Source organism: Monodelphis domestica, chromosome 1 (assembly GCF_027887165.1).
Source record: "Monodelphis domestica isolate mMonDom1 chromosome 1, mMonDom1.pri, whole genome shotgun sequence".
In the NCBI taxonomy this organism is placed as follows: Eukaryota; Metazoa; Chordata; class Mammalia; order Didelphimorphia; family Didelphidae; genus Monodelphis; species Monodelphis domestica.
The window spans coordinates 208,909,389-208,981,477 of NC_077227.1; the positions used below are offsets into that span (position 1 = coordinate 208,909,389).

At 37.8% G+C, this 72,089-nt stretch overlaps 1 protein-coding gene across 1 annotated transcript; it reads left to right on the forward strand.

The window, feature by feature from the left end:
- The first annotated feature begins 8,537 nt into the window (after positions 1-8,537).
- Positions 8,538-59,564, forward strand: LOC100013132 (sodium/nucleoside cotransporter 2). Its single transcript, XM_007472482.3, has 18 exons — positions 8,538-8,677; positions 17,717-17,819; positions 17,925-18,013; positions 20,549-20,640; positions 30,104-30,287; positions 32,462-32,603; positions 34,238-34,351; positions 35,261-35,338; positions 37,288-37,368; positions 37,843-37,923; positions 48,004-48,129; positions 48,796-48,926; positions 49,579-49,747; positions 49,941-50,138; positions 51,646-51,727; positions 53,423-53,521; positions 53,775-53,889; positions 57,576-59,564. Exons 2-18 carry the CDS (start codon positions 17,742-17,744, stop codon positions 57,664-57,666), a joined length of 1,950 nt encoding a protein of 649 aa, XP_007472544.2. The 5' UTR covers positions 8,538-8,677; positions 17,717-17,741; the 3' UTR covers positions 57,667-59,564.
- Positions 59,565-72,089: the final 12,525 nt, after the last annotated feature.

The window sequence follows — 72,089 nt, forward strand, 5'->3', positions numbered from 1 at the left end:
TCTAAGGGGAAGGCAGAAGGAAGGTCTCAGGGCCCCTCCCCCTCCCCCACCTAGAGCACTAAGACTCCAGTGGCAGCAGGAACCTCTGGGCGGACAAAGGTACTGGTCTGGAGAGTGTACCTTGTGAGCAGGGCTGTGTCAGGCTCAGAGCGACCAATGCAGGCAGTAGGGAAGCAGCCAGAGAGAGATAGAAGAGCTGTCAGCCTCGATGGCTGGGTCCTTCCATTTTGTTCCAGTCTCACTGGAGCTTCTTGTCTCAGGGCACATCCAGACCAACCCAGTTGAACCTAATCCCATCAGGAGTCCTCAGAGCTCAGGGAGGCCAGGACCCCTCCCCCCTAGAGTGCAGGGCCTCCCACAAGGACAGGAACCTCTGGGCAGGCAAGGGCACTGGTCTAGAGGGTGTGCCTTGTGAACAGGGCTGTGCCAGGCTCAGAGTGTGGAACACAGGTGGTGGGGAAGCAGCTGGAGAGAACTGGAGAGAGCCTGGGCAGCTGAGACCTTCCATTTGGCTCCAGCATTCCAGGAGTTTTCGGTCTCAGAGCACAAACAGCCCAACCTAGCTGAACTTAATCCAATCAAAAGTGTCCAGAGGACAGGAAAGCCAACATTCCTTTCCCAGAGACTGTATTGAGAGATCTGACAAAGCTCCAAGAGGGGAGACTGACAGAAAGCCCCAAAACAAGAAAAAATGAGAGGAGCAAGAACACAGACAAATATGGGGAGCAGAGAAGGGGTAAATACAAGCAAACAATAGAAAAAGAAGAAAGAAATTACAATAGACAGCTTCTGTACAGGGAAAGAGCAAAGAGCAAATGAAACAGAGGGGGAGAGATCAGCAAAGGAAAAAAACAGAAATCCCAGTGAATTGGATGCAGGCTTTGGAAGAACTCAAAATGCAATTCAAAACATAATTAAGAGAGGCCAAAGACAACTTTAACAGCAAGATAAGTCATCTGGAAACAAAAAATAGTGTCTTGAAAGCGAAAATCAACCAGCTGGAAAATGAGGCAAAGGAGATGAAAGATGAGGTGAAGAAGAAGAAAGATGAGAAAAAGGAGATGAAAGACAAGGTAAAGAGGATGAAAGATGACCTCCAAAGAAAATCAGACCAGAAGGAAAAGGATGACCAAAAATCCAGGGATGAAATCCAGTCTTTAAGAACCAGAGTACAACAACTAGAATTAAGTGATCTCACAAGGCAGCAGGACACTATAAAACAAAACCAAAAAAATGAAAAAATTGAGGAAAATATGAAGCATCTCACTCATAAAACAGAGGATTTAGAAAATCATTCAAGGAGAGATAATTTAATAATCATTGGTCTACCAAAAGACCATGACAAAAGAAAAAGCCTGGACATCATACTACATGAAATTATTCAAGAAAACTGCCCTGATATCCTAGAACAAGAGGGAAAAGTGGAGATTGAAAGAATCCACAGATCACCTCCTGTACTTAATCCCCAACTGACAACACCCAGGAATGTTATAGCCAAATTCAAGAACTCTTAGACAAAAGAAAAGATATTATAAGCTGTCAAGAAGAAGTCATTCAGATACCACAGAACCACAGTGAGGATAACTCAGGATCTGGCTGCATCCACACTGAAGGACAGAACTCAAGAGAATCATCAAAAGGTAATTTAAAAAGGGGAAAAAAGAAAAATGAAACAAAACAACACACAGAAAAAAAATTTTTTAAGAGACTCAATAAGTTAAAATGATATGTATCCCTATAAGAAAAGAGGTCACTGGTAACTCTTCAAAACTGTTGTTATTACCTGGGCAGCTAAAAGAAGTACACTTAGAGGAAACAGTGAAAAACTGTATAGGATAAAAGGACAAGACATAAATAGGTATATAGATATATGCATGCATAAATACATACACATGAGTATGCATATATATACATATATATAACTAGAGCTTAAAAATAGGTTAATATTAAAAGAAATGGGGAAAGAAACAAACGGGGGTAAATTAAAAAGAAATGGGGAAAGAAACAAACGGGGGTAAATTTATATGTCACAAAGAATGGTAAAGAGGTTGGAGACAGGAAATACTCAACTCTTATGTGCTTTGAAATTGACCCAAAGAGGGAAGAACAATCCAATCCATTGGGGCAGAGAATAGATATGTGCCCTATAGGGGAGTAGAAGGGTAACAAATGGACTGGTGGGTAGGGAAGCAGTACAAGGGAGGGAGGGGACAAGGGGGTAATTTTAGAAAGGCTACAGGGGAAAATAAGGGGGGGAATAAGAAGGGAGGTGGGTAGAAAGGGAAGTAAAATAAGGGTGGGAACTAGGGTGACTGATTAAAAACAAACATTGGTGTAGAAACAAATAGAGAAAGAAGAAACGGCAGGACCAGGAGTAGAAATCAAAATGCTGGGAAATACACAGCTAGTAATAACTCTGAATGTGAATGGAATGAACTCATTCATAAAACACAAGCGAATAGCAGCATGGATTGGAATCCAAAACCCTACCAAATGCTGTCTACAAGAAGCACACATGATGAAGGTAGATATGCATAGGGTGAAAGTAAGAGGATAGAGCCAAATCTATTGGGCATCAACTGATAAAAAGAAGGCAGGAGTCACAATCATGATATCTGACAAAGCCAAAGTAAAAATAAATCTAGTTAAAAGAGATAGGGAAGGTAATTACATCCTGATTAAAGGCAGTATAGACAATGAGGAAATATCTGTACTCAACATGTATGCATCAAATGGCATAGCATCCAAATTTCTAAAGGAGAAACTAGAGGAGCTCAAGGATGAAAGATAGAAAAACTATACTATTGGGAGACCTGAACCTTCCTCTATCCAAACTAGATAAATCAAAGCAAAAAATAAATAAGAAAGAGGTAAGAAAAGTGAATGAAATTTTAGAAAAATTAGAGTTAGTAGACATGTGGAGAAAAATAAATAGGGACAAAAAGGAATATACCTTCTTTTCAGCAGCACATGGTACATTCACAAAAATTGACCATGTATTAGGGCATAAAAACATTGCAAACAAGTGCAAAAGAGCAGAAATAATAAACGCAACCTTCTCAGATCACAATGCAATGAAAATAATAATTAGTAAGGGAACATGGAGAGGTAAATAAATAATTAATGGGAAATTAAAAAATATGATTCTCCAAAATCAGTTAGTTAAAGAACAAATCATAGAAACAATTAATAACTTCATTGAATAAAATGACAATGGTGAGACATCCTTTCAAAACCTATGGGATGCAGTCAAAGCAGTAATCAGGGGGAAATTTATATCCTTGAGTTCATATATTAACAAATTAAGAAGGGCAGAGGTCAATGAATTGGGCATGCAAATTAAAAAATTAGAAAGCAAACAAATTAAAAATCCTCAGATGAAGACTAAATTAGAGATCCTAAAACTCAAAGGAGAAATTAATAAAATTGAAAGTCAAAGAACTATTGATTTAATAAATAAGGCTAGAAGCTTGTACTTTGAAAAAACAAATAAAATAGACAAAGTACTAGTCAGTCTAATTAAAAAAAGGAAAGAAAAAACCAAATTGATAGTATGCAAGATGAAAAGGGAGACCTCACCTCTAATGAAGAGGAAATTAAGGCAATTATTAAAAACTACTATGCCCAATTGTATGGCAACAAATATGGTAATCTAGGTGATATGAATGAATACTTACAAAAATATAAATTGCCTAGACTAAAAGAGGAAGAAATAAATTACCTGAACAACCCCATATCAGAAAAAGAAATTGAACAAGCCATCAAAGAATTCCCTAAGAAAAAATCCCTAGGTCCAGATGGATTCACAAATGAATTCTATCAAACATTCAAAGAACAATTAATCCCAATATTACACAAACTATTTGACAAAATTAGCCAAGAAGGAGTTCGACCAAATTCATTTTACGACACAAACATGGTACTGATCCCAAAGCCAGGCAGGTCAAAAACAGAGAAAGAAAACTATAGACCAATCTCCCTAATGAATATAGATGCAAAAATTTTAAATAGGATACTAGCAAAAAGACTCCAGCAAGTCATCACAAGGGTTATTCACTACAACCAGGTAGGATTCATACCAGGAATGCAAGGATGGTTCAATATTAGGAAAACCACCCACATAATTGAGCATGTTAACAAGCAAACTGATAAAAATCACATGATTATTTTCAATAGATGCAGAAAAATCCTTTGATAAAATAAAACACCCATTCCTATTGAAAACACTAGAAAGTATAGGAATAGAAGGGTCTTTCCTAAAAGTAATAAATAGTATATATCTAAAACCATCAGCAAACATCATCTGCAATGGGGAGAAACTAGAAGCCTTCCCAATAAGATCAGGAGTAAAACAAGGATGCCCATTATCACCTCTATTATTTAGCATTGTACTAGAAACACTAGCAGTAGCAATTAGAGAAGAAAAAGAAATTGAAGGTATTAAATTTTAGAGAATCAACCAAAAAAAAAAAAAACCTAGTTGAAATAATCAACAACTTTAGCAAAGTTGCAGGATACAAAATAAACCTGCATAAGTCATCAGTCTTTCTATATATCTCTAACCCATTTCAGCAGCAAGAATTAGAAAGAGAAATACCATTTAAAATCACCCTAGATAATATAAAATACTTAGGAATCTATCTGCCGAGACACACACAGGAACTATATGAACACAACTACAAAACACTCTCCACACAGTTAAAACTAGATCTAAACAAGTGGAAAAGCATGGATTGCTCATGGGTGGGACGAGCTAACATAATAAAAATGACAATCCTACCTAAATTAATTTACTTATTTAGTATCATACCCATTGAACTACCAAAAAACTTCTTTACGGAATTAAAAAACCATAACTAAGTTCATTTGGAAGAACAAAAGATCAAGGATATCCAGGGAAATCATTTAAAAAATGCAAAGGAAGGAGGACTTGCAGTCCCAGATCTCAAACTATACTATAAAGCAGTGGTCATCAAAACAATTTGGTACTGGCTAAGAGACAGAAAGGAAGATCAGTGGAATAGACTTGGCGTAAATGACCTCAGCAAGACAGTCTATGACAAACCAAAGACTCCAGATTTTGGGACAAAAATCCACTATTTGATAAAAACTGCTGGGAAAATTGGAAGACAAATGTGGGAGAGATTAGGTTTGGATCAACACTTCATACCCTACACCAAGATAAACTCAGAATGGGTAAATGACTTGATCATAAAGAAGGAAACTATAAGTAAATTAGGCAAACACAGAATAGTATATATGTCAGACCTTTGGGAAGGGAAAGATTTTAAAACCAAGCAAGACTTAGAAAGAGTCACAAAATGTAAAATCAATAATTTTGATTATATCAAATTAAAAAGTTTTTGTACAAACAAACCAATGTAACTAAAATCAGAAGGGAAGCAACAAATTGGGAAATAATCTTCATAACAAAAACCTCTGACAAAGATTTAATTACTCAAATTTACAAAGAGCTAAATCAATTGTACAAAAAAATCAAGCCATTCTCCAATTGATAAATGGGCTAGGGACATGAATAGGCAGTTTTCAGCCAAAGAAATCAAAACTATTAATAAGCACATTAAAAAGTGTTCTACGTCTCTTATAATCAGAGAGATGCAAATCAAAACAACTCTGAGGTATCATCTCACACCTAGCAGATTGGCTAACATGACAGCACAGGAAAGTAATGAATGCTGGAGGGGATGTGGCAAAGTAGGGACATTAATTCATTGCTGGTGGGGTTGTGAATTGATCCAACCATTCTGGAGGGCAATTTGGAACTATGCCCAAAGGGCACTTAAAGACTGTCTGCTCTTTGATCCAGCCATAGCACTGCTGGGTTTGTACCCCAAAGAGATGATAAGGAAAAAGACTTATACAAGAATATTCATAGCTGCGCTCTTTGTGATGGCCAAAAATTGGAAAATGAGGGGATGCCCTTCAACTGAGGAATGGCTGAACAAATTGTGGTATATGTTGGTGATGGAATACTATTGTGCTCAAAGGAATAATAAAGTGGACAAATTCCATGGAGACTGGAACAACCTCTAGGAAGTGATGCAGAATGAAAGGAGCAGAACCAGGAAAACATTGTACACAGAGACTGATACACTGTGGTACAATTGAACGTAATGGACTTCTCCATTAGTGTCAATGCAATGTCCCTGAACAATCTGCAGGGATCTAGGAGAAAAATCACTATTCACTAGCAGAGGACAAACTGTGGGAGTGAAAACAACGAGGAAAGGCAACTGCTTAACTACAGGGGTTGAGGGGATATGATTGAGGAGAGACTCTAAATGAACACCCTAATGCAAATACCAATAACATGGAAATGGGTTTGGACCAAAGACACATGTGATACCCAGTGGAATCACGTGTTGGCTATGGGAGGGGTAGCGGGACAGGGGGAGGAAAAGAAAATGATCATTGTTTCCAATGAATAATGTTTGAAAATAACCAAATAAAATAATGTTTAAAAGTAAAAAAGGAAAAAAAAAGAAGGAGGCTTCCCAGTGTTTGAGTGAATCTAATAGACAATACCCTAACCCCATACAAATCTAGGTTGATTAGTCTTTGTCTGTCCACATTGTATGATTATCTCGTTACTTTGGGATTGCCTGAACTCAAATCAGAAAAGGAAGATAGTTCAAGGCTGCACACTTGTGAATCAACAGGCATTTATTCATTAAGCATTTACTATGTGCCATGTAGTGTGCTAAGGCCTTTAAGAACAAGGTCCTTTCTCCCAGAGTTCACATTTTACTATAGAGTAGATGGAAGGTAATCTCCGAGGGCAGACACTAAAGACCTCCTGACGAAAGTGAGATTTGAGCTGAATCTTGAAGGAAGCCAGGAGGTCCAGGTGTAGAGGAACCATAGTAGGAATGGGAGATGGCCAGTGAAAAGATAAGAAGTTGGGAGATGGAGAATCTAGTGAGGAATAGCAAGCCAACCAATGTCTTTGGATCAGAGTACATGGAGAGGAATGAAGCAAAGAAGCAGTGGAAGGTTGTAGGCTAAGCAGAGGGCTAAGTTGTGAAGGACACTGAATTCAAAACAGCTCTCTCTAAGGTTCTGCCTCTACTGGCACTCCACAGAGGTATTATATCGCAAACCTATTGGGTCAAGAGCCAGAAATCCCATTTTCCTGTCCAATCTGTTTCTTACTACCTATGTTCCTTTGAACAAGTCCCTTAATCTCTCTGAGCTTCTATCAGGAAAATAAGACTTGCCCAACCTACCTTGAAGGAAGGATCATTGTTAAGGGGCAATTAGGTACATTAAAGAAAACCCTTTGAAAGAACTGCTGCATGTCATAAAATTATATGGGTATTATGATACTGTTCTTAACCATTATAAATCAATTAAACAATTACCTACAGTTCATAAACATTTTTATATGATTATTTAGCATGTTTAGTCATTTTAAAATTATGTTCACGTCTTCATGACTTCCACTTGGAGTTTTCTTGGCAGAAATACTGAACTGGCTTGTTTTTCTTCCCCAGATCATTTTTCGGATGAGGAAACTAAGGCAAGCAAGGTTAAGTGACTTGCCTAGGGTCACACAGCTAGGAAGTTTCTGAGGCTGCATTTGAACACAGGAAACATGTATTCTTGCCTCCAGACCCAATGCTCTCTCCACTATGTGATCTAGCTGCACAGATTAGTAGAAATCCACATACTGACCCCTTGCACTCAGTTTTCTCATTTGTAAGATGAGTGGTTGGACTCCATGGTCTCTAAGTTTTCCTCCAGCTCTCCATCCATGATATGATGATACTATGTCTTAGGAAGTCCTTGAAAGAGAATCATTTATTTACAAGGAAAGAGATTTTTAAAGCTGAGAAGTTAGGGGCAGCTAGATATCACAGTGGTTAGAGTGCCAGGTCTAGAGTTGGGAGGATCTGTTCTTTGATGCTTCCTAGCTGTGTGACCCTGGGCAAGTCACCTAACACCAATTGCCCAGCCCTTGTTGCTCTTCTGTCTTAGAATTGGTACTCAGAAGGAAAGAGTTAAAAAAAGCTGGAAAATTAACCTTTGTCCTGTAGTGTAGACAGAGTAAAGGAATGAGATTTTATTGGGAGGGAGAAGTGGAGTGAGGGGATTGCAAGGAGGTTTGACTAGCAGCTTGGGTGCTGGCTAGGAGGGACCTGAGAAAGGAAATCCAAATTTGTAGTGATGTTGTCCTCTGGCCCTATGCCTGGGAGGGTGGAGCAGGTACTTTAAGAGGGTGTCTCAACTGGTGCTTAGAGATCCTACCTCTGTCAAAACTACCAGCCTGGGGAACCCTGCAGATTCCTAGTCAAGTTGGAAATGCAAGAATTGCACAAGAGAAAGAGAAAAGGAAAATCTGTGAGATGGGAAAAATCAAGGACAATTTATGGCTCAATTGAGGATGGAGGTATAAGACAGCAGGTCAATTTTATAAATCATCTGAGAGGAAGTGGTTACAATTGCTTCTTATTTTTTCTTCATTTGGGGGTGAATTGTAAACTGAAAGTCAAAGTCAAGTCAAGTTTCTTGCATAATATGACTTGGGGAAGGTGGGGCAAGAAAGGGAGGATGCAAAGAGAGAAATTACATGACCATTTTGGCATTATTCATCTTACACAGGACGTTAGCAGCTGCAACATTTTCCACAGCCCAGCTCTGGAGCAGGAACTAGAAGGTATCTTTTTTTTCTTTTTTATGGGGAATCAGAGAAGGGAGAAAAAGAAGGGACCAAAATCAAAGAGGGATAAGAAAGGCAGAGAGAGATCAGGAAAGACCATAGAATCATTTTTAACATAGTATTTTATTTTCTCAATTACATTAAAATTTTTTTATATCTTCATTTTTTAAAGTTTGAGACAAATTCTCACTCTCCCTTCTTCCATTCTTTCTCTTCCCACTTCCTGAGACCCTAAGCCATCTAGTATAGATTTTACATGGAACACAGAATCATTTTAAGGTGACAGCCAGTCATCCAAGTGGAGATGCCTAGAGGCAGTTTTTCCTCCCTATATTCACGAATCTTTTTTTCTGAACTTCTATAACTGTGATTTCTGTAACACTATTGTCACCCTGAGTCCTTTAGATGGATTACTAGGTAGTTATTGATTTTTTAAAACTGTCTCGTAGGAGTTTGTATTATAACCTTCTTATAGCTTACAGATTGTAAATTTCTTCAGAGCAGTGATTTATGTTTTGTTTTATTTAATATCTCCCCCTCTCACTGCACATAGCCTGGTCCCCAGCTTAACTTGACCTGGCTTGAAGACACTAGACAAGATAAAAATAGGTACTGAATAGTAGACAGTATTAACCTTGGCCCAAATTGGGAAGTTGTTCAAGTTTGTCATTAGTGTCTCTCATTCAGTCTCGGTTGTCTTGAATCTCAGTTGTTCTTCTATTTTCCAGTGTGAGCCCCTTGAGGGCAATATCCTTGTTTTGGTTGTGGTTCTCTTGGTTCTTTTGTTTTATTTTGATTGTCTTTTTAACATATTTTTAAATTTGTTATTATAATATTATAAAATTTTATTTATTAACATTTATTTCCTTTTACCTTTTTTTAAACCCTTACCTTCCACCTTAGAATCAATACTGTGTATTGGTTCCAAGACAGAAGAGTGGTGTGACTGTGTGACCTTAACCAAATTGCTTCCTCTTTTGGGGGTCAGTTTCCTGTAAACTTACAGTGTTAGGGTTATGCCAGAACACTATTGATGAAGCTACCAAACACCTCCTGACAGAGGGATGATGAATTCAAGGTGCAGAAAGAAAAAATATAGATATCCAGTCATGGCCAACATGAGTGATTTGTTTTTGACTATTCATGTGTGCTATATGGCTTTTTTTCTTCTTTTTTTAATTGGCTGGAGAGGAGGGAAGGATATAAAATAAATGTTTGTTCATTAAAAAGAAAGTAAAGTGGGGCATCTGGGTATCTCAGTGGATTGAGAGTCAGGTCTAGAGATGGGAGATCCTAGTTTCAAATCTGGCCTTAGACATTGTATTACCCTGGGCAAGTCACTTAATCCCCATTGCCTAGCCCTTACCTCTCTTCTGCTTTAGAACTAATAGTAATGATTCTAAGACAGCAGGTAAAGAAGAAGAAGGAAAAGTAATATAGGGATTAATATAGTGTGGTAACAGAGCAGTTGGGTGGCTCAGTGGATTGAGAGCCAGGCATAGAGACTGGAGGTCCTAGGCTCAAATCTGGCCTCAGATACTTTCTACCTGTGTGACCCTGGGCAAGTCACTTTAACCCCCCACTGCCTAGCCCTTACCTCTCTTCTGCTTTGGAACCAATCCACAGTAGTGATTCTAAGACAGAAGGTAAGGATTTCAACAACAACAAAAGAAATGAATTATCAGTCAAGAGTATGCTAGAATCCTCAAGATAGCCACTTCAGCCTTGGAAGTCTTCCCAGTTTTGATCTTGACCCCTTCATCACTTTCACAGTAACATTTCCACACACCCTTTAGTTTGTACTCAAAGGGGGAAATCTTACAGAACAAAGATGATCATCTGTACTCCTTGCACAACCTGTGTGATTCATTATGCAACTTTGTTTCTTCCTGCTCCTCTAGCAGTTAAATGATAGATCTTAGCAAATAGATAGTGAACTTGTGTCCTCTTGGCTGATTTGATTCCTCATCCCCTTAACCCTTTATGCCCCCTCAACTTCATTGTGTCAGTTGTCTCAGTCACTGCCACCTAGCCCTCTCTGTCTCTCTTGTTTTCCCCAGTATTTACACATTCAACCACCTTCAACCTAAATCCTCACAGTGTACCCTGTGACAGGGGGCACTCATGTCCCAAGTAGACATTTTCACTGAATGTCCCTCATACATGGAATGCTCTCCCTCATCTCCAGCTTTGCCTTCCTTGGGTTCCTTCAAGTCTCAGCTAATATTTCATCTTTTACAAGGTCTTTACCAGTCCCTTTTATTTCTAGTTAATTCCCTCCTTAGGGAAATAGTTGGCTTAAAGCAGAGAGTGTTAGACATGGAATCATGAAGACCCAAGTTCAAATGAAGCCTTAGGTAGAGCAATATAGGACCAGAATGAGGTCACCTACACTTACAATGGGGCGTTAGAGAGAGGGGTGTGTGAAGGATCTAGAGAAATGGAGAGAGGGGAGAGATTGATCCTTTCCTTTCCTCTCCTTGGGGAAAGTAGCACAATCTGTATTCTAGAAGGACAGAATATGTCTCCTCAGAGATTAGGTTAAATATGGAGGTTGAGGACTGAAGAAGGTCCTAGAGAATTGACCCACTGCCTCCCCTCTTGATCTTGGCTGTTGTTGAAGGGCAGAGTAATTCTCCTGCCTCTGGATTTCCCATTTTCCCAACTGCCACCTTTCTCCCTTTTAGACCTGATTTGGGCACTCTATAGTCTGATTTGGAGCTAACTCCCCTCCTTGGGGAGAAATGTACAATTCCCCCAAAGCTTCAGTCCCCTTCAGTGATGTTAGAAAGCAGACCTGAACTAAAAAGATAACTCTTTATTCTGGGGGACACACAAAGCAGGGAGAATGGGGTGGTTGAATGAAGAAAGTGGGAATTGGGAATCCCTATAAACTAACAACTGACCTCCCCCCCCCCAAATCCTGAGGGTTCAGGCTGTCTACCTGACCCTCTTTTGGTCAGTTGTTGAGGTTATCCTTCCTCCTAATCTAATCTAGTTGTAAAATGAAGTTCAAGGACAATTTGGGGATAGAGAATCTTCTTTGGCAGATGGCTTTTTACAAAGCCCCAAATCTACTTTTATTGTCTTCTGTTGGAAATGGAAGATTATGGGGTTCACTGGAAGATGATCAATGCCCAGAGAGGCTCTCTGTTTCAGAGGCTTCCTCTCAGACCATACACTCCAGGAGGGTTCTCAAGGAGAAGTGAAGTAACTGCTTTGAATCCTCTCAACTCTTCTGTTCCTTTTTTGGAATCTTGGGTCTTCCTTGCCCTTCCCCTGCTTGGGTTGGTCTTTTGCATGCTGGATTCATTTTTTCTCTCTTACAGTAGCTATGTGACTCTTGACAAGTCACTGAACCTCTGCTTGCCTTAGAGTCCCGTCTGTAAATATAAGCATAATAGTAATATTACTATTACATAGATTACATAGAACATACATTTTATTTACCATATAGTATATATACTGTTATTAATTATGCTATATATACTATGCTGTTATTAGATATAGGCTATATAGTATATTATGATATACTATATAGAATTTATAGCATGTTATAATATATACTATTATCTGTATCATATAACATACTATTTCTATATATTATATACACTATGTTATATATAATATATAGTATATATAACAATTAAAATTAATTTTTCTGCTAGAAGTATTATATTTTTAGAGGTTTATTAAAGATTAAGAATTTAAAAAAATACAAAATGAGAAAGCATGTGTCTAGGCCCAGGGAGCCCATTTACAACCACTCACATCTTGCCTGCTAGGTCAGAAGCGGAAGTAGGAAGAGAGAGAGAGAAGAAGAAGAGTCCGTTTAAAAACCCCTCTCTCCTCGAGGTCCAGGTGATAACTTCACCTGAGATTATGGGGAACTCTGGGAGCTACCACGGAGTCCTAGGAATTGAAGTCCAGGGTTCAAACCTCCATTTTTACAATTCTCTGTCTGATCGTTTGGGAAAAAGAATTTCCCCAAAGGATCATGAAAACATAATCAACTTAACGATTATAATAATTTGAGGATGAGGAAAAAAAGAACAATAATTGCTGGACGCATTGACAAAAAGCCAGTTAGGGGGAAGTCCCCCTTGGCATGAAAGTATAGATACAAATAAATGTTCAATCAACCACACCCAAAGTTCATTCTTCATCTTCTTGTACAGCTTGTGGTCTGGAGGCTTCTTAATGGTGTCTTCTCCAACAGTTCAGTTTCTAGTTTCAGAGAGGTATCATCTTTCTTTACCTAAAAATCTTCTTAAGAGGAATTTAAACTTTGCAATTTAAAATAATAATATTTTTTACATTTCCCTGTGAAGAGGGTGATTGAAAAAATACAGGATCACTTAGGGATGCATTACTGAGGTATGAGGTATAAGAATCGATAAGAGAAATTAAAAAGACATCAGAAAAATCCAAATAAAAAGATAATTTCTGGATGAAAATATAGACTATCAAAGTCTTATGTGTAAAAATTCCAAGTAAAGGAAAAATAAATCTATAACAGGTCCTTGAATCAGGGCCCAATTAAATGATCTAAGCAAGTAAGCATTTACCCAACCAGTAGCCAGGACTACAGAAAGTTGCCACACTATGAAAGACAGAAAAGGGACCAGATTATAGGAGCCAAGTAGGAGCCAAGTTTGGGGATACTTGTCTGTATTTTCAGAGTGAGTGTGGACAGAAGGAAGGCCTATGTCTTAACAAATGTTAAACATCGCAACCCTGAGTCTTCACACTAGGTTCAAGACCTTTATATTGGCTTAGAACCACATCAATCCATCCTGGATTGGTTTATCTTTGGCCCTATGCAATCTTTGGCCCTGGCTCTTTTGTGTGTATATCTTGTCCTGGAATCAGACAGAATTATTAAGTAAAATCCAATACATTAAAAAAAATAATTAGTGGCATCATTTTTATAGTCTCAAGCTTTTGGGGCATGCATTGACATTATAGCAAATGTATTTTAAACTTATATTACGGCAAAATCAAAAAGTTAAAGAAAACCTTAATACTGGTGACGTGCTTCAAATATAAAAAGGAGAGGAAAAATTAAAAAAAAACTGAAATAGTATATTGTACATGCAAGAAAAATATAATAAAAGAGTTTTAAAAATGAAAATGTAGCTTATAATTCATTGACACACTGTGTCAGCTAAGAAAATATAGAATATAAGGCTTTCTCACCAAAAATGGGATCCATTTCCTCTTCATATCTGGCCATGATCCACTGTGAGTATAAGCAAATGAATTGAGTATAGTATATAGTGGTAGTCTCTCGGTGATCGAGTATGACTATTGTCTTTGTGCAGTTTCATCTACGGTGTACCCTCATGTGGTTTTGAAGTCCAAAGGCTGAGGCGCAAAGTTTGTGGCACACGGGGCATGGGACGCCAGTTGTTACGGGAACAGTACTACAAATATGTAGGGATCAGTATCCCCAAAATTCTCAATAGCCCAGTTAATTACAATAGCAAACAAACACACTATCATTTTTTACACATGAGTTTCTGTATGACATTTTTTAAAAGCCTATGAACTGATGGATATTTGTCACAATTTTTACAATCATAGCAAATATTTCAACTTTGGTAAACATATTTTTAAACAAAGTAAAACTCATTTTTGGTTTAGAACATCATCAAGAAATCTAGAGATCATTCTGGTGGAAGTAAAATGAGCTGAAGAGTATAAATGAGAGGTGCTCCCTTTTTTTTCTTTTGGGAGGCTTCTAGGGGTACATGCCCTGGGATTAACTGCCCAGCTTCCATTCACATTTTTTTTAAATGAGGAAGGTGGGGTTTATAAATGTATTTCACTTCAGTTATTAAAATGGGCCTTACCTTGTGTTAGGGGCAGGCAAAAATGACCAGAGATTGTTAAGAAACAATTCTAAAAATCATGTCTAAAGAACCCTTAAAATTACAATTAAATTCTTGGCTTATTAAAGTTGTATATAGCTTTTGAGTCCATCTATCCTCTCTGTGACAATTTACAAAGCCAAAAATAGAAAAGCTGTTTTTAATATGGGTTTATTCAATAATGTTTGTTCAGCATAGTTATAGGGGAAAAGCAACAGAATTTAACAGTAGTTAAAACCCAGTACATTAAAATGATTCAGTGTAGCAATAGTATTGAATGCAGTAATATATGAACTTAAAATTACAAAGTTAAACCTTAAACAAAAGAATCAGCAAATGCAATAGAATACAGAGATTTTTATAAAACATTGGAGTTTGAAATGCCTTCAGTCTCTTTAAAGTTCCTTTTTTTTTATCCATTTAGATGCCTATTGTCAGAAGGCAGAAGATTGGTAATGGTTAGGCAATGGGAGTTAAATGATCTGTCCAGGGCCACACAGCTGGGAAGTATCTGAGGCCAGATTTCAACTGAGGACCTCCCATCTCTAGGCCTGGCTCTCAATCCACTGAGCCACCCAACTGCCTCCCCAAAGTTGGCTAAAGAGTTGTAGGGTGCTGAATTTTCCCCCTGAATCTCATGTGAAGTAAAGAAAAGGATCAACGCAGTGAAAAGATATCCTCTTAAAGTAGCCATGCTTTAAGTTCCTGTTTGGAAAAACCTCTACCTTTTTTTTCCTTTCTTTTTCCCCTCCTGTGATCCCCTGCCCCCAGTCCACATGGAAGATAATTGTAGCCTAAGGGAAAATTACCCCTGTTTTTTTTTTTTACCAGCTTGTGGAATATGTCCTGAGCCTGAGGCTGTGAGCCAGAATTGCTCTGAGGCTAGAGTTTGCTGGGCGGGCAGGTCACCAGGTGATCGAGATTTGGGTCAAACAGGTCCAGATGCTGGGAACAGGAGCTGAGCCGAGCCGGCCAGGAAGGGTGGGCAGGTGAGAGATATTGAATCAAGAAAGTCCAAAGCAGATGGCTGCAGGTCAGAGCTGATCAAGATAGTTTTCTAAAAAAGCATCTTGGAGAAACATGGCTTAAAAAAACAAACAAACTAGGCACTAGCTATTAGTTACGGTAGACAAAAGATCAGAAGATTGAGGGTATTTTGTTTTCCTGAAGAGTTAAGCCAAACTGTAGCAGTTAAAATTAGGCTTCTCTGCCAGAAGTATTATATTTTTATAGGTTTATTAAAGATTAAGAATTACAGAAAATACAAAATAAGAAAGCATGTGTTTAGGCCAAGAGAGCCCATTCACAACCACTCACATCTTGCCTGCTAGGTAGAGAGCTGCGTGTGTTCAGAAGCGGAAGTAGGAAGAGAGAGAGAGAAGAAGGCAGAGTCCGTTTAAAATCCAATGCAGCTGAGGAAGTCTCCAGGTGTAACGATTTTTCATGCCACTGGACCCAGGCTTCCAACGCCAAGAGAGTGGGACTGTCTCTGGGCATCGACTTTTTCCACTTAAATCTCCTTCACACACAAACGTCTTTGTGCACACTCATCTATCATAGATGAAAATGCACAAAGACAATTGTCATCCTCGGTTACCGAGAGACTACTACTATTACACAATGCTATATATACTGTGATATATAATATGTAACTATATACAGACTATCTAGTTTATTATATACTAGTGTATATATATTATGTTATATTATGTTATTATATACTATATAGTATATATGCTATTGTTATGTATGCTATATACTATATATATACTATATACACTGTTATACATACTATGTAGTATGTGTGGTATGTTATAATATATACTATATACTATGTTGTTATATATGTTACATAGTATATATAGTTATTCTATATATTATTTACCAGACACTGTTATTGTATATACTCTGTAGCATATATAGTATGTTAGTATGTATACTATATGTAGAATAACATATACTATATACTATATTATTATGGTGTAAGGGGTAAATTTAGGGGTTTTTGACTAATATATTATCCTTATGGTTGCCAGGGATTAATTCAAATCCCAACAAAAATATTCAAGTCAGTTTGGAAATTTCATGGTGGCTTAATTAATATAGAGGGAAGGAATTAAGAAGAAGAGAGAGGGAAAAGGGTATAAGATTTCTCCGACCTAGCCTGAGCCAAGGGCAGTTCAGAAACCTTCCAGCCATGAGGCCTCCTCCGAGATGAGGAGCCTCCTAGGAGAATGGCATTTTTTTAGGAAAGATAAAGGGAAAAAAGGAATCAGCCTAAACTCTGAGAGAGCTCAGGGAAGATGCCTCACCTGAACCACTTTACTAAGCTTCTCCCAGGACTGTATCAACGATGCTCACCACCAAACCCAGACAATAGCTGCAGCCACGCCAAGAAGCCTCCACTACCCAATGAGAGCTAGAGCCTCCTCTCCCCAAAAAGAACTGGAGAGAGAAAGTGACATGACCTATATAGACCAATTTTTTCATCACTTCCTGCATCTCACATGTACCAATGGTAGCTTAAGTTTGACTTAAGAAAGCCTAGGGGGTCTATAAGTTGTTTCTGATTTGTCATTTGCTAGCACATGTCTGTCATAGCCATACTTCTCAACACTTAATCCTTAAGTAGGGGTGTAGACATTCCTGTTTTTCAGACTAAGCAGGGTGGAGTAAATCTAAAATTCACAATAGATACTATAATGTATTATATAATGTTATATATAGTAATTTTATTAGTAATGTTATATATCATATGCTTATAATATGATACATAATATTAATAGTAGTATTTATCTCCCATGGACTATTGTGAGGTATTTATAAAATGTTTTACAAACTTTAAAATATTATATAAATATTAGCTCTCTAACTTAAAATGATTATCTCTAACTTATCCTGTATACATCTTGCTTATACATTGTCATTTGGATGTTATCTCCCCCATTAGACTATGAGCTCTTTGAGGGCAGAAATTATTTAGTTACTTTTTTTGTTTTTCATAGTATCCCTAGTGCTTAACACAGTATCTGGCACACAGTAAGTGTTTGGTCAATGCTTATTGACTTGACTTCATGGGTTGGTACCTCAAATAGGAAAAGGTTTCTGTCTCCAAACTATGGGTTGTTCAACTCAAACTTCAGCCTTGATTTTTTTTTTTTAGCTAAAAAAAAAAACCAGTAACAGAGATGGAGAAAGAAAAAGAGAGAGAATCTTTCTCTCTCCCTTCAATGGAGAACATGGACAACCAGGGATTGACGAATAGGGTAATTTCTGTTTCTTCTTTCACTGAAATATGGGTGTTGGCCTCAATATCATTGTCTGATTTTGCTGGTCTCCAAGACTTACATAGACTTTGTCCATGCTTATAGGGGGAAGAACCAGACATTCTGGAAATAACAAGGAATGAAGATATAGGAAATAACTTGGAGAAAAAGTCAGAGCTTTCCATTTTTGAAAGGTGCAGTATTAAATTTAATGAGGATGAATTTAAAATCCTACAAAAATTCAGAAAAACCACTCACAGGTAGTTTTCACTAGCTCTCTCTCATATCTAGAGCTCCTATCTCTTTATCCTCACCTCCTGGTTTCCCTGTCAGCTAAAGTCCAACCTTCTGTAAGGCATCTTTCTTGCGGGGCAAGTAGGGGGCTCAGTGAATAGAGAGCCAGGCCTAGAGATTAAAGGTTCAAGGTTCAAATCTGTCATCAGATACTTCTTAGCTGTGTGACCCTGGGCAAATCACTCAACCCCAGTTGCCTAACCCTTTCCACTCTTCTGCCTTAGCACCAACATATAGTTGATTCTAAAATAAAAGGTAAGGGTTGTATTGTTGTTGTTGTTGTTGTTGTTTTATAAACTGCCTTTCCTGGTCTTCCTTAATCTTAGTGTTTTCCTTCTGACACTAACCCCAATTTATTCTGCTTGTTTATACCTGGTGAGGTATTGTCTCCATTGGGCTGTGAGCTCCTTGACAGCAGGGACTGACTTTCTTGGTGTCTCCAGTACTCAGCCTAGTGCCTGGCACATAGTAGGTGCTAGTAGTCTGACCGATTGACAAGTAGAGCATAGAGGGCAGGTTTGGGAGGCAGTTTGTGTGACATTGGGGATTCTGAGGATTTTGGTGGCCATCAGATTCAATATGAGTCAGTGGTATTATACAGCAGGCAATAGAGACAGTGTCCAGATGAAGGAAAATGGAGGCAATGTTTCATTCTGTATTGTTCAGATCACCACCAGGGCTATTGTGCTCCATTCTGGTCACCACATTTTTGTAAGGACATTGACAAAGTATAATGTGGCCTTAGCAAGATGATGAGAGGATGGGTAGGAGTTAGGGAGTATCGCTTTAGAGCTGGAAAATCTAAAGATAAAAGAAGAGAAGCCAAATTTGAACAATGGTCATTCACCATTACTCTGCTAAACAGGTATTACTGTGTGGGAGGGCAGACATGCATTCTCTTAGCAGGTGCCATTTTCCATATCTATTCTAATATTTAACCTTTCTATCCATAGTCCTTCAAGTCAAACCTTGATTCTGCCCAAAGAGTCTTTTCCCCTCTCCTCTGCTCTCCTCTGCTCTTCTCTCCTCTCCTCTCTGCTCTCCTCTCCTCTCTGCTCTCCTCTGCTCTCCTCTCCTCTCCTATTCTCCTTTCTCTTCCCTTTTTCCTTCTTCCCCTTCCTCTTTCTCTCTGTTCTTCTGCCTATATCTCTGTTACTCTATCACTCTGTTTTTTTTTCTCATAATCTCTCTTTCCTTTTTGTTGTTCTGGAATTGCCTCTTTCTCTGTCTCTTTCCTGTCTGTCTGTCCATCAGATTGAGTTCTTTGAGAATAAGAACTAACTTTTACTTCTTTTTGTATCCCCAGCTCTTAGAATATATCCCGCACATAGTCATGATTAATAAATGTTTATTAATGAATATATATTAGTAAAAGTCTGCTTAGACTGTTCCTTTCTCAGACCTTTGATTTCACCCCTATCCAAAGGCATAATGTTATAGTGGAATGAATATTTAGATCCAAATGTCAACTCTGATGCTTACCCATGTCACCTTGGACATAGTCCTCTCCTCTCCTCTCCTCTCCTCGCCTCTCCTCTCCTTGTCCTTCAGTTGATCATCATATAATATTTCTGTTATTGTATATATTGTTTACTTGGCTCAGCTAAGTTGCTTAACTTCAGTTTGTTCTGTGCAAAAAGAGGGAATTAAATTTCATGGTTTTCGAAGTCCCTTCTAGTTCTGCTTCTATGATCCTTTGATTTAGCTCCACCCTCTTGAGCTGATTCAGGTTAGTAATTCAGTCTTAGTTGTCCAGGTACACTGAGAAGTTAGATGACACCCTCCAATTCTCCCCAACAAAAATCCTTCCTGGAAAAACCACTATCTTCAGAGAGTGGGGAATTGGTCCCAGAGAAACAAGGAGGTTGGCTTGTAGGGTGTAAAGGAAGCTCAGAGACATCAGAGATAAGTGAGGAGGGAAAAATGAAGAGATAGAGTCATTCTGTTTCCCTCATATTAGCAAGTACTCCTAACAAAGCAGCCATTTAGGAAACCTCCCTTTCCTACAGATTTCCAGTCTGTAACTATATTTCTGATGGACTGTTCAGAGATGAGATCCTGGGGGAAGAAAGCCCAGAAGGGCTTCTCAGGAGACCATTGATCCCTTTTCTGCTGCAGAAAGTGACCATTGTGCATTCAGTAACCTTAGGGGACAGCTCTGAATGAAGGCCTTCTTTGAAAGAGACATCATGATGCTGATACATGTGGGTCCAAGCTGGGATGGAGTTTGCTGTGATCTCTGGCCCAGAAAGGGTAGATTTGATGCACCCCAGATGAGCTTTCTTCATGCTGAAGCGCCTTACCTGCTCAGTTCTTCCATTGATTAAAGATAGATTCTATCAGGAACCAAGATGTCCCTTCTAGGATGGGAATCTGGGAGCCAGTGAGAAGGAACTGAAATCATTCTAACTTCTTGCTATTTGGTCTTCAATCAGGGGGAGTAAGCAGCCTTTCTCCAAGGCAAGACATTTCTACAAAATTCATGCTCAATTGTTCCGGAGAATACTATTGGGCCTCCTGATTACAGGTGAGACTCTGAATTCAGTTTGTCTTCAAATACTGGGAAGTTAGAAACTAAATCACTGTGGGATTGGAGCCGTGCCACTATAAATAGGCTGCTAGGTGGTACAGTGGATAGAGTGCTGGGCCTGGAGTCAAGAAGACCTGAATTTAAATTCTTCTTCAGATACTTGCTAGCTATGACAACCTTTCTGTGTCTGTTTTTCATAGTAAAACTATAGGGGATATTATCCCCTACCACACAGGCTTGTTGTGAGTTTCAAAATGAGATAAAATATGTAAAATGCTCTGGAATTTTTGCTTTTTCAAGGTTTACTAGAATGTCTTTAGTCACAGTTGAAAGTAAGTATTAAAAACATTAATTTCTCCATATGGAAATACACTTAGAAATATATTTATTTTATATATTTTCAATATATTTAGAAATATATTTATATATTTTATACATTAGTATATATAGAAATATATTCAGCAATTTCTAAAACCTAATTTTTCTTTTAAAACTATACCTTTCATCTTAGAATCAATACTATGTATTGGTTCCTTTATTGAATTTTTTTTAGTTACATGTAGAAATAATTTTTGACAATTTAGGTTATTTTTAGGATGCAGATTGTCTTCTTCCATCTCTTCTCCAATTATTGCTTCCAGGTAGTCAATAGCCTGATGTAAGTTATATGCCAGTACTTTCATGAAATATATATTGCTCATGTCATGATAGAAGGCACATATCTTAGTATATACAATAAAAATCTCATAAGGAAATGAAGTGGAAGACTGTGTGATTTGATCTGCATTCGGAACCCAACAATTCCTTCTTTGGCTGTAGATTGCATTTTCATCATAAGTCTGTTATGATTATCTTGGAGACTTGCTTTGCTAAAGATGGTTTTGTCCTTCAGTTGATCATCATATAATATTTCTGTTATTGTATATATTGTTTACTTCGCTCTGTTCAATTTACTTTGCATCAGTTCATATAAGTCTTTCCAGATATTTTTTAAACTCATCTTGTTTGTCATTTCTTATTTTTTAATTATTATATATTTATTTATTTTTAAAAATCCTTACCTTCCATATTGAGTATTGGCTCCAAGGCAGAAGAGTGGTAAGGGCTAGGCAATAGGGGTTAAGTGACTTGCCCAGGGTCACATAACTGGGAAGTGTCTGAGGCCAGATCTGAACCGAGGACCTCCATCTCTAGGCCTGACTCTCAATCCACTGAGCTACCCAGTTGCCCCCTTGTTTGTCATTTCTAATGGTATAATAATATTCCATTACAACCAGATACCACACCTTCTTCATCCATTCCCCAAGTGTTTCCCCTCAGTTTTCAACTCTTTGCCACTACAAAAAGTGCTGCTAAAACTATTTTGGTCCCAGTAGCTCCTTTTCTCTTACACTAATCTCTTTGTGATATAGGCTCCAGGAGTGGTATTACTGGGTCAAAGAGTATGCATAATTTTATGGTCCTTTGAGCCTGATTCTATATTACTCTTCAGAATGGTTGTATCAATTTACAGTTCGCTCAACAGTGTATTAGTGTCCCAATTTTCCCACATTCTCACCATCATTAATCATTCTTCTTTTTGGTCATGTTAGTCATGGTAGGTGTAAGGTAGAATCTCAGAGTTGTTTTAATTTGCATTTTTCTAATCAGTTGTGATTTGGAGCATTATTTCATATGACTAAGGACAGTTTTAATTTCTTCCTTTGAGAATTGCCTATTCATATCCTTTGACCATTTTTCAATTGAGGAATACTTTGTATTCTTATGAATTTGACTTAATTCTCTATGTATCTGAGAGATGAAGCCTTTGTAAAAGACACACGCTATAACATTTCCCCCCAAATTTGTTGTTTCCCTTCTAATCTTGGTGCATTGGTTTGGTCTGTACAAAACTTTTTAAAAATAATTAATTAATTAATTAAAATGGAATATTTTTCCAGGGTTAAACAATTCGTTTTTTCTTTCCTCTTTCCTTCCCTTTCCTTCCCTTATTCTCTCCCCCCTCCTATAGCCAATGAGCAATTCCACTGGGTTTTACACATGTCATTGATCAAGACCTATTTTCATATTATTAATATTTGCAATAGAGTGATCATTTAGAGTCTACATCTCCAATCATATCCCCATTGAACCATTGTACAAAACCACTTAAATTTAATTAAAATTATCCATTTCATTTTTTTTCTAATGTTCTCTGTGTTTTATTTGTTCATAAATTCTTCCCTTATCCTTAAGTCTGACAGGTAAACTTTTTCATGTTTCCCTGATATGTTTATGGTGTCACCCTTTATCTTTAGATCAAGTATCAAGTATTTTGACTTTATCCTGATGTGGGGTGGAAAATGTTGGTCTATGCCTAGTATCTGCCTTACTGTTTTCCAGTTTTCTCAGCAGGTTTTGTCAAATAGTGAGTTCTTTCTCCCCCAAAATTGGTTTATTGAACATTAAGTTGCTATAGACATTAACTGCCATTTATGGATTCTCTAATCTATTCTATTGATCCACTACTCTATTTCTTAGCCTGTACCAGATTATTTTGATGATTTCTGTTTTATAGTATAGTTTGAGATTTGGTATGGCTAAGCCTCTTTCCTCCATATTTTTTTTTCATTAATTCCCTTAATATCATTGACCTTTTGTTCTTCCAGATGAATTTTTTTGTTATTTTTTCTAGTTCTAGGAAATAATTTTGGGGTAGTTGGATTGGTATGATACGTATTGATTCTAAGACAGAAGAGCAATAAGAGCTAGACAATGAGGGTTAAGTGACTTGCCCAGGGTCACACAGCTAGGAAGTGTTTGAGGTCAAATTTGAACCCAGGACTTTCCATCTCTGGACTTGGTTCTCTGTCTACTGAGCCACCTAGATGCCCCTAAAACCTATTTTTTTTTTACATGAGAATAATTGTACATTTTGTAATCATTAACTGAGTGGTTACCATCCCTTTTATATAATGGTTCATCTCTCTATATATGCTTATCTCCTACCCTTTCTCTGTACTTGATGTAATAAATTCCTATCTCTTTATTTTACAGCAGAAAATTGTGTTATATTATAAATATCATCATTAATGATAAACTATATAGACAAATAACATATTGACAAGTTGTTCAATTCTTATTTGTGTCTTTCTGTGATCCCATTTGGGGTTATCTTGGCAAAAATACTTCGGTGGTTTGCTATTTCCTTCTCCAGTTCATTTTATAGAGGAGGAACTGAGGGAAACAGGGTTAAGTGATTTGCCTAAAGTCATATAGCTAGTAAGTGTTTGAGGCCAGATTTGACCCCATGAAGATGAATCTTCTTTATTCCAAGCCTTGTACTCTATCTACTGTGCCACCTCTTTGCCCATCTTGGCAAGTATCTACTTCCAAATTAGGTTCCTAGAACATGGCAAAATAGTTGTTTCTGTTTTAAAAATAAATTAATAAATGCATATTTTGGTTAATGGGAGGAAAGTAATCAGAAACTTGTCAATGCTATAATTTGCACTGGATATTGGCCTCATTTTTATTTTTTGAGAAAAGGAAAATTTTGAAGTTAAATAGATATTTAAAATTAGAATTCATTTGTATGGAAAGAGCTAATATGATCATATATTTGAAAGGAAGAAAAATAGGTACTGAAATGAAGAGAAGGGGCAAGAGAGTGACATTACTGGACTAGTGATATCATGATTCTACTTCCCATTCAAGTTTAAATAGTTTCCAAAAAATAATTTATATACTTATATCTTTAAATTATGAAGCAGTCTTCTTTTTTTTTATTGTCCCAAACCACAAAGAAAGAAAGAAGAAAGAAAGAAAGAAGAAAAAGGAAAGGAAGGGAAGAAGAAAACAGTCATGGGTGTGGACCCAGCTTTAATCACTCTAAAGTCCTTCCAGATCAGTGAACATCTATCCTTTTGCAAATCTCAAAACACTTTCTAAACATTAATGATTATTATGGCTAGATTGGTAGGGGGCAGGTTAGTTGGTGGGTTTGTTTCACTGATTAGAGCTACTAGTCTATGCTATGATCATGTCTCCCTTGCTTAAGGGAGAAAAATCAAAGAAGGATAGGTTGCTCAAGGCAGAATGGGCTCAAAAGAGGAGTTATGAACCAATCACTTAACCTGGATGGACCTCAATTTTTCATCTGTAAAATGGAAAACCTCCAGTTTTGAGAGGCAATATGACATAGTTATAGGAGATAGGTACCAGAGTTGGGGTCAAAGCCCATCTCAGATACTAGTGATGTGACCTTGGGTAAATTACTTAATCTGTCTGTATCTCAGTTTCTTCATCTGTAAAGTGAGGGTGTCAGATTGACTGATCTCTAATGTCCTTTCTAGCCCTGAAACCATGACCCTATGATCCTTCTCCTTTTAAATCTATGAAACTCAAGACTCTAAATCCATTACTCTTACCATGCCAATGCTGTTTCCTTAGTCCAACCTCTAATTTGGTAGTTAAGGAAAATGAGGCCCAGAAAACTTTAGTGACCTCCCCTTGCTTTCCTACTAGTTAGCGATATAGCTAGGATTACAATCCGGGTGTTCTTACTCCCATTTTGGTCTTCTCTCCACTATGATATCCTGCAAAATTCTATGGAAAAATACTTTGTACCAAGGTTTGTCTGCTGAAGTTTCTATTACCTCTCTTTTTAAATGTTCCCTTGTCTTTCTATATACCTCAGGTTGTCCTCTTTCTGACTCTCAGAGGACTTCTCATACTTATAACGTGTCTTCTTCCCTAGTGAGCTTTCAAAACAAAAAATGGTTATAGAACTATTAGGTACTCACCATAGGTTGGCATGGGTGGAAGTGATTCTCTATTGTAAAAATGTAAGTATCCGTGAGTTTTCTTGACCACAAAGCATATGAGGATGTCAGAAGGATTATAAAACAGATCTGGAGAGGAAAAGAACTTTAGAGGTCTACACCTAATGGTGAGGAGTGGTCTTGGGCTTCTAACATGGGTAATAAGCAAGGAAGAAGTTCAGAAGCAAGCAGTAGTAGTGTGGGTTAGACCCCAGGAGCAGAGCAGGGTCTTAATTTTAGTTTCTAGCATAATCTAAAGCCTGTGAAGGAACAATTAGGGTAGGGATCTCAGACTGAATGTGGCTGAAGGTGATGCAGTGAATGAATAAAGTGCCAGACCTGAAGTTAAGAAGACTCATCTACCTGAGTTCAAATGTGACCTTAGACACTTCCTCATGGTATGACCCTGGGCAAGTCTTTTTGTCTCAGTTTACTCATCTGTAAAATTAACTGGAGAAAAAAAAAGGAAAACCACTCCAATATCTGTGCCAAGGAAACCCAAATGGGGTTATGATGGGTCGTACACAACTGAACAACAGCATAATTCTGTCACTCTGAATCAGCGGACGTTTCCAAACTGACTGATAGAAGCTGAGTCCAGCAGCAATCTTCTATTGCTCAGACCCAAGAAATTGAAGACCTCAGATAAAGAGGCAGTGACAAGACTTTACCCTGAATTGGACCATTTGGGGAGTACTTAAAGTTGGCAGATACCCAGCCTGAGCTGACCCTGAGATTCTGGAATAAAACAACACTCAAAACCCTCAACAAAGCAGCCCACACATTTCCTCCAGAAGCACAGGGAGTCTGACCCTAACATAAAGTCCAAAGTCAGAAAGTAGGTTGGGATATTAAGCAAAAAAAAAAAAAAAGAATCCCACTATTATGGGGCAGGAATTCTCAAGAAACAAATCTGGAAGAGTACGTCTTCAAAATAACTACAATCAAAGCCTCAAGCTTTGTCACAGCCAAGGCACAAAATTATCAAGAATTTCTAGAAAAGATGAAGATTTTTTTTAAAAAAGAAAAAATATATTTATTAAGGAAATGAAAGTGTTAGAGGAAAGAATTGGAAAAGAATTGAGAGTTATAAAACATAAATCCTTGCCCAAGAAACAAACTCCCTGAAAATTAGAATGGATATGTAAAATTTAAAATTATATCTCTAATAATAAAAATATTATATTTTATGAGGTTTATTAAGGATCATTAGAAATCAAGGAATAAAGAAGATACAAAATAAAAACCATGTGCCTATGGCTGATTAGTCCATTTAAAATCCCCGCACTTAGCTTACCACTATACTTGCTACATCATTGCAAAGGAAGCAAAGAGCACGTGGGAGGCATTACTGCCAGTTAAATACCAATTGTGATCTTGCCAAGGTGGAGACTCAGGAGAGATTATAGGGAATTCTGGGAAATACTAAGGACTTCTGGGGAATGAAGTCTAGGGGTCAAAATCTCCATTTATACAGATGAAAGAGAAGCCAACGACTCATGAGACAACAAGAAATATTATCAAAATACTGAAAAAAAATAGAAAAAAATGGTAACAGTCTTATAGTAAAAGTAACTGATCAGGGAAACATATTAAGGAGAAAAAAATTCAGAATTCCTGGACTGCCTGTACTCCATAATAAAAAAAAAAATTTAGATATCACATTCCAAGAAATCTTAAAAGAATACTACTTGCCCAAAACTAGAGGGCAAAGTAGAAATAGAAAGAACCCATTTGAAAATAGATTTTGATCAATGACACATATAAAATCCAATGGCATTGCTCATCAGCTATGGGAGGGGGGTGGGAAAAGGGAGGCATAGAACTTGAATCTTGTAACCATGGAAAAATATTCTAAATAAATTAATTAAATATAATTAAAAAATACTGCTGTGATATTAAAAAAAAAAGATCCCATTTGTTACCTCCTAAAAAATGCTGCTAAAAGAAAATTCCCAGGAATATAATAGCCAAAATCCAGAGATTCTGAGTCAAGAAAAATAGTTCAAGCAGTTAGAAAGAACTTAAGTACTGAGGAGTAACACAATAAAAATCTTCAATGAAGAGAAACTGAGGGACAAATATTAGAGTATAATCTGTTTATTGTTAAAGCTAGCAATGACCATACTAGAGATAACAACTCTACAGTAATCAGATGCACACCTTATGATCCAAGTAGCTTTTTATATAGTTTGGTAGTTATATAAGATCCAGTGATAAAACTAAACTGACTGTGATTAGTTTGTATTAGAAGCCAAGTGTGGGTTACATTTTTCTGATTTGCAAGAGGGGTTTCTAGAGTTCAAAAAAAGAGTTAGTCAACATCCTCTGGAAATCCCTGTGACAGTTATTCCCACTCCACCACATACCAGAGATATTTGGTGATAGGAAAAACATCTCCTGACCAGGCTGACTCATCCTTCTTCCTTATCTTCCTCAAGGCAAGTCCATTCTCAGTTGCACTCACAGTCTTCTACCAAGTCTCATACAAACTTTTTTACCAAGTTCGATACAAAACTGTTCTAAATCTAAACCTTAGAAAATGTTTTCAATGATTACTAAAACTCTTAACTATTAATCAGTCACCAACTATTAATCAATTAGTAATCAATAATTCACAGGAGTCACAGTCAGGATCACATATGATTAAGCAGCATCCAATAAAAATTACCAGATAGCTTGGAATACAGTATTCTAGAAAGGAAATAGACTTCCAGTAAAGAATAATGACCCAGGAAATCTGAATATATCTTTAGTGGGGGGAAAAAATCAACTTTTAATAAAATAGAGAATTTCCCAAGTATTCTTGATGAAAAGAAAGGAGCTGTAAAATTCAAACAAAGGAGTTAAGAGAAAAGTAAAAAAGTAGGAATGGTCAGATGGCAGGAAGGTCTATTAATTGCTTGATGTTTGATCACATGCAAAATTTGAATGAGGTGGCATCTAATAACTCTTATTCTGGAAAAGGAAGGTTAGGGGAAATTTCTCACAAAACCAGGTTATATGAATACATATCTATAAAAGAAAGAGATGGGGTAAAGCAAGTAGGTGATATATGAACCTCACTCTCATTTGAACTGATCAAAGGAGGGAAGTATACACATACACCCGGAAATACAGAAATACATTTTACTCAACAGAGAAATTGGAAGAAAGTAAAGTAGGGAAGGGAGAATAAGAGGGATTGGAGATTACTGGAGAGATTCGTTCTGAGCAAGCTACAATTGTAAAGGATAATTTTAGCGTTGTGACCTAAACTATATTAATTATTGGTTGCCATGGATATCCCAAATAAAAAAGTACCCAAGTCAGCTGGAAATTTATGGTGATTTAATTAATATAGTAGAAAGAAATTAAGAAGAAAGGAGAAGGAAAGGATGTAGGATTTCTCCCACCTGGCTTGTGCCAGGGGAATATTAGAGGCTTTAGGACAATAAGGTTTTGGAGAGTAAAGGAGGAAGGAATCAGCCTGAACTCTAAGAGGGCTGAGCCAAGATGCCTGAACCTGAATTAGCTCAAGGGCAAACTCATCGACAAAACCCAGACAAATAGCTGCCACCATGCCAAGATATCGGAAGACTTAGTACACTTCCAGCCAGAGCCTCCTCTCCAGGGAAAGAGACAGATGAGAGGAAGCCCCATGAAAAAAACCTAGACGATTTCTGCCTCCCTTTCCTGTGTCTCCTCTGCACCAATCATAGCCTAAGTTTGACTTAGGACAGCCCAGGAGTCAGTCAGCTATTTCTGATTTGTCAATTTCTCTATCAAAGGCCATCCTCCTAAACACTCAATCTTCAAGCGTGGTTACAGGCATTCCAAATTTTGTTAGACAAAGTAGGGTGGAATAATGCAAAGTTCCTAAGACATTCCTGATTTTGTTAGAATAAAAATCTTCATTGTTACAAATCAGGTGATAGCTAAATCCAATCTTCACACAATGAAAGATGTACAAAAATATTTATATCTCTTTTTGCAGAGGTAAAGAATTAGACTTTGAGGGTATGCCCATGGATTGGGGAAATGGCTGAACAGGTGATATATGAATGTGATGAAGTATGACTGTGTTCTAAGAAATGATATGGGGGATAGTTTCAGAAAAACCTGGGAAGACCTGAATGAAGTGATGCAGAGGGAAGCAAGCTGATCCAAAAGCTCAGTTTATACTATAATAAGAATATGGTAAAGACAACTTTGAAAGATCTAGGAATTCTAATCAGCATAATGTTCATACATGATTTCAGAGAATTCATGATGAAACATACTACTGACCTCCTGATAGGCGAGCTTTGGAATTCAGAATGAGATATATTTTTCTTTTAGATATGTTTAATGAAGAAATTTGTTTGGATTGATTATACATGCTTGTAACAGGGCTTTCTTTGTTTATTTGTTTTTCATTCTGAATTGAGACAAGGGATGGGGTAAGAGGGAGAAAGGGCAGATTTCTGTTGCTTGAAAAATAAATAAATAAAAAAGGTGATAGATATCTGAGCAACTCAGCTTAATGCTGTTTCATGTCAAGGAGCTGGGATGAGCTTGGGAAATTTGTTGTACATCTTTCTTGCTCAGATCCTTCAAATTCATGGCAAGAGTTCTAGTTGCCCTCTTCCAAGTCCATTTCCTGACCATTATCTTTTTTCTTTTTTACCTCTCTTTAGCCTATGGTGCCTATGTTCTGGTGGCCTGTATACTGAATTTCCAAAGAGCTCTGGCTTTGTTTGTCTTCACCTGTTTGGTCCTCTTCTTCTTGGCTTACCGTTTCATTAAAAGGCATTATGGGGAGAAACTGATGAGATGCGTGGAATCCTCTGAGAATCCTCGGTTATGGCTTTGGCTCAAATGGTGAGTGGGAAGAGAGCTTCAAAGACCAATTGACCCACAGTTTTGTTGTCTCTATGATGGGTACCACTATTGATCCAAATTCTAGAGTTTTTTTGCTCATCTATCTTTGTTCTTCTCTGTCTCTATATCTCTGTCTCTGTCTGTCTCTGTCTTTCTCTGTTCCTCCTGTGAGACTGATTATTGCTGGACTACTGTGGCCATGGGGTTTAGCTCTTACCTCTGTATTTATGTATGTTAGCATGGTTAAAGGGTATAGGAATATTTCAAGGAAGGAAATCAGTCTGTCTAACCATTTAAGTGTTTTTGTCAGGAATGAGAGAAACTATGATACAATTCAATGACATAATGAGAAAACAAACAGAAAAACGTCGGATGGGGCATTCACTTTGCTTACTGTGTTAATATCATTCTGTCCTAGAAATCATATACCTTCCCTAGTCACTCTTAACAGTCCCATGTTCCTACATCAAACATTCTCAGACTTCTTGGGACTATTAGTGGTGCTGGCAGACCTGCCTTTTACAGTTCTAGAATTTTTAGAAGCAAATTTATTGCTTAGCAAATGAGAAATGGGACATCATTTCCAACATGTCCATGGTCTTTGCCTAGCCACTCAGGGTAAGGACAAACTCTGAGACTCCTCCTACTTTGGGACATTCCCTGTTCTCTTAGAGTTATTCAATGGAAAACCCAGGTATAAGTGGGCAGTGGGAATTTATATTAGTTTGATTCTATTTTAGTCCATCATTGGGAGACAACATGCTACGGTAGAAAGGATGATGATAATTAGAAATTAGAGTAATGGTTTGAATCCTGACTCTTCAGATAACAATCTGTGCATGTGTATGTGTGTGTGTGTGTGTGTGTGTGTGTGTGTGTGTGTGTGATATTGTGCAAGTCACTTAAATTTCTCTTGATCTTAGTTTCCTTCTCTGTAAATTGAGAAAGTTAGATGACATCAAAGGTCCCTTCAACTTCTCAATCAATGGTCCTTTCAACTCCACAATGAGTCATTGAGGCATTTGGCACTATAGCATACATAGGCAAAGAGAGTATTTTTTCATTAGATTAAATAATATAATGGGTATCAAGGAATTTGAAACCTTAAAACATTATGTGTGTCAGCTAGTATTGTTATTTTTTAAAATAGCAACAATATTTGTTGTTCAGTTGTTTTTTTTTCAGTCATACCCCACTTATGACCCCATTTGGGGTTTTCTTGACAAAGATACTGAAGTGGTTGGCCATTTTCTTTTCCAGTTTATTTGACACATAAGGAAACTGAGATAAACAGGGTTACATGATTTGCCTGTGGTCATACAGCTAGTAAGTATCTGAAGTCAAATCTGAACTCATGATGATGAGTCTTCCTGACTCCAGGCCCAGCATTCTTTCCCCTTTGCCACTTATCTACCCAATAATAAAAATATAGCTTTCACTTATGTTTATGGCTATAATGTTTGCAGAGTACATTTATATATGTTATCTCATATAATTAATAAGTGTAGAAAAAGACCTGTCTTGGTCTCAGGAATCTTGCCTGTGCCACATACTGGCTTGTATGACCATGGTCAAATCATCCTCAACGTCCAAGGCAGTTCTCTAAGACTCTAAGTTACAGACAAGTTACTGGATTGCATTGGTAGAGGGAGTTTCCACACTTGGACTTCCCCTACACCAATGAAATAATAGCTTCCTTCAAAAAATTATTATTGGCAATTGTGAGAAAGAGGTTTTTTATGGTCTTCAGTCTTTTTTAGTCATGCCTAACTCTTTGGGACCCCATCTGGGATTTTCTTGGCAAAGATATTGGAGTAGTTTGCCATTTCCTTCTCCAGCTCATTTGACAGATGAGGAAACTGAGGCAAACAGCGTTAAGTGACTTGCATAGGATCACACAGGTAGTAAGTGTTTGAGGGCAGATTTGAATTTAGGAAGAAGTCTTCTTGACTTCAGTCTGGGTACTCTATCTACTTTGCTACCTAGTTGTCCCATAAGGATATATATCTCTAAACTATGTTAAGCTAACAAGGATTCTGAAAGAGGGTTAATTCACTCAGTGCAGGGGGTTTACATAATAAATAATTCCCTGTTTAAGACTTCATTCATCTGCCTAGAATGCCTTTTTACTTCCAAACTATTCCAGTGACTAACATTTTCTCTTTCCTTCTCAGGGGTCTAATGGCAGTTGCCTTGGTTGGCCTCATACTGTGGCTAGTTCTAGACACTGCCCAAAGGCCAAAGCAGCTCATTTCTTTTGCTGGAATCTGTATGTTCGTTATCATCCTCTTTGCCTTCTCCAAACACCATCATGCTGTAAGTCTTGGGTTAATAGCTAAGGGTAAAAAAAGCCACCCCAATAGCTTCCTACTTAATCACTGAGCGATCCTTCAGGTGGCCTCATGGAAAATGACATGAACTCTGCCGTGGAACTAATGCTGAATCGAGAAATAAATTAGTGTCAGATGGGGAGTTGAAGAAATAGCAGAGAATTAAAGGGAGCATAAAGTCAGAAAGGGGATAAGAAGTATTCCAAGGATCCTTATGAAACCCAGCCTGGTTTCTCTTTAATTAGGGTGAGCCAAGCAAGGTTAAAGTTTTGGAGATGACTTGGGAATTTAGAAAATAAATCAGAAAATCAGATGCATGGGCCAGAAATGTTATGTTTAAAAAGATGTGGCATGAATAGAATCTTTCTGGCTAGATTCTTGAAGGCCAGCAGATTTTCATTCTGGTTATCTGAAAGTAAACTTGAGTATACTTGTGAAATATTAGAAGGATAATTTTATTATATGTTATTATAAGATAAAGATTATAAATTCATTGTACATTTTTATTATACAATGTATTATTATACAATTTTATTATACAAGTATAAATTTATTATAGATTATTATACAAAAGGAAAAACTTTTTTGCTTAAAGTTGCCTTATAGTTTTTTTAGAGCTCCTGGTTCTTGTATGACCCCAATCCAAGAGCAGAAAATAGTTCCAACGATCCCAGAGGCTCTGGTTGGGCACCATTTAAGCATAACCATGATTTTCAAAATTATTCAGGTTAGTTCACCCTGTGTTTTTTTCTGCATGGCATGGGCCTGCTAGAGCCCTCCTAGGTCTGTACCTAAAATCAAAGGTTGACTCTAACAATGTGTTCTCTGTGACATTTGAAATGATACATAGGTGTGATGGGCTACTTTAATGGGTGGTGGGTTCCCCTTCTTGGAGGTCTTTGGATAGAGACTGGGTGACCACTTGTTGGGTATGCTATAGTGGAGATTCCTTTTGTGTATGAATTGGACTAGAGGCCTACTGAGGTGCCCTCCAATTCTCAAATTCAGTGATTCTTGGATAGAGACCTAGATAATATGTGGAAAAGAAGAGTACATTTATGTACTATGATAATAGTGCTTTAAAGTTTGAAAAAAAACTTTGTCTGTTTTTTAAAACTTTATTTTTATATACATTAAAAAATTTGAGCTCTCAATTCTTTCCCTCCCTTCCACTGAGCCCCCTTTCCACCCATTGCCAAGATAAAAAAAATATCACTTATATATGCGAAGTCATGTAAAACAATTTCCATATTAGTCATGTTGAAAAAAGGAAAAAAATTAAAATAAGTGGGGAAAAAAGGTATGTTTCAATCTGCAATCAGAGTTCATTGGTTCTTTCTCTGGATGTGGATAGCATTTTTCTTCATGATTTTTTTGGAATTGTCCAGGGTCATTGTATTGATTAGAGTAGTGAAATCACACTCATTTGATCCCCACAACCACTCTGTGAGGTAAGTGCTATTATTGCCTTCATTTTACAGATGGGGCAGCTGAAACAGGGAGGTATTACCCAGGTCACATAACTAATAAGTATCTGAGGAAGGAGTCACACTTAGGTCTTTCTGACTCCAAGCCCCACTCTATCCATGGTGCTATCTTGTTACTTCTTTTTAAACCTAGGTGTCCTGGAGGGCTGTATTTTGGGGTCTTATGCTGGAATTCGTTCTTGGTCTCTTGGTCATTCGAACTGATCCTGGATTTGCTGCATTTCAATGGCTTGGTAAACAGATTCAGGTATTGGAAAATGGGTTCTAGGTTCTATTTTGTCACAGGATCCTGGGAAGAGAGGAGTTGGAAGAAAGAAAGGGAAATTCAGAACCTGTCCTTTGACTACTAGGGAGAGATCTCAGGGGAGGAGATTTGAATACATAAGGAGACATTAATGAGATTGTATAGAGAGGGGCAGTTAAGATGGTGAAGTAAAAGTCAACATTTTTGTCTAGATATCCCAACACACCCCCTCCAAAGCCACAAAAATGACACCAAACTAAACCCAGAGTGGGAAAACCAAGTTAGACAGGAGGATTATTTCACTGCTTCCCTATGCCAAGGAGAGAGTTTGTTAGCTCAAATTATAAAATGGCAGGATGAGGTAGGAGTCAGGGACATATATTTCACTGTATTAATATAGATTGTTCTACCAAGGAGCTCAGAGCTTGGTACTTCACCAAAAGCTCTGCAAGTCTTCCTGAGTGGAGAGACTCAAAAGGATTCCCCCACCCCATACATCATAGATAGGCAGATGACCCACAGCATCTATCATTCTTTTGACTGAAGGGTTAATTATTTTATAAATGGCGACCACAACAATCTTTTTAAACTAATATTATCTTTCCAAACCAATTTCTAAATATTACATTTAGCATATTATACTTGGTATAATATTAATTTTTCAATATTACAGGTCTTAGATGTCACCCCATCACAAGGAAGTTCAATAGCAATGTGATTGTGTGGTGTGTGCATCCATGAAAAGATGCATTAGCTATTCCACAGGCCTTGACTGGGCCTTGTTTCAGGTCACCACAAGAGAACCTCCTAATTGTAAGGTCTATGAACACAAGCAGAGTTGAGAGATGAATGTCATTAATCCTCTGACCCTTGGATCTGCCTCATCTTTGCCTTGTTTTTCTTTTCCTTTAGATTTTCCTTGGTTATACAGAGGCTGGCTCCAGTTTTGTCTTTGGGAATACTCTCATCAAGGATGTTTTTGCATTTCAGGTGACACTTCTCTCTGTCGGTAGAAATGGGGAGTAGGTGGTAGTGGCTGACCCAGAGTATGTGTGTGGTGGGTGCGGTAATGGCTTTTCAGGACCAAGCTTTAATTTTGACTGCATAAAAGCCCTCACTGTCATGAAGACGCCCATATCCTTTCATAACAAGCTTGAATTTTGTCAGTACTATCTTAATTGGATTTCAATAGGCATAAAGAAACAGCAGGGATTTCAAACCTTCATGGGTTACGCTGTGCCAAGCACCGTGCAAAGTGCTGAGGTTACAAACAGGAAAAGTGAGAGAATCCCTGCTCTCCAGAGAGTCCACTCTCACATGGAGGGAGATAACACAGCAAACACAGTTGAGTTGCAGAGATCACAAGTCCTAATGGGTTCACAGCAGGGTGGTTGGCAAGGCCCAGGTATCTTTAAGTCAGATGACAGTGCCAAGGAGCAAAGGAGGGTGCAAAGCGGAGCATATGGTAAGGCCCAGGGGACTTTGGGAGGCAAGGGCAGGGCAGATGGCAAGGCCTGGAAATTTTCCACATCGCTGGAAGGAATGTTGTTGACTTGCATTTCAATCAAATCTTGTATATAGCAAAGCAGCAAAGGGTGAGGGAGAGGGGGAGGAGTGGGTAAGGGCTGACAAGTCTTTGTGCCATCTGGCCTTCCCATGTGGGTTTTGAGCTGAGGGAAAGTGCTGGAGTTGAGGGGTAGGGAAGGAGAGAGGGGAAAGATAAAAGGGAAATGGCCCTCTTTGGTTTCCTTTGATGCATATCACCTTCAGAAATTAGATTCGCTTTTTGTGGGAAGTAAGATTCAAATGAGTTTGGTTCTACGGAACAAAAGACTCAGCTTCAGTTTCCTCCTATAGTAACTTATATTTATTAGTTATTAAGAGTTTGCACTGTGCTGGACACTATACTAGACCTAGTATTTCATGGCAGCTGGGTAGCCCAGTGGTTTGAGATCCATGCCTACAGATGGGAGGTCCCAGGTTCAAATCTGACCTCAGACATGTCCTAGTTGTGTGACCCTGGGCAAATCACTTAACCCCCATTGCCTAGTACTTACTGTTCTTCTGCTTTGGAATCAATACATAGTATTGATTCTAAGATGGAAGGTAGGGCTTAAAAAAAAATAGACCTTGTATTCCCTGGGAAGTTTTGGTCTGTTAAAGCAACATGACCTATAGACATTATGTAATCAATTGATCCATAAATATTTATTGGTCAAATATAGTACCTATATTCCAGGCATTGTACTAGGTGCTTAGAATATATAGACCAAAGTGAAATAGTCCCTGCCCTCAGAAGCTTGCATTCTATTAGAGGAAACAAAATGTACATCTATAAGTATATAAAATAAATAACAAAATAACATCTGTAAGTATATAAAAATGAATAACAAAATAATATCTTTAAATATACAAAAATAACACCTTTAAGTATATAAATAAGTAACAAAATAACATCTTTAAGCATATAAAAATAAAACATCTGTAAGTATATAAAAATGAATAACAAAATAATATCTTTAAATATATAAAATAACATCTGTAAGTATATAAAAATAAGTATCAAAATAACATAAGTAAGTATATAATAATAAAAAATCGAATTTAAAAGTTAATGGTGGTGGGAGTAGGGAGGCACTTGTAACTGGGTGGAATCAGTATAGGTTTCATTTCAAAAGTGGCCCTTGACCTCAATTTTGAGGGAAATTAGGCATACAAAGAGAGAGAACTGAGTGCATTCCAGGAATGGGGGTCAGCCTGTGAGAAGGCCCTCAGAGAGTTGATCCGATAGAATGCCATGTACGAGAAATGAAAATTTGCCAGTCTGGCCAGACTGGGCTGTAAAGTAAGCGAAGGGGAGTTATCTGTGTAAGGGTGTAGGAAGCAGATCTAAATGCCACATCTCCTCTCTTAGATGCTTCTTGCCTTTCTCCTTCTAGGCCTTACCAATAATCGTCTTCTTCAGTTGTGTGATGTCCATACTCTACTATCTGGGACTCATGCAGTGGGTGATTGTGAAGGTGAGTTGTGCTCCCATTCAGGTCATAAAATAACTCATTCATTGTGATCTTTGGAATCCAAATAGATGGTGTCTTGAGGCTAAAATGCTTTAGGAAATTCCCATATCTGGGGAAAAGGCTACGGCTGACCTAGACTCATTCAGTTGTTACAGTCCTCCGAATAGCATTGGCCAAGTTGTACACATTTCAACCTGATCTATTTTTTTTTTAAAGAAATAAAGCATTTTATCCAATTGTCATTTCTGAAGAAGGTGGCTGATTCATCTGATTGAACAAATCCTCCCCCACCTCTCCCCAACACACACCCTCACTAATAACTCACATTTAATATGGCAGTTTAAAATTTTCAAAGTGGTTTACACTGGTTATCTTTTTTGATTCTCATAACAACCTCTGACCCTTTGGGGTTTCTATTTCATCATCTGTGAAATGTGGGAGTATGACCATGTTCTGTGTTCCTCTTTTTCTCTCTAGGTTGCTTGGCTTTTACAAGTTACCCTGGGCACCACTGCCACAGAGACCTTAAGTGTAGCAGGAAACATCTTTGTGGGTATGGTAAGCAATATTTAAACTCATTGTTTCTTTACAGTCATAGTTTGGTTTGATGTTCTTCAGCCAGACTCATCACTTCTTTAGGTAGTATGGATTAATTCTACCTTGGCCACTGATAGAGCTCCTTTTTTACACCTGGGATCTCAAAGCACTTCCTGGTTCAGGTTTCATTTCTATAACTTTAGCCACAGGCACAGAAGGATGAAGAAGGGGAGGAGAGAAAAGCCTGGTCCCCATATTGGCCTGCTATTAATATATTCAATCCTCAACTTTCACCAAGGTATCATTCTGAGAAAGTGATGTGAAAGTCAAGGATGTGAATGTTGATATATTGAACTTATGGAAAATAGAATTAGGTTTCTGCAACTACTAAAAACTATACTCTTTTGTTAGAGATTGCTGAAAATAAAATTTTGTGCCTACAATTTTGTACAATAAAACATTAATTATGATACTATGTACTTTTCTTAACATAGTACCCATGAAATAACCCATAAAAGCTGTACACAAAAAATAACTGGTAACTTGCAAAACATTTTTACTTGAGAGTAATCCCCAAGAATTCTATGACCTTTTATGCTAACATCTTAAAAAAAACCAAACCTAACATCGATTTTATACTATATTCATTTTTCATGACACATGAAATCTACAGTACCCTAAATACTAAACAGCAAATAAAATTCTTAAGGCTAAAATACTTTTTTAACCTGAATCTTACCTTCTACAGTGTTAGAGGCCAGTGTAAGGGCATTGTACTGTATACTACACTGCTGTAAACCTCTCTCTCTGCTTTAACTGCCCTTGGTAAACCAAGGAGGAAGCTCCTGGAACTTTAGCTGCTGCTGAGCATCAGAAGATGTGGAGACTGGTGAGGTCTTGACATCACCTCCATACTCTGTCCTTCATGGCTGGTGAACTGGATTGCAGATCAGGAAGGATGTCGTAGCTTGAAATAATCCATCACATATCATTTAACTGTGAGATTAAGATTGATGATGGGATCAGTAGTCTTGATATTTCTAGCCGTCTGGTGGATTATGCCAAGCTACCTTTCAAGCTTGGAAACTGAGTTTCTCAGTCTTGGGAGCTTCTTTGTCATCATCGTCTTTGCAGGCCCAAAAATCTTCCTGAGCCATCTAAACTAACTTCTCATTTGTCAGCTTCTGGGGTTATTCCTCTAGAGACATCTTCTCTCATGATCTTGAACCTTTCACCTCAAAAATGTACAAGATGAATGATTACTTCACCATTCTGTCTTACTAATTCATCAACACCTTGAAAGCCTTCAAAATCCTGGATACAAACAGGCCACACTTTCCCCCCCTGTAAAACATTTCCTCAGGCTATATTAATGTAGTTAATGGCTTGAAGCATGGTGACAGATCTTCAGAATCCATCATGGTGGTTTCAGAATTCACCTCCAAGTAGTCATAGGCATGGCAATAAATTTCCCTGATCCGATGAGACCTGAAGGCTTTTATGATTCCCTGATCCAGAGACTGGATCAAAGACATGGTATTGGGTGGCATAAAAACAACTTCTACATTTTTGCGTGCATTTTCCCAGCTACTCACATATATGAACTCGTATGTTTTCAAGTATTAAAAGAACCTTGAACACAGAGTTCTTTCCCTGCAGATATCATTCTACCTCCAAAATGAAGCAGTTGTTGAACTCTGATCTCTGCAGACATCTGAGCTTTTCTATTCCAGCATCAATGCATTCAGACCTTGTTTTTTCTTTCGAAACCTTGAGATTGGGACATAGTAGATCATCAGTGATTTACACTTGAAGTTGCCCCTGGCATTGGCACATAGCAGGGTCTAATGATCTTTAAAATTCTTGAACCTGGGATAGCTCGGTGGTTCAGTGGATTGAGAGCCAGGCCTAGAGTTGGGACATTCTGGATTCAAATTTGGCCTCAGACACTTCCTAGCTGTGTGACAATACACAGTATTGATTCTAAGACAGAAGGTAAGGATTTAAAAAAAAATCAAAACCTTGAATCCAGGTCTTTGGTGATGGCTTTTGTTATGTGTGTTCCCTTTATTACCTAAATAGAGCTATCTCACTCGCATTAAATTGGTTCTGGTAAGTAACCCCTTTTTCTCCATCAGCAGGTTCAGCATTCTGAAACTCACCTGTAGCCAAAATATCAGCAGAACTAGCTTTATTAGGAAGATTCACATTTTTTCAACCATATTGCAACTTAAAACAAGAAAGCCATCCTTGTCTAGCAATAAAAGGCTTCACATTTTCTCAGATTTTTGCCACATGCTTTATAAACTGTTGGGCCACACTTTTTCATTCTTCCACCATCTCATTGACCCACAAAACTTGGTCATTTTTCCATTCTTTCAATTCCCTCATCCCATACTTGAGAGGTGGCTTTAGTTAGCCCTTTCTGGAAAAGCAGATTCACAAACACACTTACAAACACTTCCCTCTTTTTTACAGATGTAATAAATCAAAGATTCATTAACACCAAACTCTTAGCTGACAGCAGCTGTAGACATTCCAGCATGAAGTTTATCCAACACCTCTATTTTCTCCCTAAGCCACATCACTGACTTTGTTTGCCCTTTTGGGCTTAGATCCCAGACGACACATATTCCTCTTTGGGGGCATAATATTAACACGAAACTTGAAATTTAAAGGCAAACAATGAAATATGCAACAAATGCACAGGGAACTCTTTCCAATGGTAGCATAAATGAGCCCAGTGAAGCACCCAGTAGGATAGCAGCCATTCCACCAACTTGAGCATCACACCTCTCAATTTTTTTTCCCTACTGTGCTTGGCCAGGAATGTTGCCAATGCAAAAGTGAAAATGAGGTTACTAATAAAATCACCCAAATGCTTAAAGTTACAAAAGTTAAATGTGTGAATATTGAGGATTGAGTTATAATGATTCATTATATATTATAATGTTATAAATTATAACTAATCAAATTATTGAGTTACAACAGAGAGCTAAAGGACTCAGGGCTCTTTCCTGAGCTTTCTGCTACCACTTCCCATGAAAGATAGCTACTCATTCATTTCAACTTTACCCATGGTCCAAGTGTAAGAATTGATAATGGTTAAGCCTCACCAGATAGGCAGGTACAGGCTCAAAGAGGAGATGGAGAAGTGAACTTGGGAGTTCAGTCTTTGAGATTCCCTTCACTCTGGATATTCTTATGTTCCTGACTGGTTTTGTAAGCAGTTTCTCCTCTGTCTCATTCTACCCTGAACCAGGAGAGCACCTGGTTCTCTTTTTGCAGGAAGTTGTAGAACTCATATGATGAACCAGTTTTTGATCTTGACTTTGGACTGAGTTGTCCTCCTTGTTTTGTCAAATAGAAAATCTGTGTTGGTCCTAGCACAGAATCTATAGAAAAGTAGATCACTCTTCACTAACTTTGATTAATTAATTCTTACTTGTTGATGGGCTAGGTGGCACAGTAGATACTTGGACCCAAAGTCAAGAAGACTTCTGAACCTCAGACACTTTCTAGCTGTGTGACCCTAGGCAAGTTACTTAATTCTGGGTATATTGCTTAACTTCTCTCTGCCTCAGTTTATTTATCTGTATTATGGGGATAATAAGCACCTACCTGCCAGAGTTATCATGAGAAACAAATGAGATATTTGTAAAATGTTTTGCAACCTTAAAGATGTATATGAATTTTAGCTATAATTATTGTAATTTCTACCAAAATTCTCTCTTCTTTTGTTTAACTCTAACAAAATCAGCCTGGGGACACCTAGGTAGCACCTAGGTAGGTTGAAAGAGAGCAAGGCCTGGAATCTGGAGGACCTGATTTCAAATCTGATCTCAGACACTTCCTAGCTGTGTGACCCTGGGCAAATCACTTAACTCTGATTGCCTAACCCTTAGAATTGATACTAAGACAGACAGTAAGAGTTAAAAAAAAAAAGAAATCAGTCTAACCTTTCAAGTAATTTAGCTATTGTAAGTAGAAATGCAAAGAGTAAATATTCTGTTCTTAATGAAAATTGCCTATTAAGTAATTCTTTCAAATAAATTTTTTCAATTAAAATTTTTTATTTTTTAAAAATTATTTTATTATTTTATTTTTTGTTATTTATTCATGTTAGGAGAAAATCATTCTATTCTTACATTTTTCCTTTTTTTTCGCTTTTTGGAGTATTTTTCCATGGTTTCATGATTCATGATGCCCTCCACCCCAACTCTTCTCTCCACCCTCCCAAAGTTGATCTTTTAACATCAAAACCCCATCAAAATACGTGATTGGATCATATATTTTTCTTCGGTGTTTCTGCTCCTCTTTTTCTGGATTGGATAGTGTTCTTTCTCATATGTCCCTCCAAATTGTCATTGATCATTGCATTGCTGCTAGTAGAGAAGTCCATTACATTCGATTGTACCACAGTGTATCCATCTCTGTGTATAATGTTCTCTTGGTTCTGCTCCTTTCACTCTGCATCAATTCCTGGAGGTTGTTCCAGCTCACATGGAATTCCTCTAGTTCATTATTCCTTTCAGCATAATAGTATTCCATCACCAACATATACCACAATAATTTGTTCAGCTTTTTCCCAATCTATGGACTCCCTCCCCCCCTCACCCCCGTTTTCCAATTTTTTGCCAGCACAAAGTGCAGCTATGAATATTTTTGTGCAAGTATTTTCCCCTATTATCTCTTTGGGGTATAGATGCAGCAGTGGTATGGTTGGATCAAAGGGCAAGCATTCTTTTAAAGCCCCTTTGCACATAATTCCAAATTGCCCTCCAGAATGGTTTATTCTTACATTTTTAAGAATTACATTACATTTTTAAGAATTGTTAATATAAATGGATGGTATTTTAAGATCAAGGCCATTTGCTGCATCTTAATTATAACATTATAAGATGTTTGTATCATCATTATTGTAATTATTTATTATAAATTTAAAATTTTATTATTATAAATAATTATTATTTTAGTGTCTTTTCTTATTGATATGATCTATTATGCTAATATATCCTCACAGTCTTCTAGACATTCTGGCTAAACTCTGACAATTGTTCTCATCTCCTCTTATATTTTGGATTTTGGCCCTGGGTTTCCTGGCTTTAATAGGTGAGTTTTTGCCTTATCTTTTTGGGAAGCAGGCCTCTAAGACACTTCCTGGCTATTTCCACCACACCCTGTTGTGGTGTTTGTACCTTCGACTCCTCCCCTGTTTTTTGTAATCCTTTTATGCTGGGTGTCCTAAGATAGGAACTAATTGTTCTTAATGGCAAAACATGTGTTGATAAAAGCAATTAGTTTGATGATGTTTGTTGCAGAGGTTCTGCCTTTTACTGTAAAATTCATTTAAATTCTAGATAATCCTTTTGAATTTCAAAATGAGGTTTTTTTTTTTAAAGCTGTACCTTTTCTCAATGAATTGCTCAAAATAAACCTTGATTTTTTTTATGCACATCTTTTGATTTTTAAAAAGAATGCTTAGCATGTGATCCTGGGCAAGCCATTTACCTCCAATTGCTTAGTCCTTACTGCTGCTCTGTTTTGGAACCAATACTAAGTATTAATTCTAGGATAGAAGTTAAAGATTTTTAAAAAATACTTTGCTTTTTTAAGAACTGATTTTAGCATGAATTCTAATGCTCCCAACTTTCTATATATTACAAGCTAGTTTCTTTTATCATTTCTTATTTTTATAGAAAAATATTATAAAATTTAAAATGGCATTTAAAAAATATATAGCTTTCTTCTTGATTGCTTGCAGGATCATCCCTTTATTATTGTAGTTTAGCTTGACAATGACATGCCAGAGTTAATTTAATTTTGAATTTTTACTTACTAATATCCTATGAATTTTATGTATTATAAATCTTTACCTTCTGTCTTAATACACAATAGTGTATTAGTTCCAAGGCAGAAGAGTGATAGAGGCTAGGCAATGGGGGTTAAATGACTTGCTCAGGGGTTCCACAGTTGGAAGTGTCTGAAGTTGCATTTGAACCCAAGACCTCCCCTTCTCTAGTCCTGACTCTCAATCCACTGTGGCCACTTAGCTGCTCTTGAATTTTGCTTATTTTCTATCTTCACCTTACTTTCTATGTTAGGAACATTTTCTTGTATAAGTTCATGGAATATACTGATCAGATTAATTTCTTTGCATTTTTAAGGAAATTCAATAATTCTTAAATTTTCTCTGCCTGATTCATTCTCTGGATCCATCATTTTTCAACAGTAGTACTTCCAAACCATTTTTCTAGCTTAGAATTTTCAAAGTTTGCCTTTTTTATTTTCTGTTCCCTCTAGTCTGTCTTTTAGTAAAAATAATTTGCATTTTTCATCAACTTCATTTTTATGTACATATTCTCTAGGCATATTTCTAAACTGTTGATTCTTCTCCTGACATTCCTTGACTATATCTGATTCTTCATTTCTTTTCATAATTTTTTCTTTTACTAATAATATTTCTTCCCTAATTCCTTTGGTGTGACTTAAATTTGTTTATCCAGATTTCCCAATCATTCATGACAAAATCTTCTTTCCTTCAGTTCTTCCTTCCTTTCTTTCACAAAGATTTAGTCATCATCTGCTATGTGTTTCATTCATTATAAGCACTGTGCTTTCTTCCTAAAATGCTTAGCAAAAGGGCTGTCCAACACCATGACAATCAATATTGGATTATGAGAGAAGGTCAATGTATGCAGCAAGATGTTCCCCTTTGTTCTGTAAGATCTTAACAAACCTAGCCCATGCATTAGGTTTTGAACAGCATTGTTTTATGGCCTGAAGCAAATCCTCTCTGCATTTTCTTAGGTAGGACATGCTAGTAGGGTTAGCAAAGTCCATATCTACCCTTTGTTCCACAGTTGGCCAGCTAGTCAGGCTACTATCAGATCTTGTCTTCTCCAGGAATTGCCTTTGTTCGTGGGGGCTAAATAACTCTGAAAGGAGAAACTCCACATCTTCAAAATTAGGATCAAAAATCCTGAAAGCACGTTTCAACTCCTTTTGAGATTTGAAAGGTTTCTACAAATTTTGGGAAATGGCTTTTTATGGATTCAAGTTCCTGTGAGGTGAATTGCCTATGGGCTTTGGAGTGTAATACACCAGCATTACTGGATAATTTAATGACCTCTTTTAGTGGACAGATTTTCTCAGGTTCACCAGCAGACACAGTGTCCTTGTCACCTTCATTTCCCTTATCAGTGACTTTAGCTGTCTTTTCTACAGAGACACCTTCAGCCTGTCCATTGTCCTTGCCCATAACCTGATCTAGTCCTTTCTCCTTAATCAATTCCTCAAACACAACCTTAATCATGCTTTCCAGTTTGTTATCAATAGCCAGTATCTTTTCTGCCTTAAAGGGAATCACAAATCTAAAGATCTTTAGTTGGGTCAGAGTTTGAAGGACAGCCATAAAGAGCACATTCACTTGAGCCAGGACCTGTCAGAGTATAAGGTCTGTTTGTAATGGCAACTGCAAAACAGACATTGTTATGTTGCCTATATAATCAATAGATTCCATGATCATACGGGTCATTCTGCTGTACAGTATGTACAGTATGACCCAGAAACAAGCAATGATAGCCACAATCACAGTTCCACAAATACCTTGCTTAAACATTGTTTTTTTCTATTCTACTCTGCCTTTCAAAGGATTGTGGGGTTCAGTCAGTCTTTGAGGTGCCAATTGTATTAGAAATAGGATACTGCAGAGATATTTCTATTTGTAATAAATGAGATACTCTGCCTTGACTAGAAAGATACTAGGGGAAATCTGAGGGTGCCTAGTTGTAATGGAGATAGAGATACTTCTAAGAGACAGAGAGATACTACTAGAGGGGATACTCTGGGGTTGCCTATTGATCACAATCACTATTGATGGCTAATAGATCAAGATATTTCCTACCCTCCACCCTTCACCTCCCAGTTTTCTACCCACATCCTCCTGCCATGCTTCCCCTCCCCTCTATTAGTCAGCCACTTTTCTATGTAACTCAAAGGTGAACTGTGAGGTTTAGAGAAGATACTTTCCCCCTCTTTCTCAGGTAAGGAGGTTTATTGGGAAAAATAGGACAAGGATGGAAATTGAGGTGAGAGGGATAGGGTTATCCCTAATCTATAAGGAGGGTTAGGAGGATTTTGGGAAATGTCAGTTCTGTCACTGCTGTAACACAAAAATCTGTCAGGGAGATGGGAGGACAACTGTTTAATCTTCTATCTTCAGACTCAAATCTCAAATATACAATCAGTTCTTCACACTCTAAGCCACCAACAAAAGTTAATTTCTTCTCAGCCTAGCCCCAGAACCACCCCCCCCAAAGGTCCTTCAGCCTAGGACAGAAGCTAACAGGGGTCCATTTCAGAGCTTTTTCCCCCTTCAGCCTGGCTTGACTCTTCAACTGACTTTCCTGGAACATTCCATTTGGAATGGTCTTTCTTGAGGTCCTTTACTCTCTGTCTTACATGCATGAAATTCTCTCTTCCTTCATGCCTCTTCCACATGAGGCACAAAAAGTTCAAGCTTATCTATTTATTGGCAAGGCTAGAGGTTACCAATAATAGAGGCCAATGATTCCTCAGTAACCAAAGCCCCCTAATGTAGTTAGAATAGCTTTTTAATTGAGTTTATAGTCAATACATAAGGTCCAGAAACACTACCTAAACTAAGATTGTGATTGGTTCTTAATTATCCTATCTGACCACCTGAACATGAGTCTTCATCCTTCATGTTGACTGGAAAATTCAAATTAGGTCAACATCCTCTTATAAGAACCAACCCCACAGTGCCCTCCAAGATCAGGACTCTTCAAGAGTTCATGGTATTATGGATAGGGACAGAGAATTAGTTTTTTTCCCCAGAATATTCTCCAGAAAGTCTCTTATTTATCATTCCCTCTATCAGCAAAATCTAGCTCTAGGAAATCATATTGTGATTAGGTGGAATCATCCTTCATCCATCTTTCTTATTCCTTCAACTGGCATTTTGTTTTGCTTGTTTATTGAGGTTTGGCATTAGATCTGCCCAATAATATTCTCAGTCCCAAGTCTTAAAGATTAGTTACAATGAAAAAGCTTGATTATAATGGTTACTATTATTATGAACAAACTAAACTATAAATCCATAATCAGTTTCACAACTTATATTTCTACCTGCATAACTAGATAATAGATGTAGCATCTTACCAAATGACATGGACTTAACAACTGAATAGACTTTGCCTGAAGGCTTTATATTTCATTCATTCAATCATCATCCAAAGAGCATCTATTACATGCCTCCTATGAACTATGAATGCTCAGAAGGTACAAAAGAAATATGAAAATTTTTTTCTGTCATCTAGGAACTTACAGTTTAATGGTATAGAAGTAAATATTGATTGATTGGTATTGTAGCACTTATTTCTAATCCTGGTTCAGAGTCAAATTCACTGATAAGAGCCCTGAGTGTCCTCTAACAGTCTAAGGCAGCATAAGATCATAGGCTCATAGACTCATAGATTTAGAAGTAGAAAAGACCTTAGGGGCTATCAAGTGCAACCCCCTCACTTTACAGATAAACTGAAGTCTAAAGAAATTAAATGCTTTGCCCCAGGTCACACAGATAGTAAATAGGAGAGGTGGAATTTGAAACAAGGTTCAAACTCAGTACAAATCCATTACTCTTTTCATAGTACCATGATGATTAAATGTCTCAGTGAGTGATATAGACACTGAAAGCTAAAGGATTGCTCAGAGAAGGTTAACATGGCTCCTGGATCTGGATATATCTTCATATTCTATCACCTTCCTGTGGTGGGAGAACTATGGTTCTCTCCTGAGTATAACAACTCAATGAACATTAAAACTATAAACAAGAGATTGTCCTCCTCTTCCTGCCATCCCTAATACTGCCCTCTCAATAAACCATTATTTCTATTTCTAGGTCAATAGGGATAACAATACTTGCAATACTTAACTTGTTCGAAGAAAAGTACTTTGCAAATCTTAAGAGGTTCCTCCTTGGGAGAATATACTCCTGATTTTGGGGCTATGCCTTGGGCACAGGATGATGATGTTTGGGGCCTCTCATGTCTCCAAGCCCAACAGACTTTTTATTTCCAGACGGAGGCACCTCTGCTGATTCGGCCATACTTACCAGACATGACATCCTCAGAAGTCCACACCGTTATGACTGGAGGTTTTGCTACCATTTCAGGCACTGTGTTGGGAGCCTACATCTCTTTTGGGGTACGCACATATCTGTTGGTCCCTACATAACCTAGAGTGTCATACTCTTTTTCACAGAAGCAGGAGCCATTCCCTGGAGAAAGTCTTTCTTCCCTGGTATCAGTCTCCTCCTGCTCTTGCCATTTATGATGTGGGCCTGGGAAGTAGGGAGTTTCACCCAAGGTGCTTCAAGGTCCTAAGACATTCCTGCGTGAGAGTAATCAGCTAGCAAGGAGTCATGAATGAACATGTATTAATAGAACAAGGAGTTCAGAACTGAGTCTTATTATGCTGGGAGAACTATGGTTCTCTCCTGGGGATAATACCCAGTGAACATATAATCAGTCATGAACAAGAGATTGTCCTCTTCTTGTCATCCCAAATATTGCTCTCTCAGTATGCCATTGTTTTTATTTCTAGACCAATGGGGATAATAATCTTTGCAATACCTACTTCATAGGGTTGTTGCGAGGAAAGTGCTTTGCAAAACTTTAAAAAGCTCTATAAATGGGTTATTATTTTTATTGTTTTTTTGCTATCATTATTATCATGCTAGGTTCCCTTTTTGCCATGGCTCTTCAGCTTATAAATAGATAAAAGAAGACTTGGCATTCAGGGGCAATCCTTGACACCAATTAACAGTCTCAGGTTCTACACAGATACTGACCTTGAAGTCTGACCTTTCAGATTGATCCTGCGTCCTTAGTTTCTGCCTCTGTGATGGCTGCTCCTTGTGCTCTTGCCCTGTCTAAACTGGTTTACCCAGAAGTGGAAGAATCCAAGTTCAAGAATAAGGAAGGTGTAAAATTGTCCCGTGGGTGAGTCCAGTGAAACACATTACTTGTGAGATTGTGGGGTCAGGACCAAGTACATGGGCAGGAGTGAGAGGTATAATGTCTATCTAGCTGAGAAAGCATTCATGGGAAGAAGAGTCTGTCCTCTTCTTCCTCATTGATGTTTCCAAATAGTCAAGTTGTTTCCTTTCCTAACTGGCTCATCCTCTGGCCTGATATCTCCGTAGCTCAGTTTTTTATTTTTTAAACCCTTACTTTCTGTTTAGAATCAATACTGTGTATTAGTTCTAAGGCGGTAAGGGCTAGGCAATGGAGTTTGTGACTTGCCCAAGTCACACATCTAAGAAATGTCTGAGGTTATATTTGAACTCAGGACCTCCTTTCTCTAGGTCTGACTCTCAATCCAATGAGCCACTTAGCTGTCCTCATTACATTTGTTTCTGATATGTATTCAGAATTGAGGGCTCTAAGGGTCCCCATCTTCTATGGTGCTAGCTTTCTACCTCCTTCCCATTGTAAGAACAGAGAAGACTCTTAACCTTAGTGGGGTGTGAGGAACCACAAGAAAGATTCCAAGCTAGTCCCCCTGAATGGGATCCCTTCCCCAGTTGCCAACACTGAGATAACTACAGACCCCACTTTTTAAAAAATCTCTTATCTCTGATGACAATCACAGCACTGAGAAAAATATTCTAGAAGCAGCCAGCAGTGGTGCTGCAGACTCTATAGGACTCATCGCTAACATTGCTGCCAACCTCATCGCCTTCTTGGCTGTGTTGGCCTTTATCAATGCTGCCCTTTCCTGGCTGGGGGAGATGGTGGACATAGAAGGACTCACCTTTCAGGTAATGTATGTGATACTGACCCATCACTGTCCATTTTCCTGTGAGGTGATCAGATAGGGACCAGAACCGTGCCTATTCCCTTAATCCTATATAAACTAAAGAGAGAATTGGAAGAATGGGAGAGACTGAGTCCTTGGCTACAGGGGATGGAATTTCTTATCCCAGGCTTTTGCCATTTATTTTTCCTTATCAGGTCATTGCTTCCTACATCCTACGGCCCATTGCTTTCATGATGGGTGTGGACTGGGAAGACTGTCCAATGGTGGCCGAGATGTTGGGTATCAAGTTCTTCTTGAACGAGTTTGTGGCCTATGAACAGTTGTCTAAATACAAGAACAAACGTCTCTCTGGAATTGAGGAGTGGGTCAATGGGGAGAAACAGTGGATTTCTGTAAGTAAAACATCCAGAGAAATATGGAACACTGTAGGATCTCAGCATTGTCTATCAGTGTGCAGAAGGAAGCTACCAGAAAAGCTAGAGCAGCTTCCAGGTGCCTCTTGAGTGTTCTCAGGATAAACCCTGAAATTAGTAGTGGGATTATGCTCAGTTCACAAGGCAGGCCCAGTTAGCAGCCTTCTGTCATAGGCCCTTGAACTTTGGTGAGGACTGTATCGTTTCTCCTTCATCCTTTATCATATTTTCTCTCCATTCTAGCACTGGGCCATGATGGAGTGTTTGATTCTGTTCAGAGGGATAAATTTCTGGTGGTCAGATAGTCTCACTCCTCTTTCACTTAGTGTTTCTCTTCTAATTCCATGGGGTATTGAGGGTGTCTGAAAGCAAGTAATTTAATTTCTCTGGGCCTCAATCTCCTCATCCATAACATGAAGAGTATGGACTTAATGGGCTCTGAAGTTCCCTTCAGCTTAGACCTATGATGCCATGAGGGTGTGGAGGCATATAGTATTCTACAAGACAACAGAACCATATAGAGATCTGTAGTGACAGAGAGATAGAAATATAGAGATAGAGAGGTACAGAGAAAAGATATAGAGATTGATATAGAAAGTATAAAGATAGATAAAGAGAGATAGAGATATTGAAAATATGGAGAGACAGAGATAGAGACAGAGATAAAAGGATAGAGATAGAAAGTATAAATATAGAGAGATAAAGACAGAGATAGAGACATAAAAAATATGAAAAGACAGAGATAGAGAGATAGAAAGTATAAATATGGAGAGATAAAGACAGAGGTAGAGATATTGAAAATATGGAAAGACAGAGATAGAGAGATAGAAGGATAGACAGATAGAAAAATATATAGATGGAAACAGAGAGAGAGAAAAGTATAAAGAGAGAGACAGAGCCAGAAAGACAGATTAAAGAGGGAGAGAAAGCATAATGATAGAGATATAGAAGTATAAAGAGGTAGATTTAGGGAGATACAGAGAGAAAGAGAAAGAGAGATAAAGAGGTAAATATAGAGACAGAGACAGTCATAACGATAAACATATATATATCTTGATTATGTATGAAGTTGCATAGCTACCACTTAAATAGGACCTATTATATGTCAAGCACTGTTCTTTATAAATATTCATCTCATTTGATCCTCACAATATTCCTCAGAGTTACATACTGTGAGTTTCCCTATTTTACAGATTAGGAAAAGGAGGCAAATAGCAGTGAAGTGACTTACCCAAGATGACACAACTAGTAAGTGTCTGAGGTTGGATTTAAAGTCAAGATTTCCTGATTTTTGGTCCAGTAGTCTATCTAATAGGCCACACACACACATATATATGCATGCATGTAGGTAGCCTATATATGCCACATATATAAAATATATGAGTCACACATACATATATAAACACAACTAGGCAGTTCATGTACACAGACATATGTACACATATACATACTTGGACACATGTTTAAAGTTCTTTTTTTCTCCCAGGTAAGAGCAGAAATCATCACAACTTTTTCACTGTGTGGATTTGCCAATCTCAGTTCGATGGGGATCACATTAGGCGGCTTAAGTAAGTTACAGGAAATCCCAGCGTCTCTCGAAGGCTAACCCAAGGTCTCGGCTAGCCACTGAAAGCTTGGGCGCTAGTCATTTGCAGCCCCAGATGCTGCAAGGTCAGGTGCACCCAGACAGTGTAGAAATTGTAGTTAGGATAGACCCACCCAGTTGGAAATACCAGAGCAGAAGTTAATTAAGGGGAGAGAAAAAAGGGCTAGAGAGATTTCTGTGTGTCCTCTGAGATATCAAACACAGAGTCATATCACATGCAGCCCGGACCAGATTAAAATGTAATTGGGAAATATTTAATAAAATAAATACAAATTTAACAAAATATATAAATAATTTCACGTTTTAAAAACAAAGTCAATGTGCTCCTCCCAGGGACCCTTAGGTAGGAAATAATATTGGCCCTGTGTCTATTTGGGTTCGACACCTCTGGGCTAGAATCACCATCATGATGTGGATGGGCTGCTTTTAAATGAAGAAAGATTCTTTCCTTCCCAATGACTCCTTCCTCCTGATTGAGTAACGATTTTCCTTTAAATAGATCAGGTCTAAGATAGATCCGCCTTATAATGAATTCTGATCTATGATGAAAAGTATAATAGTGACATTTATATCTTTGACACTTAATGGGTAAAATGTTAATTGTGTGCAAATCTGCATGTTTTATTTTTGATGTGACAGCTGAAGTGCTCTCTGTGTTTAGATTATAGCCCCGCTCTCCTGCTTGGAGCAGAAGTTTGGAGAGAATCCCTATCAGAGGCTCATAGAAGAAAGCTACCTATCCATTTTTACCTCGTTTCTTTTCAGGGACAGAATCATTAGCTTTATTGATTTGGCTGTTATTGAAATGTTTTCATTAGAGATTACATCATTTCTTTTCAATGCTCCTCTCCCCTCCCCACTCGTGCTCAGTAATTCCTCTGCATTGCATTAATTTTGAAAGCCGGTTATTGACTAAATGTGAGACAGCCATCTGAGAGGAAGACAAATACATCAGGACCAGGCCTGAATGAATGGGGCCTTATTCCTCTTTGACCAGAGGCTAAATCTGACTCTGGCTAAGCCTCGGAAATTCTGACTGGGAAAGGTCCAGGGGATTTGCTCCAATCTCGAGCAACCCCAAATCATACTTGATTCATTGGAATGTTGGAACCATTGCTGAGCCTTGTCTTGTTATAGGCTGGCCCCAAGGCCTAGAATTAATTAGATCAGCCAGTTTTTCTCAAAACTTTAGCACTAGGCACATCTATTTTTTATTTTTAACTCTTTAATAAAAACCCTTACCTTCTGTCTTGGAATCAACACTGTGTATTGGTTCCAAGGCAGAAGAGAGTAAGGGCTAAGCAACGGGGGTCAAGTGACTTGCCCAGGGTCACACAGCTGGGAAGTATCTGAGGCCATATTTGAACCTAGGACCTCCCATCTCTAGGCCTGGCTCTCAATCCACTGAGCTACCCAGCTGCCCCACACTAAACACATCTTACCAGAATAGAGGGCTTCAGACCAGTAATCACCTAGAGCAAATACGTAGCAACTCATGGCTGTGGGCCACTTTTGTGTCTGATCTCTGGATGGTGAGGATAGCTTTCTCATATATTTTATTTTTCTGAATTATTCTCAGTTAGGGCTCACTCTATGCTTTATTTTCTGGGCTCTTAAGTGCCAAAATTAAATTTCTTTCATTTCTTTTTCCTTGCAGCTTCAATGGCACCCATACGGAAGAGTGACTTTGCCAAAGTGGTAACCAGTGCCCTCTTGACAGGGGCCTGTGTATCCCTGGTCAATGCTTGTGTGGCAGGTAGGTGCCTCTATCTGCCTTGTTCAGGGTTATTTTTTGAATTGGGGCAGGATGTATCCAAGAATATTGATGGATTTTATCCAACAATCAGGTCAATAACTATCCACTCTCCAGGGCAGAGAGAAGGCAACCCAATCTTTTGGGATAAAGGAAGTTCCAAGGGTTCCAAGTTCACATTGCAAAGGACTGAGAAACCTCAGGACCATTTTCAGGGCCTGCTTTATTGTATCATATTTTTATCTCCTTCATTCAGGAATCCTCTATGTTCCTAGGGGGGCTGAGGCCAACTGTGTCTCTTTTCTGAACACGACAAGTTTTAACAGTACTACCTATGAGACCTACGTGTGTTGCAAAGAACTCTTCCAGAGGTGAGGACCCTGGGATTTCTGGCTCCCTCAGCTTTCCCTCAAAGGAGTCTCTCTGTAGCAGGGTAATTGGTCAGGGTCAAGGGGGAGGTACTGATCATGGAAATAGTGTCTATAATCTGAGTAGCATGTGAAAAGGAAATGTTAGAACTTGTTCTTACCTAAGGGGGATCTAGGAAGGACTTATGGAGAGGCACATAAAAAGAAAAGGACAGTAGAGCTTAACTAAGTGATTAAAAGATTTGGGTCATGAGTAGTAAAGGCAAAGTCAAGTTCACCCAACTCTACTCCCATAAAAAAGGGAATATCCATGAAGTTTGAAGAAGGTAGTATTAGGAGGCATAAAAGTATTATAAATGTATATAATTCATTAAACTCAAGAGGTGGTAAGACTGAAAAAGATGTAAGTAGGTGAAATTTAAGAGGTGAAAGCTAGACCAAGATATTAATGGAAGTTAGTTCTTACATCTCACAATGGGCTTTCACCAGGCCACCTCCTACAATTGCCAAAGGCAGACTACTAAGCCAAACAAATCACTAGTCTTACATATTAACACAGTTTGTTATGGCAGTCCAGTGAAAGCAGAATTTCTTAACCTGGGGTCTGTAAACTTTTATTTTAGTTTTCTTTTTTTAATTTAATTTTATTGATTAAGAAATTTTTTTTCCCATGGTTACATGATTCATGTTCTTTCCCTCCCCTCCTCCCACTCCCCTCCCTAAGCCAAAACACAATTCCACTGGGTTTTACAAGTATCATTGATCAAGACCTCTATTTCCATATTATTGATATTTGCACCAGGGTCTACTTCCCCAGTTATATCCTCATCGACCCATGTGATCAAGAAGTTGTTTTACTTCTGTGTTTCTGCTCCCGTAGTTCTTTCTCTGGATGTGGATAGCTGTGAACTTTTATTTTTAAAAATATTTTATAATAATTTTAATATAGTGGGTTTCCTTTGTATTGCATTTTCTTCATGTAAAAATATTATTTCACAAAGGAGATAGGTTTCCAGAGCTGTCATGGTGGTCTAATGCTATGACATAAATAAATTTAAGAATCCCTGTGTCATGAGGACCAATCAAAATGTAAAAATGAGTAGGTGGCTTTGTTTTGAGCTAAACTGCACTCTCAGTGATGAAAATCACCCAAGTGAATAGAGCATTTTCTCCTGTTCTTTTTTGCTCACCCAAATTGCTATTGACATTATACCTAGACATTATACCCTATCCTGAAAGTGATTCAGAACTAGAACTAGGCACAGGTTCTGGTCTCATTGATTTATACTACCTACACATTGAGCCTGATCCTCCCTCCTTTGTCCCTCCAAAGGGCAAAGAGGGTTGTTGATTCTAATGAGTACTGCCAAAATCAAGCAGTTATTAGATAGGTGAGGTCAGAGAAAATAGGACAACTGGGTTCAAATCTTGAGTCTATCATTTACTACCTGTGTCAACTTAGGCAAGTTAATTATATTTCCATTGGTCTCACTTTTATCATCTATAAAATGAGAATGGACTGGATGACCCCTAAGAGCTCTTTGAGCTTTGAATCTCCATGATCCTATTATGGTGATTCAGCTTTCATATCTTCCAACCCTTTTCTTTGTCCCTTGATAACTTCTCATAAAACTAGCAACCACAAGTAAAAAACAATAACAACAAACCAACAAATATTCATATAGCCTCTAAAATTCCTGCTTATTTTAATGTAATTAAACACTGATTACATACTGTGTGTAGAGCACTCCAGGTCCTGAGGCAATTAGTGGTGACAAAGCACTGGATTTGGACTCAATACCTCAGAGCTTAATGGGTCACTGAGCAAGTAGTAGGTGGTGAGTGGTTCAGTAGATAGATGGCTGGGCACGGAAGCAGGAAGACTCATTTTCATGAATTCAAATTTTGTCTAAGAAACTTACTAGCTATGTGACTCTGGGCCAATCATTCCCCCCTGCTTGCCTCAGTCTTCTCATCTATAAAATAAGCTAGAGAACAGAATGGCAAACCATTCCAGTGTCTTTGCCAGGAAAAGCCCAAAAGGAGTCATAGGGCATTAGGATATTCAGCAGACAAAGAGCTAGATCTAGAGGCAGGTTCAAATCTGGCCTGAGGCATTTCCAAGAATGTGACAAATCATTTAACTCCAATTGCCTAGCACTTACCACTCTTCTGTCTTAGAACCAATACTTAGTATCAACAATAAAACAGAAGGTAAGCTTTAAAAAAAAAAAAAGAGTTGTAAGTGACTGGAAAAACCACTAACAACAAATAAGAAGGTTGCTTAAACTCTGCAACTCAATTTCCTTATCTGTATCATAAAATTGTGATATCAAATCAAATAATATGTTTAAGGTGCTTTGTAAACCTTAAAGCTTTGATAGTTTAGATGGGTTCCTGCCCTCATAGAATTTAATTTCTATCAGGGGAGAAAATATAAATAGACATAGTAATGCATAAAATTATATGAGAAATCATCAGAGTTGTGAAACAAAGTACTCTGTTAGAGCAAGGGGGATTTGGGAAGGCTTCATAGAGGAAATTATATTTGCATTCCATTTTAAAAGAGAGCTAAAATGTCATCCAATTTAAACTTGCTCTTAAATTATTAATCCATTAATATGAAACCCATTTTAGTTCACAATTAAAATGATTGTCAATTACTTCAATGTATTTGTAATTTCACTGATGTGATTGTTCCCTTCATTCAGACCAATCACAATACCTCCCCAACCCTCTGTGCCTTAGGAGACAGTTGCATGTATTGTTGTGGCCAAAAATAATTTCTTCCTGATGACTAGCTTCTGGTGATAAACCTCTCTGAATCCAGCTGGGCTGACCCTTGACCAAAAGATGTATAATCAGTCATCAGATCATATTCTAAACCTCTGTAGCTTAGTAGGACCTGTCAAGGTTTATGCTCGGCCAGCTTAACCTTGATGTATTCCTGGTTGTCTCTGTGCCATTGTGAAGCACTAGCACAGGCCTTTTGTAGAAAATCTTCCTGTGGTTATAATTATTTATGTCTATGTTTAGCTCATAGAATTCTGAAGTTATAAAGGTGCATTAGGACACCTAAAACATCTTTTCAGAAGAGAAAGACTTAGGATTCTGGATCTTTAGGTTGTAGCTTTGAAGTTCAATTCCATTCAGTTGTCCTGGAAATAGATTCTCAAAGGAAACAAGATTTGGTCATGGTGTCTGTATGGATAATCTGGTCACCTGTATATTTTTCTGGAAATTAATACATATTGTGTGACAACCATAAAACTTTCCTATGGTTAATGGCCCAGATTATCAGCAAATAGAGTTCTATGTTTTCTCTAGTCACATGGAACTCTGGAGGGAAGGGAAGAATACAAGAAAAGGTGATAAATCTGGAGCTGGAAAGGACCCTAGAGTACATCTAATTCAACTTTGTCATTTTATAAATGAGGAAACTGAGGCCTAAGTAACTTCAAGTGACTATGTCAAAAATGAGATTTGGTCTCAGATCCTTTAACTCCAAATTCATAAAATGCTCTTCTTGATATTCAGCTGGGCTTGAAGGAGGTGATAAATTTCACTAAGCGACTTGACTGCCTTTCATGGTTCCATGTTCCCTTCCTTTTTTAGTTATTTGTCTTATTTTTCCTTAAGAGAAGTTCAAGTCTGACCAAGTGACAAATATCTTTGTTTTTCCATTTCAGCTTCACACTCAACAACATGACAAGCCCAGAGTTCAGTACTAACACTCTTGCCAACTGCTGTGGACTCTACAACCATTCCATCTGTTTCTAAGGCAGTCCTAATGTGGAACAATATTTGACTATAACTCAGAATCTAGAGCTAGAATAGCTTTAGATGTCTCCTAATCCAGTGGGATCCCTAAAACCACATATGAACTTAGATGACCATAAATTAACATTAACTTGTATTATATTTTAAATTGTTGTTAAGCATTTCTCAATTATATTTTAATAAAGTTCAGGTTGTACTTGGGAATTCCTGAGGGCCAGAGCCATAAATTTGATACCCCTTATCTGTTCCCTTCACCCTCTCATTTTATTATTGAAACAAAATGGTTTTAGATTCCTTTTTAATGCAGCTGAGGAATGGCTGAACAAGTTGTGGTATATGATTGTTTTGGAATACTATTGCTCCATAAGAAATGAATAACAGGCTAATTTTTTTAAGACTTGGAAAGACCTACATGAAATTATAAAAAATGATATGAGTAGAATCAAGAGAACATTATATACAGCAACAAGAATATTGTTTCAAGAATATCTTGTAAATATCCACCTTGAGAGAAAGAACTGATATATAGAAACGTGAAAGATTTATAGATACATGTATATACATATATATAAATATACATATATATACATAATTTATATGTGCATTTTGTCTTTGTTGCAGAGGAGATGTTGCTGGGAGGGTGATAAGATACCAGGGAATTTTAATGTAACTAGCAAATAATTAAAAAAAATCTTTTTTAATGACCAAACTGATTTAATACACAGCATTAAATTAAATTAAATACAAACTGATTTCGTACCATATCAGGATTTTCATTTTGGTTCACATTTCTATGGTGAAAGTGAATACCCATCTGAAACCAGACAGATATTTTCCCTTCTGTGTGTAATGCCTGGCTTAAGAATGTCCTTAGTTTTTTTTGTTTTTTTTTAAAATTAAAACCCTTACCTTCCATCTTGGAATCCACACTATGTATTGGTTTCAAGACAAAAGAGTGGGAAGCTGTAGGCAATGGGGGTTAAGTGACTTGCCCAAGGTCACACAGTTAGGACCTCCCATCTCTGGATCTGGCTTAACAAAATCTTTTTAGGAATATCTCCACCAGTACCCATAACTTTCTTTCTTTCTTTTTTTTTTTTAAACCCTTACCTTCTATCTTAGAGTTAATACTGTGTATTGGCTCCAAGGCAGAAGAGTGGTAAGTGCTAGGCAATGGGGGTCAAGTGACTTGCCCAAGGTCACACAACTGGGAAGGGTCTAAGGCCAGATTTGAACCTAGGACCTCCCATCTCTAGGCCTAGCTCTCAATACACTGAGCTATCCAGTTGTCCCCCCATAACTTTCTTTTCATGTGGAAGCATTAATCCTTCTTTGGATCCATGAAATTGTCATAGTATCTTTCCCTTCCCTTTTTGGCAGCTAAATGGTGCAGTTGATAAAGTATCAGACCTGGATTCTAGAATTCATCTTTTTAAATTCAAATTTAAGTGCCAAAGGACTTACTGTTTAACCTTGGGGAAATCACTTACTCTTATTTGCTTCAGTGTCCTCATCTGTAAAATAAGCTGGAGAAGGAAATGGTGAACCACTTCAGTATCTTTGCCAAGAAAACTCCAAATGGGGCTATAAAGAATTGGACTTGACTGAAAGCTAAATAACAAGTACAGCATCTCTCCTCTGCTACCTCTCTTCTGTCTTCCTATTTTTTGTGCTTCTGGTCATACTTCCATCAATCCTCCACTCGATGTGCTAGACTTCTAGGTCTTTTAATATTTTGGGGACTGGGAAATTGCCAGAGTTTTTCATGATCTCAAGTGAGGACCAGTCTGTTTTAACATCATTATTCTTCTGGTGATATCCAATGGCTGTGAGTCATAGAATATACCAATATTTGAAGAACAAAAGTACTGAAGAGGCACGGAGTGGGTGAAAAAGAAGGCTGTAAGATTTTTTTTTGTTTTTATTAAAAGATATTTTATTTTCCTAATTACATGTAATAAAAAATTTCAAAACATGTTTTCCAAAATTAAAAGTTCCAAATTGTCTCCCTTTCTTCTCACTCCACTCCTGGAGATGGTAAGTAATTTGATCTTGGTTATATATGTATTATGATGCAAAGCATACTTCCATATTAGTTATTATGGAATAGAATACTCATAGAAAACCCAACCCCCAAAATAAGCCCATAAAGCTATTGTGAAAAAGAATATATATTTATCTGCATCTGACTCCAACAGTATCTTTCTCTAGAAATGGAAAGCATTCTTTTTCATGATCTCCAAGATCTGTTCCAGATCATTGTACAATATTGTTGTTATAGTGTACAATGTTCTCTTGGTTCTGTTTATTTGCTTTGTATCAGATCATGTAGATCTCATTCAGCTTTTTCTGAAATCATCCTGCTCATTATTTCTTATAGTATAATAGTATTCTGTCACCAACACATACAACAATTTGTTTAGCCACTCTCCAACTGATGGATATTAACCTCAATTTCCAATTCTTTGACACCATGGAAAAAGCTGCTATAAATATTTTTGTACAAGTTGGTCTTTTTCCCTTTTTAATTAACTCTTTGGGATACAGACTTAGTAGTGGTATTAAAGGGTATGAAGTTTTATAGCCTTTTGGGCATAGCTCCAAATTGCCCTCCAGAATGATTGGATCATTTCACAGCTTCACCAATAATGCATTAGTGCCCCAATTTGCTGTATGAGATCATTAAGGAAGAACCAAGCAACAATCAGGATTTCATAGAGCTTGTGGCCAGAGAAAGAGAGTGGAGAGCTACTTCTTTTGTCAGGAGAAGTCAGCATGCTTTTTCTTTCTCTCTGCTATGTGTTCACTCAGCCTTCTTGTGTTGTGATCTTTCATCAAGTTCTCCTTCTTTGAGGCCCCCTCCATTTGTCAGTATTGTCTTGTCCACATCCCACCACTGTGATGTGTTGGTGTCCAGGCCACTCTCCAACCTTTCTCAATGAGTTTGATACTTGGCTCAGAATCTTTCTCCCCTCCATCCCTTGCCCTCACACATCCATCACTTCAGCTCTCATGGCTTGTAGCCTCACTCACTCAGTTACTCACAGAGAAGGCCATGTCTTAGAGCTCTCCATTGCCTATAACAGCAACATCCTTGCTGATTTTGAACTCTGAAGTCCCTCTCTCTCTGATCCTTACTTTCCCTATAAGGGCTAGGCAACTGCGTTAAGTGAATTGCCCAGGGTCACACAGCTAAGAGGTATCTGAGGCCATATTCGAACCCAGGACTTCCCATCTCTAGGCGTGGCTCTTTATTGAGCTATCTAGCTGCTCCTGATCATAGTCTTTTATCTTTCCATTTCTCCCTCTCCCTCCCTCTTTTTAAACCTCTACTTTATCCACATTTCTACTTCTATTTCTTTATTCATCCTTATTCTACCAATCAAAGGAGGGGCGGGGCCAAGGGGATGGGCAGAGCAGCAATGGCGGGTAATAAAAAGGGAAGAAGCAAGGTGAGAGCGGTAGGGCGGAGTCGTGACCCTCTCGTGAATCTCCGGGGGCTCGGCCTCGCACCCAGGTCACCAACAGCCTCTTTGTGCCCAGTCTCTCTCCACCCCTACGTGAGCTGCACTCGGGGCTGGTGAGAGGAGGGACCGAGGGTAGCGGGGAGGTAGCGGGGAAGAAAAGGGAAGAGAGTGGGTAAGAAGAAGGGAATGGGAGCAGGGAGATAATAATGAACGCGAGGTTGGAAAGAAACGAGAAAGAATGAGAAAATAGGGCGGAAAGGAAAGGAATTAGCTTAGGTGAAGGAGGCTGAAGTTCCTGAGGTAAAAAGGCCGGAGGAGAAATGGGAGCCATGATTTGCAGAGAGGTGTGTGTGGGAAAACATAAACAAAAAACCTGACCATACAGACTTTAAGGCCGGGTGATGTTCTTTCTGTGGAGACTCCCTACTCCCTTCACCCACTTAGATAGCTCCTTAGTGCCTTAATAAAGCCTCCCTGGGTTCCTTTTAGGATTAAAGGACTTGGAGCTGGAAGGGCCTGGATCAGGGCTTTTAATTTGTTAAATTAGATTTGATCAACATTTATTTAATGCCTACTGTGTGCCAGGCCCTATGCTAAACGCTGGAGGATATAAAAAGGGGCAAAAGACAGTTCCTGCCTTCAAGTAGCTTACTCCAAATGGAGGAGACAACATACAAACACATATGAACAAAGCAAGCTATATATTTATATAGGATAAGTGGGAAATGATTCAAAGAGGGTAAGCACAGATTGTAAACACCTCTACTAAATTATAATTTTCTGGAAGAATAAACTGACAGTTATCTCTAGAAAGTGAACTGAAAGGTGAGAAACAATGAAAAATTTGTGCAAGAAAGTGAATCTGTGAGTGATAGCACATGCAATAAATCAAGAGAAAGGCAGAAACAAGTAAAGGAGATAGATGCAGAAGTTAAGGAAATAATATCTCAAATAGCAACAGAAATAAGAGACTTAGAGAAAGTCTGTATAGTAACCACACAAGGAAAAAGTGCAAGTGAAGTCAAATCATTATTAGAGAACTTTTTCAATGTAGATTGGTCACTGGGATTGAACTGTGCAAAAGGGAAAGAAAAACAAAGTCACAAGAACTCAAGCAAGAGTTAGTGAAAGATTCAGAGAAACATAATTTCAATTCCCTACATGTTACTGTTGCTAGAGATGTAAATACTTTGAAATCATTCACAGAATTGCATGACATCCCACCAATCTCAGTTAATTCTTCCAACAGCTATATGGCACAGATACCCTTAGAAATAACATCTAATTTGAATCCAGAAGGTGAAACCTTCCATCCAGCAATGACTGATTTAGATAATATAAAATTTACTGAAAAATGAAGCTGACGTTACATTTGAAAACAATAATCCGATTCAAAGTAATGGAGGTGACATGACAGTTGAATTTGAAAAGAGGAATGGAATGGAAGTCTTAGTAACTGAAAGAACAACTAAGGATTCAAATGACAGACTTGAAGCCAAAATTCTAAGTGGCAGAGGGGAAGCTAGCCAAATAAACTTATGTGAGATAAGCAACAGCTATGATTTAAATTCATGTTTCAATGTAATAGAGGATATTATACAACTACCCTCAAAAATAGACTTCATAGGAAATGAGTTGAATCAAAAAGAATGAACTGATCCAGACATACAGCTGGCAGAGGGTAGCAAAGGAACGAACAGTGACTCAGTGGCAATACACACCTTAGCTACACAGCCAGAAATACATGTATGTAGTACTGTGGGAAAGAATGAAGGCACACATCCTACTGATGATGCAGGGGTAAATGTAGATGTACTAAACTCATTCCCAGAAGAAAATAACAACATAGAGGGAAAGATTCCTATCTCTACAGTCAAAAGAGAGTGAAGATGAACATAAACCTCAGACCGGTGATAGAGTAGTACCTATGATTAGTAACAGCATAGAATATCTGCAAGAAGAAACTAACCCCATACCATCAAGTTTACCAACTCAAAACAAAAATCTAAAGCTTAGTAGTGAGAAACAACCAGAAACTGATTTGGGAAATATAAAGGCTGGTGACATAGGCTTAGATCAACACACAAAGCCAGAGTTAGTAACATCTGACACAAGTTTACATGGCACTGAACAAAATCCAAAGAATAACATAATGATTGGATTTAGTGAGTCAGAGTCAGATACAGAATCAGAAGGAATACCAGAGGGTGTAATAATAATGGATCAAGATGATTTAGAACAAATGCCTTATCAATTTTATAAGCTTTGTGAAGAGGTAGATGAAGAAGAGGATATGTGGGACACAAGTGAGAAAACTTAATACCTGAAACCAGTACAATCAAAATCTCACCAAGGGGGGGCAGCTGGGTAGCTCAGTGGATTGAGAGCCAGTCCTAGAGACGGGAGGTCCTGGGTTCAAATCTGACCTCAGACACTTCCCAGCTGTGTGACCCTGGGCAAGTCACTTGACCCCCATTGCCTAGCCCTTACCACTCTTCTTCCTTGGAGCCAATACACAGTATTGACTCTAAGACGGAAGGTAAGGGTTTAAAAAAAAAATCTCACCAAGATTATAATGATGAAATATTATTTGGGCACAGAACAAGTCGTATACCATTAGAACTTTATGCAAGATTGGGGTTGATAATGAAGATGACTTTATAGAGAAGTTGAATTACATGGCTTGTAGAGATACAGATTTTGAATGGGAAGGAGGATATCAAGGAACATACTAACAACCAGAAGAGGAGAGATAGATATACAACTTCACATCTATTCTCTAACTTCAAAAACATGACAAGTACCTTTCATGCAGTAAGAGTGAAACCAAGATTAGTTGGAATTCCATAGAGTAACATACAACACAAGACCTTATGAGAATGAAGACTAGTCTAAGGTATAAAAGAAGATATTCCAATGAAAGAAGAATAGGTAATTAAACAACAACAACAAGGACACGCCTAAGCTTGTAGCAGAAAACTCCAACTTCATAACCATGACAGACACAGACACCTAGAATGCTATAGAAGCATAGATTCACATTGGATGAATTTGTTATCAAAGATTTTATCATCAAGTTATAGTTGAGAACTGAAACAGGTTATCCAATTTCTCTCAACTTTCATCCTAAAACAATCTCTACAGGGGGAAGGAAGAGAGGGAGGGTATACCATGAAGATATTACCTCATAGTTTCAGATACCTCACAAGACACAACAATGTGATCATGTCCTCAATGAAGATACATACAAATGACATCTGATATGGAAAAAAAAAGTCCTAGTCATGAGCAGCAACAAGAATAGCCCTAGAAGAAATCAATAACAGTCCCTAAGAATGAAAGCCTGTGAATGGGAAACAAAGGAAAGCACACAAGACTACAGTATCAACAGAAATTACAGACAAGAGAGCATTGCACATGTTAAAATGAAAACAGGAAAGCACTGAAAAAGCCAGTAAAACAGAGAAAAATAGGCATTTAAAAGTTTAACTCCAAAGAAAAATCTCTACATATTCTATACAAACTCTCTGCCAACCATAGTAACAGAAAAGAAAGAAACAATGTTATTTCAAATGAATATATAACTCCATGACCAAATGAAATACATTATATCCAAATTCTATCTCCAAGACATAATAACTATGGTAAAACATACAGTAAATCTCTTTGTGAAAAGTCAAACAACAAGAGATAAGAAAAACTTCAAAATCAATATTCTTAACAAAATACTAAGAACCTATGCACAATACTATTATGCTTACACACACCCATGAAGATGAACATGAGTAAAGCTTACTTCCATACATGAAGATGAACACATGTAAAGCTTACTTCCACACATGAAGATGAACACATGTAATGCTTACTTCCACACATTAAGAATAACTGATGAATTCTGACAAATATTCATGAAAAACTCACATCATACTTCCATGCACAATGAAAATTTCAATCTTACATACATGCACATGTGAAAACCTTACACATATGCATGTTCCTGATTGTTCCAGTTGTTCCTGAATTGGAGAACACAGGACTACAATCAAGAGTGAAAGCAGACAAGAGTGGTATGCAGACCAGATGATGAAGACACAGAGTTTATACTATCAACATCAAAGGACATGGAAGGACTTTGAAAGTTTGGACTTGTGATCATGAAGATATGTAAGAATGCGTCATATATGTTAACAGCACATATATGCATACACATACTATACAGAAATATAATATAGGAAGATATCTCATGGAATGGGTAAGTATACAACATGCATAGTTGCAAAACAAAAGTCACACTGATATAAGTTTCTGTGGAAAATTCAAACAGACAAAGATATTCCTTTGAATTTGCACAAAAATTAAGAGCAATGTATATGGACGTACATATGTAAATCTGTATAAATACAACTTATGTACATATGTAAATATCAATGTACTAATTAATTATATTAGAATAATTTATTGGTGCTCTAATGACTAACTATAGAGACAGCTTAAAGAATTTGTTCAAAGTCTTAGAGAAGTAGAGACAGACAGAACTATTTAACTATAGAAGTTAGATTGCATTATGATTTTAGGTTAACAATTGTTAGTGATAGAAAATTTTTCTTAGTTGAATTATAGACATTAGGAGATAAGACAGTTGCATATTCAAAAATGCTACTGAAATTGTTGGAATTGTTTAAAATTGTTACATGAGTTATGATGTCAAAACCGTGTTCATGTAAATCCCTATTACCTAAACCATTTTCCTATACCTAAACTTAGCATAGAACTAGATAGACAGAATAGCTAAGATAAGTTTAGGATTTGTTATTTTGGGAGTGTAAAGGAATATTTAAGATAGTACAGAGTTAAGAATAGATAGTTAGAAATATCCAAAAGGTAAGTATCATTAAAAATTGCAAGCTGCAATTTTTTTAAAGACAAAAAAGGGAGGTATATGTGGAGGAGAGGATTTACAAGGCATGCAGCAAGATAAGAAGCTGTCAATCAAATGAAGATTCCATTTGGAATGTGACCAGGAAAAGCAATTTGAAGTCAAGCCAACTGCTGGACATATTCTGGACTGGGTTGAAAGGTTCTGACTTGCTGGCTGAGGTTAAGAAAAGAAACTAGTTATATCTCTGGGACTTGAGTTAATCAAGTTGGAGGTGACCTGGCTGATTAGAAGAAGAAGAAGAAGAAAAGACAGTGGTTCTTATATCTCTCTCCCTGACTGACTCTATTTCATGCTTTTGACAGAATTGGCATTTCCTTCAATAACCTCCTAACTCTAGTTGTAGACAATAGGGAATCCTATTCCTTTTACCTAATCCTCCATCCTTGTCCTGTCTTCCCCAAATAAACCCCTTGTTTCATAAAGAAGATTAAGAACTATTTCATTGAAATCTCATAGCTCACACTGAGTGATTTGAGGGAGAATGAAGAAAGGGGGGAGGGGAAGGTGAAAGGCTTCTGAAGAGGGGAGGAAGGGAGGCTGGAAGCGGGAGGAAAACTGGAGGAGGGTAGACAAAGCTTGATCCATTAGTTATCTAATATACCATCAATATACACCCACAAATATTATCTATTACATGAGCCATTCTCTTGTTCTGCCTCCTTTTATAAAAACCTTTATTTTCTGTGTTAGAATTGATACAAAAGACAGATTCCAAGACTTCCAGTCAAGATGGCGGCTTAGAAGCAGCAAAAGTTCAGACCTCTGAAAACCCTTCCTTACCGATCACAAACTGAATGCTCCTATGGGACTGAAATTCAAACTTAACAACAGGACAGAGATGGGGAACCCTCCTTCTGGACTCAAATCAAAAGGTACCCCCCCAAAGCCAGAATCCTAGAACACTCAAGTCTAAGGGGAAGGCAGTAGGAAGGTCCCAGGACCCCTCCCCTCCAAACCAGAGCGCTAAGCTCGCAGCAGCAGTGGGAACCTCAGGGCCGGCAAAAGTGCTCTTCTGAGGGGTACACCTTGAAAACAACCTGGGCCAATCTCGGGGCAAACAGCGTAGATGGCAGGGAAGCAGTCTGAGACAGATGGGGGGAGCCTGTAGCCCCTTGTCTGGGTCCTTCTATCTGAGTCTCACTGGAGGTTTTTGCCTCGGGGCACATCCAGACCAACCCAGCTGAACCTAATCTCATCAGGAGCCCTCAGAGCTCAAGGAGGCCAGGATCCCTCTCCCCTTAGAGTGCAGGGCCTTCTGAAAGGACAGGAACCCCAGGGCCAGCAAAGGCACTGAGGTACCTTGCGGACAGTGCTGTGCTAGGCCTGGAGCGTGGAAGTAAGGCAGAGGAGAAGTAACTGGAGGAAACTGAGAGCAGTAACACCTGAAATGCCGGCAGGCAGGGGAGGGAAGACCCTGGGCTTCCCCAGGAAGACAGTGCAGCTGCAGAGAACAGACAATTTGCCTGGGACTAAAGCCTCGGACCATCAGACAGATACACTAAGAGCCAGTCCTCACTCAGATTTCTGACTGGAAAGGGGAAGAAAAACCATAGAGATGGCAAACAGTACAGAAGTGCAAAAGCCTCCAAACACCAAGAAAAGCAAGAAGAAGGGGGTGACTTTGGACACATTTTATGGCGCAAAAAGAAAAAATACAGAGGAGATAGAAGAGGAAACACAAACCAATGCTCCAAAACCTTCCAAAGGAAATGGAAATTCTCCACAAACTCTTGAAGAATTTAAATCAGAAATTATCAAAAAGATGGAAGCCTTCTGGCAGGAAAAATGGGAAACAATACAAAAGGAACTAAGCAATCTGAGAGACCAAAATATGCAAATTCAGAAACAGCTCGAAGCCTCAAAAAACAGGTCAGACCAAACTGAAAAGGAAAACCAGCCTTTAAAGGTCAGAATCAGGCAACTGGAAGAAAACTATCTTGCAAAAGAGCAAGAATTAATAAAGCAAAGTCAAAAGACTAAAGAATTAGAAGATAACATAAAATATCTCACTCACAAGGTGACAGACCTGGAAAACAGAGGAAGGAGAGACAATCTGAGAATCATTGGTCTACCAGAAAAGCCAGAAATAAAGAGTAATCTTGATATCATAATACATGATATCAAAGAAAACTGCACAGAGATTCTAGAACAAAGGGACAAAATATGCATTGAAAGAGTTCACAGAACACCCTCTACACTAAATCCCCAAAAGATAACTCCCAGGAATGTAATTGCCAAATTCCAAAGCTTCCAAGAAAAAGAAAAAAATCTTACAAGAAGCCAGAAAAAGACAATTTAGATATAAAGGAATACCAACCAGGGTCACACAGGACCTAGCAATTTCCACTCTGAACAACCGTAAGGTATGGAACATAATATTCAGGAAAGCAAGAGAGCTGGGTCTTCAACCAAGAATCAGATATCCATCAAAACTGACTATATACTTCCAAGGGAAAGTATGGGCATTTAACAAAATACAAGATTTCCAAGCGTTTGTAAAGAAAATACCAGAGCTCTGTGGAAAGTCTGATATTCAAACATAAAGACCAAGAGAAACATGAAAAGGGAAATATGAAGGAAAGGGAAAAGGAGAAAAATGTTATCTTTTTCTTTTATTCAAACTCTCTTATATAAGGACTAAATTTATATCAAATTATATATATTAATATGTGGGGAAAATGTAATGTGTAACTCTCAAAAATTGTATGCATCATTAGAGTAGTAAGAAGAATCATGCATAGGGAAAGTTTGGGGCATCAAGATGATATGGAGAAAGGAGATGTGTGAATCTTAAAAATTCTCAGACCCCACTTCATAAGATTTGGTTAAGACCATTCCCCATTTTAAACAGCGAAGGTACTTGATCAGGAATGTGAGACCTCTACTTCACCCATACTTAAGCATGCCTTAGGGGAAGATAAAGTTTTAAACTCCTTGCTGAACAATGAAAAATACTTAACCCATACTTATAGTAAGGCAAAAGCTCTTAAGCTGTGCCTATTTTTAGATCTAATACAAAAGGGTGCTAAGTACCTATAAAGGTCAGGTAACTTGTAAACTTGCAAGTGGCAAAGAGGTGAGAACTTACTCAGAGGTTTTAGTCTACTCAGGTGTGAATTACTCAAAAGTTTGGTCTACTCAAGTATGAATTAAGAATGGTCTGCCCATTGGAAAATGTCTACTGTGATTGGTAGATGTAAGAACTTAGGGGAGGTGACTGACATAGGAGAAAATTCACTTTAAAAAGAAGCTCAGAAAGGGCTCTGGGATTCATTCAGCTGGAAGAATCAGCTGGAGAGAGTCAGCTGGGAAAAGCTGAATTGGAGAAGGCAGCTGGCCAAAGCTGCCTTGAAGGGCTTGGTGGCTGAACTTGATTGAGCTAGTTGAAGCTGAACTGGTGTCTCTCTGAACACTAAAATCTTGTTTTGGACAGATCTTGTGGTGAGTTGATAAAAGACTGACTGATCTCTCTCTCTCTTAAGTCTTCAGCTTAGGCTGGCCTAGGCTGGTCTAGCCCTTTTCTCATTATTCCCTTTCTCTCTCTCTCTCTCTCCCTATTCTTTAATTCCTAATTTGTATTAATTAAAATCTCTATAAAACCCAGCTGACTTGGGTATATTTAATAGTTGGGAATTTTCCCTGGCGACCACTTTATTTTTTATTTGAAACCATATTTATGCGGTCACAATTTAAGCCAACCACTCTTTTAACTGCCACAGTTTATTGCTCCACTATTTTAATTGTTACAGGGGATAGAAAGAAAAAAGGAGGGTGGTGGAATCATGGATGGTACTAAGATATACTCCAAGAAATAGGAAAAAAAAAACTAAATAGAAAAATTTTTCTCACACAAATATATATATGGGAAGGGGAGGGGAAGAATTCTCCTATAAGAAGGAGAGGAAGAGAGTTTTTACTTAAACCTTACTCTCAGTGAAATCAACTCTGAGAGGAAAGAGCATCCAGATCCATTGGGATCTTGAATTTCATCTTATCCAACAGGGTAAGGGAGAAGGGAAAACCAAGGAGGGAAGGGGGGGAGGGAACACAAAAAGGGAGGGAAGGAGAGGAGGGAGGGGAAGGTAACAAAAAGGGAGGGGCTACGAAGGGAAACATATCAAGGGAGGGGACTAGGGGGACTGATTTATTTTTTTTTAACATTATTTTATTTGGTCATTTCCAAACATTATTTATGGGAAACAAAGATCATTTTCTTTTCTTCCTCCCCCCCCCCCCCCATAGCCGGTGCGCGATTCTACTCGGTATCACATGTGTTCTTGATTCGAACCCATTTCCATGTTGTTGGTATTTGCATTAGAGTGTTCATTTAGAGTCTCTCCTCGGTCATATCCCTTCCACCCCTGTAGTCAAGCAGTTGCTTTTCATCGTTGTTTTTTAGGGGGACTGATTTAAAGTAAATCACTGACTTAAAAGGTAATAGCTAAAGAAGAAAGGTCAGAAATAGGGGAGGATATCAAAATGCCAGGGAGTCCACAAGTGACAATCATAACTTTGAATGTGAATGGGATGAACTCACCCATAAAACATAGACGAATAGCAGAATGGATTAGAATCCAAAACTCTACCATATGTTGTCTTCAAGAAACACTCATGAGGCAGGTAGACACTCACAAGGTCAGAATTAAAGGATGGAGCAAGACCTTCTGGGCCTCAACTGAAAGAAAGAAGGCAGGAGTTGCAATCATGATATCGACAAAGCCAAAGCAAAAATAGACCTGATTAAAAGGGATAGGGAAGGTAAATATATTTTGTTAAAAGGGACTATAGATAATGAGGAAATATCACTAATCAACATGTATGCACCAAATAATATAGCACCCAAATTTCTAATGGAGAAACTAAGAGAATTGAAGGTGGAAATAGACAGTAAAACCATATTAGTGAGAGATTTGAACCAACTACTATCAAATTTAGATAAATAAAATAAAAAAATAAGAAAGAGGTAAAAGAAGTGAATGAAATCTTAGAAAAATTAGAGTTAATAGACATATGGAGAAAAATAAATAGGGACAAAAAGGAATACATCTTCTTCTCAGCACCACATGGCACATTCACAAAGATTGACCCTACACTAGGTCACAGAAACATGGCATACAAATGCAGAAAAGCAGAAACAATAAATGCAGCCTTTTCAGATCATAAGTCAATAAAAATAATGATCAGTAAGAGTACATGGAGAACCAAATCAAAAATTAATTGGAAATTAAATAATATGATACTCCAAAATAGGTTAGTTAGAGAACAAATCATAGAAACAATAATTTTATTGAGGAAAATGACAATGGTGAGACATTCTTTCAAACCTTATGGGATGCAGCCAAAGCAGTACTTAGAGGAAAATTGATATCCATGAGTGCATATATTAACAAATTAGGGAGGGCAGAGATCAATGAATTGGAAATGCAAATAAAAAAACTTGAAAGCGAACAAATTCAAAACCCCCAGAAGAAAACCAAACTAGAGATCCTAAAAATTAAGGGAGAAATTAATAAAATCGAAAGTGATAGAACTATTGAACTAATAAATAAGACTAGAAGCTGGTACTTTGAAAAAAAAACAAACAAAAAAGACAAAATACTGGTCAATCTAATTAAAAAAAGGAAAGAAGAAAATCAAATTAACAGCATCAAAGATGAAAAGGGGGACATCACCTCCAATGAAGAGGAAATTAAGGCAATCATTAAAAACTACTTTGTCCAATTATATGGCAATAAATATACCAATCGAGGCGATATGGATGAATATTTACAAAAATATAAACTGCCTAGACTAACAGAAGAAGAAATAGAATTCTTAAGTAATCCCATATCAGAAAGTGAAATCCAACAGGCCATCAAAGAACTCCCTAAGAAAAAATCCCCAGGGCCTGATGAATTCACAAGTGACTTCTATCAAACATTCAAAGAACAGCTAATCCCAATACTATACAAACTATTTGACATAATAAGCAAAGAGGGAGTTCTAGCAAATTCCTTTTTATGACATAAACATGGTAC

Bases quoted from the DNA above. Each gene is read 5' to 3' on its own strand.
- LOC100013132 (XM_007472482.3), top strand. From the start codon at position 17,742: ATGGAGAAAGAAAAAGAGAGAGAATCTTTCTCTCTCCCTTCAATGGAG. The intron at 17,820-17,924 runs GTAATTTCTGTT...CCATGCTTATAG, and splicing joins ACCAGGGATTGACGAATAGG to GGGGAAGAACCAGACATTCT. The intron at 48,927-49,578 runs GTGAGTCCAGTG...TGACAATCACAG, and splicing joins GGTGTAAAATTGTCCCGTGG to CACTGAGAAAAATATTCTAG.